The sequence below is a fragment of the Myotis daubentonii genome, chromosome 2 (genome assembly GCF_963259705.1).
Source record: "Myotis daubentonii chromosome 2, mMyoDau2.1, whole genome shotgun sequence".
In the NCBI taxonomy this organism is placed as follows: Eukaryota; Metazoa; Chordata; class Mammalia; order Chiroptera; family Vespertilionidae; genus Myotis; species Myotis daubentonii.
Window position 1 is genome coordinate 82,427,192 of NC_081841.1, and position 72,089 is coordinate 82,499,280.

At 39.4% G+C, this 72,089-nt stretch overlaps 1 pseudogene; it reads left to right on the forward strand.

Moving 5' to 3' along the window:
• The first annotated feature begins 25,678 nt into the window (after positions 1-25,678).
• LOC132226203 (jun dimerization protein 2-like) lies at positions 25,679-26,377 on the forward strand (annotated as a pseudogene).
• The last annotated feature ends 45,712 nt before the right edge of the window (positions 26,378-72,089 follow it).

The following is a 72,089-nucleotide window of genomic DNA, read 5'->3' on the forward strand; positions in this document are numbered from 1 at the left end:
TATTTGCATTAGTTTTATTTTACTTTTTGAAAGTTTATTGTCCCTGAATAAAATTCTTACAAAAATTAGACTTATTTTTATTTTCTTCATGAGCAAGTAATATATTATGCATACTATAAGACCTTTTATTAACTTACTAATATAGAGACTAGAAAGCATTCAAAATGAGTTCAAAGAGATTTTTTTTAAATAATATACTAAAGTCCCAATGAACAAAATTTGTGCAAGAGTAGGCCTTCTTCCCCTAGGCTGCTGGCACTGGCTTCCCTCTGGCACCTGGGACCCGGGCTTCCCTCACAGCCTTAGCTTCATCCAGAAGGATGGAATGACGTCTGGTATAATTTGCATATTATCCTTTCATTATTATAGATAGCTGCATAGTATTCTAATAAAGAATACTCCCTTTTTCTAGTTAATAACTATTTGCAGTATTAGATTATTTCCAATATGTTGCTATTAAAATTGATCTTGTGATTATATTTGTGTATGTGTTCTTATTATTGATATTATGTCATTGTTGTTTGTTCACATTAGTGAATCAATAATTCAGGGTAAATTTCTATAAGTGAGATTGCTGAGAAAAAGCCCAAAATAAATGTGTTTCATGAGATTTTTCCAAATCCCCTCCATAGAGATTATGCCATGTTCCCTTGCCAACTAATTACTTTACCCTGATAGTCTTGTTGGCCATGCTTTGTTTAATGAAGCTCTTGGAATTGTGCCCATCTAAAAGGTTAAAATGTCTATCTCAAAAAAGTTTTAATTTACATTTAGTATAAGTGAAGTTAAGCAACTTTACATATAATTTACATATATTTTAGGACCAATTATGGCTGTTTATTTGTTTTGTCTATTTTTCTAAAATGTTTTTTAACTCAATCCCTTAATTGTTTTGATAGTTTATTTTTTTATTGAGAAATAATTTGTATACAAAGAAATATATACCAAACTACCACTACAGTCAATACAAAGAACATTTGCATCATCCCAGAAACTATTATCATGCCACTTTCCAACCAATGCCAACATCTGCTTCATAAGGAAAACTCTACTTTGATTTTAAATAGCATATGTAACATTTGTATTTTCTTGAATTTCATATGAGTAATATTCTATTGCATAAATCTTTGGGTTGTACTCAACATCATCCTCGTGAAATTTGTCCATGTGGCTGCATAGATCAGTAGCTCATTCTTTTTTTTTTATTGCTGCGTGGCATTCTACAATCAATTTCTCCACTCCACTGTTGGTTGTTTCCAAATTTGAGGTATTGTACATTAAGTGACTATGAACATTCTTATATGAATCTTTTTTTGAACGTATGCTTTTATTTCTCCTTGATAAATATCTAGGATAGCGGGTATAAAAAAAAAAGTGTTGAAATGTTTTCCAATGTGGTTATATGTGTGCAGTGTATGAGAATTCTAATGGTCCACATCTTTTCCAAAAATTTGTGTTGTCAATTGTTTTTAATTAGCTATTCAAAAGAATATAAAGAATGATGATCATCTCATTGTGGTTTCCTCTTGCATTTTCATGATGACCAACAATGTTGAGAACATTTTCAAAGACTTAAATGGCTTTTGAATAATATTTTTTGTGTGTGAAATGTATCTTCAAATGTTTCACCCATTCTTATTACATTGTATTGTAATTACTGATATCTAGTGATTCTTTATATATTCTTTAAATTAATTATTTGTCTGCTATATGCACTGCTAGTGATTTTTCTAAGTCCATGGCTTGTACTTCATTCTCTAAATTACATTTTTTTCATGTGGAGAAATTTTAAGAGTGTTCAAGTTCAATGTGACACTTTTATTCCTTTTTAATTAGTGCTCTTGTCTCAAAAATATTTTCCTGCCACAATGATCCTATATAATAAAACCCTAATATGAAAATCGACCAAACGGTGGAATGATCAGTTGCTATGATGTGTACTGACTACCAGGGGGCAGACACTCAATGCAGGAGCTGCCCCTGGTGGTCAATGCACTCCCACAAGGAGAGCGCTGCTCAGCTGGAAGCCGGGCTCATGGCTGGCCAGTGCAGTGGCGGTGGCAGGAGCCTCTCCCTCCTCTGCTGCAGGCAGCCGCTAAGGAGGGAGGGGTCCCAGACTGTGAGAGCCCTGTACTGCGAGAGGGATGTCTGACTGCCAGCTTAGGCCCCATCCCCCTGAGGGATCCCGGACTGTGAGAGGGTACAGGCCAGGCTGAGGATCCCGCCCCCTCAGTGCAAGAATTTCATGCACTGGGCCTCTAGTAGCAATATAATATTCTTTGTAAAATTTCATAAGTTTTTTTTTAATTAAATTTAAAGTAATTTTTGATATGATGGAATTTATGTGAATATTCTTTTTCCCCTATGTTTCTATAGTTGCTCAAGAGCAATTATTTGTAAAGAATTATCCTTCCTAATTAAATTTATTTGGAGACTTTGAAAAAAATAAAGTGACTATATATGTTAGGGTCTATTTGCAGCCTCTATTTTGTTTCATTGCTCGATCTGTCTATTCTTATGCCAATACTATACTTTTTTTTGAACTAGTAAGACTTTATCCAGGCAAAAACCAACCAAACAAAAATAAACCCAAATTGCTAACATCATAAATGAAAGCAGGAACATTATAACAGATCCCATGGACTAAAAAGTTAATAAAGGAATGCTACTCTTTGTACACAGATTTGATAATCTAGATAAAATGTATCAATGCTTTGAAAAACATAAGCTACCAAAACTCATAAATTAATTACTAAATAATCTGATTAGGCCTATATCTATTAAAGAAATTTTCAATATTTGTTAACCTCCCCAAACAGAAAGCAACAGGCCCAGATGGGTTCATCGGAAAATTCTACAAACCAATTAAGGAAGAATTATACCAATTCAACGTAATCTCTTTGTGAGCATAGATGTAGGGAGAATACTTCCAAACTTACTCATGTTGCCAGTTAACCTAATACCAAAGCTAGGAAAAGACATTACAAGGATAAAAAACTACAAACCAATATCTCTCATGAACATAGATGCAAAAATCTTCAACAAAATAGTAGTAAATTAAATCAAACAATGTATATAAAGAATAGGGAGTTTGATTATTAACCTGAATTCTGCTAGTTTACTGATTACATTTATAGCGATTGCACTGGGGTAATTTTTATAATTACATTAACCTTTTAATCTTGAAATAAGATAAACATGAAATATTTTTATAGTAGATCCTTTTGCTCATATATAATTACTTATGCAATTATTCATTTTTGTATTTTGAGCATCTATATTCACAAGTAAGATTGGCAAATAGTTTTATTTATTTGTTGGTTGGTCAGTTGTTTATTGGCAATTTTTTTTTAATATATTTTATTGATTTTTTACAGAGAGGAAGGGAGAGAGATAGAGAGTTAGAAACATCGATGAGAGAGAAACATCGATCAGCTGCCTCCTGCACATCTCCTACTGGGGATATGCCCACAACCCAGGTATGTGCCCTGGACCGGAATCGAACCTGGGACCTTTCAGTCCACAGGCCGATGCTCTATCCACTGAGCCAAACCGGTTTTGGCTATTGGCAATTTTTTTGTTTTAGAAAAGTTTATATCAGGAATCTGTAATCCTTGTAAATTGAGTTGACTAGGTCTTCACTTTTTAATGTTTTTTCTCCAGAACATTTTATAAAAGATAAGAAAGATCTCTTCCCTGAATGCTGGAGAAAATCTTCTCTAAAACTGCTTTAGCGCTGTCTCTCTTTACAGGTAGAAAATTTACTACTTGTTTATATCTGTTTCAGGTATTGATCTCTTGAGGCACTATGCTTGTTTCTTAGCCAGTTTTAGAAATATTCATTTTTTCCAGAAAAATTGACCATTTTGTCTGTGTTGTCAAATTTATTGCCGTAAGTTGAGCACAGTATTCATTTATTATTTTATCACTCTTCCTTGAATCTTCAGTTTTATGCTCTTTTTTTTCCTCAATCATGCTCATGTATTTTTTTCTCCTTTTCTTTTCTAATCACAATTACCACAAATTTGCTAATTTAATTATATTTGTAAAAATAGAAAATTTTAATTAATAAATTATACAATTGAGGGATTTTTTAGTTTATTCTGGTGTATCTATAGCAATTATTCTCTTCTTATATCTTTTTGTCTTTCTTATCTACACTAATAAAAGATGAACATGCAAATTGACTGTACCTTCGTTATGCCTTAAGCCACGCCCACCAGCCAATCAGAGCGGCTATATGCAAATTAACCCAACCAAGATGGCAGTTGGCAGTCATGGAGCTGGAGCAAGCAGGAGGCTTGGTTGCCCCAATGATGGAGGAAGCCAAGCTTCCCTCCTGCCGCGGCCGGCTCTGAGCTCCACTCAAAGCAACAAAGTTTCAATTATAGAAAGGTAAATAAATCCCAGAATTAAAATAAAAGAAGAAATGGAGAGGCTGGGAGCTTCCGTCGTTGGGGAGCCTTGGCCAGCCTGAAAACGGCCCTCAGTCCCTCACCCAGACTGGACAGGCAACCCAGTGGGGACCCCCCCACCCTAAAGGGGGTGTGGCCAGCCTGAAAACAGCCATCAGCCCCTCACGCAGGCTGGCCAAACCTCCATGGGGTGAGGGCCCCCTGGGGGGGGCTTGAACAGCCTGCAAACAGCCATCAGCCACTCACCCAGGCTGGCCAGGCACCCCAGCGGGACCCCCACCCTAATTCGGGGCACCCTTCAGGGCAAACCAGCTGGCCCCCACCCATGCACCAGGCCTCTATCTTGTATAATAAACGGGTATTATGCAAATTGACCCTAACAGCAGAACCACTGGGAATGACTGGTCACTATGACACACAATGACCACTAGGGGGCAGAATTTCAATGTAGGAGCTGTCCCCTGGTGGTCAGTGCGCTCCCACAGGGGGAACTCTGCTCAGCCACAAGCCAGGCTGATGGCTGCCAGTACAGCGGTGGTTATGGGAGCCTCTTCCGCCTCCTCAGCAATGCTAAGGATGTCCGGCTGCAGCTTAGGCCTGCTCCCCGCTGGCAAGTGGACACCCCCCTAGGGCTCCCGGGCTGCCAGAGGGATGTCTGATTGCCAGCTTAGGCACAATCCTCCGGGGAGCGGGCCTAAGCCAGTAAGTGGTCATCCCCCGAGGGGTCCCAGTTTGTGAGAGAGCACAGGCCAGGCTGAGGGATGCTGCACCCCGCCCACCTCCCCCGAGTGCAGAAATTTTTGTGCACCGGGCCTCTAGTTTATATATATATATAAGGCTAATATGCAAAGTGTCCCCTCAGGAGTTCGACCTAGAGACAGAGTTCGATTGCTCACTATGACATGCACTGACCACTAGGGGGTGGTGCAGAATAAATGAAGGCCCCAGTTGGTAGCTGGATGCCAGCGAAGGAAGGCCCTGGATGGCAGCCAGAAGAGCCCAATCAGCCCTGATCATTGGCTAGACCTAGGGACCCTCCTGGTGCATGAATTTTGTGCACTGGGCCTCTAGTTCAAAAATAAAACACTAGCCTCAGCCAGTTGACTCAGTTGATTGAATCATCATCCCATACACCAAAAAGGTTTCGGGTTCAAATTCTGGTCAGGGCACATACCTAGGTTTCAGGTTCTATCCCATGTTGGATGCATGTGGGAAACAGCCAATTAGTGTTTCTCTCTCATATTGGTGTCTCTCTTTCCTTCTCTTCCTCTCTCTTTCTCTCCCTCCCTTCCTCTCTCTCTAAAATCAATAAACATATTCCTAGGCAAGAATTAAATAAATAAATAAAATATTTTATATAATACTAGAGGCCTGGTGCACAAAAATTTGTGCACTGGAGGGGCTGTCGCTCAGCCCAGCTTGCCCTCTATCACATACTGGGACCCCTCAGGGGATGTCCTACTCCCTGCTCCCTGCTCCCCTTGGGCAGCGGGCCTAAGCCACAGTCTGGCCTCCCTTTGTGGGAGGCAACCGGGCTGATCAGGGGAAGGCACCAGCCCCATCACCCTGCTGTTGCAGCCACTGCCAGTCACCACAGCCACCAAGGTGTTGTCATCAACACAGACTCCAGTCCCTTCACCATGAAAAAATGACAAATTTCTTTCGGCATTTTCAAGATGTGTCTTTCATAGGATATGACATTTCTTTCTTTCTTTCTTTTTTTATCCTCACCTGAGGATATGTTTCCATTGATTTTTAGAGAATGTGGAAGAGAAAGGGAAAGACAGAGAGAAACATCAGAGTTTGAGGGACACTTTGATTGGTTGCCTCCTGCATGAGCCCTGACCTGGGCCCAGGCCAGGGAGGAGCCTGCAACCTAGGAACATGCCATTAGTCAGAATTGAACCCAGCCAGACCCAGCAGTGGGCAGGCCGAGGCATTATCCACAGAGCAAAACCAGCTAGGACAGGATATGACATTTCTTAACCCTCCAGCAGCAGACCTTCCTTTTTTTCTCCAGAAGTGTAGTAAAAAACCCTAGATCACCTATTTGGATTCTTATTATCCAAGTTACTAAGAATATTACCAGTGGCATACAGGGAGCTAAGCCAATGACCAGTCAGAAAAGGTGTTTCCTCTGTAGTTCACACCAATTGCCGTCTTGGCCCCTGCCCAGGCCTAACGCTTCTGGCCGAGTCATTAGCCCTTGGGCAGGGGACCTCCAGCTCACTCAATCGTGGGCTCAGCCCCTGCTCCCCATGATCACTGGCTCTGCCCCTGCTCCCCGCCATTGCCAGCTCCCTCCCTGCTCCCCATAATTGCTGGCTCCGCCCCTTCACAGGTCTAATGCCTCTGGCCAAGGTGTTAGGCCTAGGCAAGGGACCCCCAGCTCCCACCATCTCCGGCTCTGCCCCTGCTACCCCCAATTGATGGCTCTGCCACTGCCCAGGCCTAATGCCTCTGACCAAGGTTTTAGGTCTGGGCAGGGGACCCCCAGCTCCCCACGATGGCAGGTTCCTCCCCTGCCCAGGCCTAAAGCCTCAGGCTAAGGCATTAGGCCTGGGCAGAGGACCCCCTGCTACCCGCGATCATCAACTCCACCCCTGTTCCCCGCAATTGCTGTGTCCGCCCATGCCCAGGCCTAATGCCTCTGATGAGGCATTAGGTCTGGGCAGGGGACCCCCAGCTCCCCACGATTGCCAACTCAGCCCCTGCTCCCTGCGATTGCTGGCTCCGCCCCTGACCAGGCCTAATGCCTCTCACCTAGGCATTAGGTCTGGGCAGGGAACCCAGAGCTCTCTGCAATCTCCTGCTATGCCCCTGCCCAGGCCTAACGCTTGTGGCCAAGGCATTAGGCCTGGGCAGGGGACCCCCAGCTCCCCACGATCTCCAACTCCACCCCTGCTCTCCCCAATGGCTGGTTCCACCCCTGCCCAGGCCTAACAGCTCTGACCAAGGCATTAGGCTTGGGCAGAGGACCCCCAGTTCCCACCATCTACTACCCATGATCTCTGGCACCACCCTGCCCAGACCTAACACCTCTGGCCAAGGCATTAGCCCTGGGCAGGGGACCCCCAGCTGCCCATGATTGCCGACTCTGCCCCTGCTACCCGCGATTGCTGGCACCACCTCTGCCCAGGCCTAAAGCCTCTCACCGAGGCATAAGGCCTGGGCAGGGGACCCCCCAGCTCCCCATGATCACCAACTCCACCCCTTCTCCCTGCAATGGCTGGTTCTGCCCCTGCCCAGGCCTAATGCTTCTGACCGAGGCATCAGGCCTGGGCAGGGGACCTCTCAGCTCTGATTGCAGGCTCCAATAGCCGATAGCCACTAGACACTTATGTATGCAAATTAACTGCCATTTTTTGGTTGCTAATTTGCATATCACACAGATTAGCCAATGGATGGTGTAGCGAAGGTATGGTCAATTACCCTGTTTGTCTATTATTATTATTTTTTTTAAATATATTTTATTGATTTTTTACAGAGAGGAAGGGAGAGAGATAGAGAGTTAGAAACATCGATGAGAGAGAAACATCGATCAGCTGCCTCCTGCACATCTCCTACTGGGGATATGCCCGCAACCCAGGTACATGCCCTTGACCGGAATCGAACCTGGGACCTTTCAGTCCTCAGGCCGACGCTCTATCCACTGAGCCAAACCGGTTTCGGCGTGTTTGTCTATTATTAGATAGGATATTTTCCTATGAGACTCCCGTGGGTTTATTTTAGTGTTCTAATATGTGTTCAGTTTTCCTTTTATAATATTGGTTACCTTTAGAAATTTGATTCTTTTTGGATCCATGCTTGCCTTTATATTGTTAATTTCTTATTATATTAACTGAAGTCTTTTTTACTAAAGAGATGTGATGCTAGCAGGTTTGACTTGAATGTTTTGGGAGAAGGTGAAAGGTCAACTAGTGCTATTTGAAATTAGCCAGTGACTCATCTTGAACAGGAATCTCATTGTTTCACCTCAGTGGCATTATCCATCTGGAACATTGTTCTTTTCTATTGTGTATAAGCCAACTTCTGTTTTGTCTCTTTCTTATCCTTCAAATGGAGGGTTCATTTCTTAATTTGCATTGTAATACTATTGCATAAATAGGTAAATTGATAGACTTATAAGCAACTGGAATGACCAGAACATGCACTGACCACCAGGGGTCAGACACTCAATGCAGGAGTAGCCCCTGGTGGTCAGTGTGCTCCCACAGCCAACCTTCCTTGGCCAATGAACCCCCTGCAGTCCCTCTCCCCAGTTGGCAGTCCCCAGGCTTTGACAGGGAACTGGGGGTGACTGGCGGTGATTGTGGCCCTTTTCCCAAGAGGGCCAAGGGCCTGCTGCCTCCTCAGGGCTGGCGGCCAATCTCCTGTGCCCCGTCCCTCATCCCCAGTCAACAGGCCCCAATCAGCCTGCTGCCCACCCGCCACAGTGGTTGAATGGCATCATGGCGGCAGGAGAGGGAGAAATAGAGGGGGTGGGGAACCATGTGGTGGTGGGGTGCTGCTGATGGCGGCATCAGCATCCAGTGTCCATTTCTTCAGCACCCGGCCCAGCCACCGTCGTCCCCTCTCCAGCCTGGCCCTGATTGGCCTGGCTCTGATCGGCCCTGATTGCTGGCCAGGCCTAGGGACCCCACCTGTGCATGAATTTTGTGCACTGGGCCTCTAGTTTCCTTATAATCAGCTATTAAAATACCCTTATTATACATTCAGTGATAAATTTTGAGGATTTAGGGGTGCAATATGCATAACACATTAAATTTACTTTCTGAATTATCAACCAATTGAGAGATAGATAAAAGTTATGAGGTCAAAATATCAAACTTTAGAACTTGTGAATTTTTTTGCTTTAGGTGCACAACTACTATGATAATATCATTGAATTAAACAGGCTTCTTTACCACCCTAAACACAGGCAGTACTAGATAACCACTGTCCATTCTTCACAGGAAAGGGAATATCTAGGGAAGCAAAAAAACTAATGTGCTCTCTATAGGCAAGCGGAAATGAAGAGAGATGAAAGCGAAAGACCTGAAATCCACATTCCTGGTTTCTGCTCACCATTTACTATTCAGATAATCCATTCCTCCTACTGTGGGAAAGGGAGGGCGAGCAGGGAAAAGACAAGATGTTTCTACACCTCAAAATAGGAAGAGTTGAGAACAAATATCTTTTCCTCTCCTTTCAATAGCTCATAGATCAAAGCAGCTAAGAACTAAAAGAGCTGAAAAAATGTGTAATCCATTAATTCACAGTAGGTGGTGGAATTACAAATACCTGCTGAGAACTTTTACCAACATACTACTCCAACTCCAATGGTCTTGATTTAGAACCACTGATCTAGTAAGATCCATCAATGATTTTATTAACAGTAGCTAAAGTTTGTCAAATATTTCTAATCATATATATATATATATATATATATATATATATACACACACACACACACACACACATTAGGGGCCCAGTGCACAAATTTGTGCACCTTAAAAGGAACTGTGGGCTGCAAGGCTGCAGTGGCACAGGGGCGAGTCTCAGCCCATCCTCTGTGCCCCCACCCAACCCCTCCCACTGCACACCCCGGTCCCCTGTCTGCCAGCAGCCCCATTCCTGCTGCCTCCACTCTCACGCACTGACGGCACCGGCTCTGCTCACACCTGCTGATGGCATGGAGCGATTTGGGCCGGCGCCATCAGTGAGTGCAAGTGGCAGCTGCTGGCCCCAGTTGCCCCTCAAGAGCAGGGGGTGGTGGAGAAGCCCTCAGGGGCAATCAGGGCCGGCAGCCGCCACTTGTACCCTCTGATGGCACCAAGTGATTGGGACCGGCACCATGCACTGGCAACAACTGAGAGTGGCGGCTCTGGCATCGGCAGTTGGTGCAAGCAGGGCTGTCACTAGCAGCATGTGTGAGAGGCGGTTGCCAGCCCTGATCTGCCCCTCAGGAGCAGGGGGAGGTGGAGAAGCCCTGAGGGGTGACTGGTCCTAGCAGCCTCCGCTCACACCCGCTGACAGCGCCGAGCGATTGGGGCCAGCGCCAGGCATCGACAGCGGGTGCGAGTGGGGCCGGTGCTGGCAGCGGGTGCGAGCGTTGGGCAGGACAGCAACGTGGGAGCAAAGAATTTTCAGTAACCACCAGAGGCTAGCCCCGATGACAGCAACAGGCACCCTGCCTTGGTATGGCGCCCCTGCTAACCTGCTCCACCATCCCGCCACGGCCGACACTTGCCATGTTCCACACACCCCCCCTGGTGGTCATTGCATGTCATAGCCATTGGTTGTTCGGTTGTTCTGCCATTTGGTCTATTTTCATATTAGCCTTTTATTATATAGGATATATTTCTTATACTTTCTCTTCTTTTTAATAACCAGTTAGGAAACTAATGCTCTTTAAATAGAAATTACTTAAACTGGCTGTATTGCAAATATGTGGTTAAATGAGCATTAAAATACTAAAGCTCCAGTCTTATCATTGCTGCTTATTGCTCAAGCAATATATTTTTTAAAATAAGCCAATTTGTTTCAGTAATAATCTAGGACTGATAGTGTCCTTTTTTGTATAATTAAAATAATTATAAAAAATGGGAAGTCTGAGGAAAATGTAGAACAAATGTAGTGCTGTTTGGCAAAATAATAGTAAATAACAAACAAAGAAACAAAAAGAGATGAGACAAAGGGAGAGAATGTCAAGAACTCAGCCCAAGATTGGAAGAAGATAATGGCACTCCAAAAATAATTTAATATCCACTATATAGCACTCAACTTGATACTAAACTAAATATGCATTCACTGAATCTTCTCACACTTGTTGAATTGTATAAAAATTTAGAATGAAAAACAAAAAAAAATAACCAAGAGATTATAGAATTTCAAGGAGTAGATCTTTGTATTATTATTATTATCATTATTATTATTATTGATTTCAGAGAGGAAATATAGATAGAAACATCAATCACAAGAAAGAATTATTGACTAGCTGCCTCATGCACACACCCCACTGGGTATTGAGCCTGCATCCCTGGCATGTGCCCTGACTGGAAATCAAGCCGAGACCTTCTGGTTCATAGGTGAACCCTTAACCACTGAGCCATATCGGGCAGGCTCAGGAAGTAGATCTTTAACAGTGGAAGAGCCAAGGAATGATCAAGGAATATTAGAATTAAAATTCCATGGCATTTTAAAAGGAGTTTATTTGTAATAATAACTAAAACAAGTGATCTATTAAACGACTACAAGAGATTAACAATAGCCTTTGTGTAAAAGAATTGGATAGCATTTTTCTACATCTCTTAGAAATACATAATGCACTCATTTATTCTTTCTACAATAGATAGTACAGTTGACATTTGAACAACATTAGGGGCATTAGTGCAAATCCATGTATAACTTTTGACTCCCATGGGGTATGGATTCCTAGACCACTGCAGATAACAAAATTTGCAGATGCTAAAGTCCACTATATAAAATTGAGTTGATTAATGCATAGGTGGCCCTCCACATCTTTTGACTTCCAAACTTAGATCCAAAACAATAAAGGTATTTATTGAAAAACACTCCTGTATAAATGGACTCGTGCATTTAAGTCTCATGCTGTTCAAGGGACAACTGTACTTATAGGACAATAATATTTTCAAAAGTAATCTGGTTAAGACTCTGGTTGTTTCTTCCAGAAAAGTTTTGTAACATTTGGTATGACTGTGAGCATTCATCAAGAAAATTTTAGGATAAATGAGCAAGATACATTATAGTAAATTTTATAAACACATAAAAAAATGATAACAGGATTAAACTGAAAAGCTGCTTTAGTACTCATGTGCTATAAAAAACAATGTCTATATTGCAAGTTTGGTACTCCACTCAGATCCTCTGGGATATCTTTCAACATTGTGTGTATGTTTAAGGAAAGGGACCCCCAGGCTACTAAGTCCATTTCCCTGATATCTTTTGAAAGCCAGGCAGTGCCAGATAATTTATTCTCTCTGGATCTTCTCTTAACCAGTGACTAGCAGGCATGTGACAGTTACAAGAAAGACCTAGCTCCTTTGCCTTGTGTCAGTTCAACTCAGAGGTAAGACTTACATCCAGAGTTTCCCTATGGGATTAGCCTCCAAAGTAAGAAGCAAGACTGTAGAAGCGTATTTTTAAAGAGTCAGTAAAAAGGGTTTTATTTTTTTAATGATATTTCCATATTCAATGACATTGTAAAATCTAAAAGTATCTGGAGTTGCAGGCTAGGTTAGGATTAACTGACAAAGCTAAGGTCTCTTTGAAATTTCACTTCCCCCAAAAGAGAGGGGAACAGTGAAGGTTTAAGTAAACCCACTGAGCTAGGTTAATGCCCTATGAAGCGTGAACTGACAATTGACCACTATAGAGATATCTAAAGAGAGAGCAGCTGCTAGATATGACTAGCAGCTCTGACATACAAGTAAAAGAAAACTAGCTTCTGATCCTCACGGGGCAGCTCCGTTAGAGCATTATTCTGATATGCCAACGTTGTGGGCTTGATCTCTTGTCAGGTCACATACAAGAAGCAACCAATGACTGCATAAATAAGCAGAACAACAAATATTTCTTTCTCTTGCTCTCTCTTTCTCTCTTTCCCTCCCTCCCCCTCTTCCACTCTCTCTAAAAATCGATGGAAAAAATATCCTTGGGTGAGGATTTAAAAAAAAAAAAGAAAAGAAAAGAAAAGAAAAGAAAAGAAAAGAAAAGAAAAGAAAAGAAAAGAAAAGAAAAGAAAAGAAAAACAGCCTCTTTGGGTGGCCCACCCTTCCACAGCTTGTTGGAATAAAGCATCTGTTTTTACCAAGGACCAGATGTGTGCCTTGCCACAAAAGAGTTAGCATGGTTTTGTCTTGGACACTATCCAAGAAAACTGACTGTAGGTGTAAAAAGACCTCAGCCAAGAGACATTACAAATCCCACTACAAGCTTTCTACTTTTAAAAAGACAATTAAAAGGTGAAAAGATATTTTTGCTCTGATGCAGGCATATATAGATAACTAACTGCCCCGTATGGATAGTGCTCCTGAGTGATGGGCACCATCCATACAATTTTCCAAAAGAAAAAGTCAATGAAAGCCCTTTTGTGTCCATGAAGCTGATGCTATATTAGCATAAGAATAAATTTAGTTATAACTTTCCTCTTACTCCTATATTTTCTTTTTCTTTATATCACAGCCATGACAAGGTCAGAAATTGATCATCATAACAGGAAAGGACAGACCACCTATTTTTTATGATGTGAGAAGGCATTATGCCCCATTTAAAAAAAAAAAGTGAATTCTGTGTCAGGATCTATCTAACACAGCAGTCCTAGATAAGATGAATATAGATATTGACTGGGGTAAAAGGAAAGCAAACCAATTATCTTTCTCAATATCTGGGAATAATTTATAATTTAAATTAAAACTAAAAATTGGACAAACTTCCTAATGACTGAACCAAGACTGTGTTATGATTTTAAGTGAACACTTTTAGTTACCTCCATGCCACTATAAAATTCATGGATATTAGCAGGCTCACAATGATCTAACCTACTGGTATTAATGCTCTTGTGCAATCCTCTGCCTTTGAGTGTGAACTAGGTCTAGTGTTTTGTTTTTATAAACAAAATATCACAAAAGTGACATACCATCACTACTGAGATTTGGTTCCCAAAAACTATGGTTCTCTTTACTGACCATCCTCCTCTGACCTCATGCACCCTCACACTGATGAAGCCAGCTACTGTGTTAAGAGCTATTGTATGAGGAGGTCCATGTAGCAAGAAAGTGAGGGAAGCTTATTGTTAACAGCTTGTAAGAAACTGAGGCCTTTCACTTAACAGCCTACAGGGAAATAAATCCTGCCAAAAATGTGTAGAATCGGCTTGAAAATGTATCCACCCCCAGCCAAGTCTACAGATGAAACCATAGTCCTGGCCAACACCATGATCATAGCTTTGTGAGACTCAGAGCCTGAAGTCTCAGCTAAGACATGGCTGGATACCTGACTCAGAAATAGTGAAATAATAAATGTCATTATCTGAAGCAAATAAATTTTGAGGCAATTTATTACAAATCAATAGATAACTAAGATTAGATAAGTGTCTTAGATTTCAACTACAGGGATGGGTAAAAAAAGGTAAAAAAAAATGTTTCCTGTATGTATTATACAGAACCTGCTCTAGTCAATGTAACCATTACAAAACCTGAATAAGACAGCTTATCTGATTTTCAGCAGCTTCCAAGTTCACAAGAGAGATTTTCAAAAAAGCAAGATTCCCCAAGGCATAAATAAACATGCATGTACTGTGGAATTTCGAGGCCCTATTTTTTGAATTAATAAAATTATAGTAGGCTGTAAGTTATCTTTATCCTCTCTAGCTCAGAATTCCTACTAACAATGAATTGCCTTTATTTATGATCATCTCAGTACATACAGTTATCTCTGATTCCATTATGCTTTTACATACATAAAATTCACACACACACCCACATACAAACACACCTTCCAGGAGGGATTTAAATATAGAAAAGTAGAAGTTAGCTCAGTGGGTTAGAGTATCATCCCTATATACAAAGGTTGCAGGTTCAATCTCTGGTCAGGGCACATACAAGAAGCAACCAATGAATGCATAAATAAGTAGAACAACAAATAAATGTCTCTCCTCTCTCTCTCTCTCTCTCTCTCTCTCTCTCTCTCTCTCTCTATATATATATATATATATATATATATATATATATCTTTTTCAAGAAAAAATATAATCAAAAAGTTGGCTCAGGTAAACACGGTACTCAAATCTTTCCACAACCACATAAAAATTACAACTAAACTACACAACAGCCGTCATTCAGAAATGTATGAAATCTAACTGAACAGAGTCCTACAACTAAGGATATAAAGAAAAAGCCACATCCAGACTTGTAGGAAGGGTGGAAACAGAGATGGAGACATGGAAGGGGCTTGTCAGACACAAGAGTCTGATAAAAATCAGGAGAGATATTTGATCCTATGGAGGTTCCCCCTAAGGAATAAGGGGTTCCCAGTCCCACATCAAGCCTTCATCCCAGGATTCCAGTGCCAGGAAGAGAAGTCTCCATTAGTTATGGCTGTAAAAACCAGAAGAATTGTGGCTGAGTGAGGAGGGCTGCAGAATTTTCAGGTGATTCTTTTAAAGGGCTTCCTCATGAACTTACTCAGACTCACTTTTTCTGAGCTCCAGTGCTGGGGTGGAAGTTGGAAAGTCACCAGGGACATATGGGGAGCAACTGAATTGTCTGGTATAGGGGTGAGAGCAAAAAGGTAGCTTTCTTTCCAACAGAAGTATTGCCATATGCCATTGTTTCTTTCCTGAGCCCTCCTGTGCTAAGTGGGCACAATATATGAGTCTCCATCAACCTATCTAACACTCTGTCCTGCCCTGGTGATTCCCTGAGACCCTGTCCATCCAACTTTTGGGCCCACTGAAGCAGTTTCTTTTGGCTTTTCCATATTAATGGCCTGTCTTGGCCCATGACTCAGATTTTACTAAAATCTCTCAAATAAGCCTCAGTGTGCCCTATATCTCTCACTGCTTGGCAGTAGTGGCAGTCCACCTGCTCCTGTCCTTGGTCTTTCCTGAGCACCTTCAAGCCCAGCACAGAAAGCAACCATCTGCTGATCACTTTGCAGTTCATGCCTGCTGGCCCTGGGAAGGACACGGATGACAGCTGACCTTGGCTTGCACTTCCCAGGAAGATCCAGAGCCACCTCCACAAGCAACACACTGAAGGACTCAAGGGATGGACTCTGGGCACCAAGACCCACTGAAGTAAATCCTGCTCCCTGAGGTGGGCCCCTGCACAGCTGATCCTCCACAGTCTTTGCATTAATTGACCTTAGGGTAAATCCCTCCTAATGACATGCCAACAGCAATCAAGGCTCAATTACAATAATAGGGTATACACAGCCCTCACAGGGGGACAAACCTGCAGTGCCATCTCAGGTAATTGGAGGCTGTGCCACTGGACCCTACAGTACAGCTACTAACTAAGGACACTCTACCAAGACCAGAAGATGTAGCAGATATACCTAATACATAGAAACCATCACAGGGAGGATGCCAAAATGAGGAGACAAAGAAGAATGTTCCAAATAGAAAACAGAACAAAAAATGGAAACAAACAAGCTGCCAAATGCAGAGTTCAAAATATTGCTTATAAGGGTGCTCAATGAGCTTAGGGATAGAGTAGATGAACTTAAAACATAAACATAGGATGATAGGAAACAGAAACAGAACTAGAAAACATAAAAAGAACCAGTTATAAATGAAGCATATATTATCTAAAGTGAAGAATACATTACAGTAACTCTAGAGTGAAGTAAAGGAAGCAGAGAATCAAATTAGAGATTTGGAAGATAAGGGAGGAGAAAACACCCAATTAGAACCACAATGAGAAAAAGTAATAAAAAGTAAAATAAAAATGAGGATAGTCTAAGGAGCCTCTGGGACAACTTCAAGTGTACCAATATTTGCATCATGTGGGTGCCAGAAGGAGAAGAGAGAGAGCAAAGAATTTAAAACCTATGTGAAAAAAATAACAGAAAACTTTCTTAACCTGATAAAGGAAATCAATATACAATTCCATGAAGCAAAGAGTCCCAAACAAGCTTAACCTAAAGAGGCCTGTACCAAGGCACATAATAATTAAAATACTAAAGGTTAAAGACCAAAAAAAAAAAAAAAATATTAAAAGGATCAAGAGAAAAGCAATTAGTTATCTGCAAGGAGGCTCCCGTAAGACTATCAGCTGATTTCTTGGCAGAAACTTTGCAGACCAGAAGGGATTGACAAAAAATATTCAAAGTGATGAAAAGTAAGGCGCATCAACCAAGATTATTCTATCCAGCATAGCTATAATTTACTAGTAGAATAGAGGGACCAATAAAGTGCTTCACAGACAAGCAAAAGCTAAAGGAGTTCATCACCACCAAGCCAGAATTATAAGAAATGTTAAAGAGTCTTCTTTAAGATGGAAGAGGGGTTTAGGGGATGGGTGTAAAAAGAAAAAGGATTAAGAAGTGGGAATTGATAGCTACAGAATAGTCACGGGAATGTAAAATGCAGGATAGGGAATATTGGCGATAATCAATATATATAAAGAGCCAGGGTCTGTCACATCCAAAACGACTGAAGGCTTGACCTAACACCCAGGCTGTGTGTGCAGCTGGCCCTGATGGGTGGGGACTTGTGGCAGTGGGGATGGGGCCAGGGGAGGTGGGGTCAGCATTCACACTCACAACTGTACACATGCACAGACACACACAGTTCACACCTGCTCACAGCCTTTTCTCCCTTTCTTTCCCTCCCTCCCAGCTTGCTCTCAGAGCCTCACTCAGAATGAGGCCCCAGGGCGGACAGAGGGTGAAGCTGCCCCAACTGGCCCCGCCCCCTCCCAGCTGGGAAAGAAGAAGAGGGAAAGAGGGAGGCAGGGAAGCCTGCAAAACTTCTAAGAAAAACAAGAGAGACATAGACTGGGAGAGACTGGGATGGAGAGATGGAAACAAAACAGACTGGGACTGAAGAGGCCTGAATGGAAGGGAAGCCTGTGTGGGCCAGGAACTGAAATGTTTCACCAACCCCTCCCCAACTCATGTGTGGTACTCAGAAGTGAGCAGGGGAGCCAAAGCCACAGGCAGGGATGGAGAAGGGTGCCTTCCCCTCTGGAGACTCCAGGTGTCTTCAAACTGCCTCCCAAGTCCCTCTTCCTCTCCACGCTGTGGCAGCAGTGAGTCCTGGGTTACCACAGAGCCCCCGGCTCAGGCCTCTCTTCAGGGGCACCAGGAGACAGTGCCCGGCACTCACACTCACTCACAACCGCACACGCACAGACACACACAGCACCCACCAGCTCACAGCCTTTTCTCCCTTTCTTTCCCTCCCTCCCAGCTCATTCTTGGAGCCTTTCTCAGAATGAGGCCCCAGGGTGGGCAGAGGGTGAAGCTGCCCCCAATGGCCCTGCCCCCTCCCAGCTGGGAAAGAGGAAGAGGAAGAGAGGGAAGCAAGAAGGCCTGGAGTATTGCTGAGAAAAACAAAGACAGACAGAGGCTGGGAGAGACTGGGATGGAGAGACGGAAACAAAATAGCAGTCCTATCTAATAATAGACAAACATGGTAATTGACCCTACCTTCGCAACATCTCCTATTGGCTAATCAGCATGATATGCAAATTAACCGCCAACAAAGATGGCGGCTAATTTGCATACTGCAGGCAGGAAGGGACAGCGGGAGACACCATCCAGGCCCTTGTGTGCAACCAGGGGGCGGGTGGGGAACACAGGGCCCTCTCTGAGAGAGAGAGAGAGAGAGAGGCGGAACTTGGCACCCCGCATTCCTCTCTGATCAACCACTGCAATTCCAAGCCAGTGAGGGCTGCCTTCAGGCTGCAGCTCCAGGTCCCTCACCCCCACCCCAGGCCCGAGAGCACAGTGCTGGGCAGGCGCACCCAGGGGTTAGGAATGCAGCACGAGGAGCCGGCACAACATGGGGGGGGGTGTGTTTACACTGCCAAGTTCCCCACTTCTGCCCTGGCCCACACATCCCTCCTCCTTCCCCTCAGAGGCCCAGCTCCTGCCTACATGCTTGCTGGGCAGGCCCAACTGCACCGGGGAGTGAGCCATGGCGATCAGGATTTTTGTGCACTGGTCCTCTAGTATTAAAATATTTCCTCTAATTAATTCCTTTTAATGTGCATGAATTTCATTCACCAGGCCACTAGTATTTTAATAATTATGTATGGTATCAGATGGCTACTAGATTTATTGTGGTGATAACTTAGCAAGTTATATAATGTCTAATTACTGTGTGGTACACCTGAATCTAATGTACTATTGTATACCAACTTTAATTTTTAAAAAAACATTTAAAGCTAATAAAGAAAAAAGTATACAGATAAACAAGGTTCCCAAATAGCAAGTAAATTATATAAGGTATATAAGGTATTGGAATACTAGTTGTATAAAGTGAGGCAAACTGAGGAAAAATAAAAGAAAGAGATAAAGACACTTCAGTGTATCTTTAGTATCTCCAACTTAGGCTCTCCATTTGGTTAGTTAAGAGAATATTATATTAACAAGTGATCGTTTTCTTTGTTCTTCAGCCTTTTTCTCTTTACGTGGCCTGGTCATCCCCAACTGCCCTCCCCTGCCAGCCCGATCACCCCCAACTGCCGACTCATGGTGGCCTGTTTGCCCCCAACTGCCCTCCCCTGCCAACCATCTTGTGGTGGCCATCTTGTGACAAAATTGTGGCAGCCATCTTGTGATGACGTGAGGGTGTCACATGATAGCGTGATGCCACCTAGGCTTTCATTATATAGGATTATTACAACAGAAAAGTTTTTTTGCTCAGAAATAATGACAAATTAAAATACATTCCCATTAAAGTTTCTTATTTTAATGAAGAGTTATAAAATAATTTTATACTTATACCACTTACATAAAAAATGTTTTGTCTCTATGAAGTAGCTTATTACTTTATTTCTTGAGTCAATACATTAAAATCTTGTTTTTATGTGTGCAATTGAAATGATAATCATCTAAACAGCAAATACTTTTGTAAAAAGTTACTATAATGAGGTAGATTTTATACATTAGAAAACTAGGGCATGTGCCGGGGTGGGGCTTGAGGGTTGGTCACAGGGAGGTCAATGGGGAAAGAGGAGACATATGTAATCCTATATGTAATACGTTAAACAATAAAATAAAACTTTTAAAAAAGCATTACTTAAATATCATACCTATGTTTACTTAATAATCAACAACTCCATCATTTTCTTTTTTTATTTTTATTTATTTATTTTTATTAATTAAATCTTTATTGTTCAAATTATTACATTTGTTCCTCTTTTTTTCCCCCATAACTCCCCTCCACCCAGTTCCCACCCCACTCTCCTCCCTCACTCCTCACCCACTGTCCTCATCCATAGGTGCACAATTTTTGTCCAGTCTCTTCCCACATCCCCCTCACCCCTTTCCCCACCAAGAATAGTCAGTCCACTCCGTTTCTATGCCCCTGATTCTAGTATAATCACCAGTTCATTCTGTTCATCAGATTATTCACTTGATTTTCAGATTCACTTGTTGATAGATGTGTATTTGTTGTTCCTAATTTTTATCTTTACCTTTTTCTTCTTCTTCCTCTTCTTAAAGGATACCTTTCAGCACTTCATATAATACTGGTTTGGTGGTGATGAACTCCTTTAGCTTTTTCTTATCTGTGAAGCTCTTTATCTGACCTTCAATCCTGAATGATAGCTTTTGCTGGATAAAGTAGTCTTGGTTGTAGGTTCTTGGTATTCATTTGAATATTTCTTGCTACTCCCTTCTGGCCTGCAAAGTTTCTGTTCAGAAGTCAGCTGACAGTCGTATGGGTACTCCCTGTAGGTAACTGACTTTCTTTCTCTTGCTGATTTTTAGATTCTCTCTTTGTCTTTTGCTCTTGGCATTTTAATGATGATGTGTCTTGGTGTGGTCCTCTTTGGATTCCTTTTGTTTGGGGTTCTCTGCGCTTCCTGGACTTGTAAGTCTATTTCTTTCACCAGGTAGGGGAAGTTTTTTGTCATTATTTCTTCAAATAGGTTTTCAATATCTTGCTCTCTCTCTTCTTCTGGCACCCCTATAATTCTGATGTTGGTACACTTGAAGCTGTCCCAGAGGCTCCTTACACTATCTTCATATTTTTGGATTCTTTTTTCATTTTGCTTTTCCGGTTGGGTGTTTTTTTCTTCTTATTTCAAATAGTTGATGTGATTCTTGTGATCCTCTAGTCTGCTGTTGGGAGTCTGTATAATATTCTTTATTTCAGTCAGTGTATGCTTAATTTCTAGTTGGTCATTTATCACAACCTCGAGGGTCTCATTAGATTTCTTGTAGGTCTCATTAAGTTTATTGGCAGTTTCTAGAAAATTCTTGAAAAACTTTATAACCGTGGTTTTGAACTCTATATCCAGTAGTTTGCTTTCCTCCATTTCTGTCATTTGTGTCCTTTTTCTTTGTCTCCGCATTTTTTATGCTTCCCTGTGTTGATAAAGTGGTTTTCTGTGCTAAGTGTCCTCTAGGGCCCAGTGGTTCAGCCTCCCCAATTACCTTAGGAGGACACTCTTGGTGCACCCCCTTGTGGTCTTTGTGCACAGTCTTATAGTTAAGCCTTGTTTGTTGTAGGTATCACTGGGAGGAATTGACCTCCAGGCCAATTGGCTGTGAGAATCCAGCTGTGTTTGCAGTGGGAGAACTTCTGTGCTGGAGACACCCCTCAGGGGCAAGACTTGCTTCAATGGGGCTTTGGTGCTCACTGAGTCTGCCCTCTGAGTGTGTCCTTTATGGTTCCACTGAGCTACAAACTGGATGGTCCCACTCTGACCTCTGGGTATACTGGCTCCTGGATCTCTAGGGGGTTGCTAATCTAGCCTCTGCCTGAGGTTATCCAGCAAAAGCCTCCCTGCAGGGCTTGGGCGGAGCGGGTCCCACGGGATCAACAGGGCAGGGCTAGCAGTTATGGCTGCTCTCAGAGGCCCAGCTTCTCAGTGTCTCGGCAATCACTGCAAGCCCCTCCGAGAGAAAGCTGCCCTCAAGTTCCGACCGATGCCAGACAGTCCCGGTTCACCTCTATGAGTCTGGGTCCCCAGAGACTCGCTCAGAACTGGAGCTCAGAGCCTGAGACTCCCTCCCGATTGAAAACGACAACCACGCCCTCAGCCACCAGCCAGCTCTGTGTGCGCCTCTGTACCTTGGTATTTTACTTCCACACTGTGCCTCCTCTGAGTCTTGGTATGCTTTTCTCTTTCCTTCTAGTTGTAGAATTTCCACTCAGCCAGCCTTCTTGTGGTTCTGGATGATGTCTGTTCCATCTTTTATTTGTATTTTTGAAGTGGTTGTTCGAGGCAGCAAACTCCGGTGTTTACCTATGCCGCCATCTTGGGTTTTTTCCCCTCATTATCTATTTTAAAATGTAAATATATAATCAGAAGTGTTGTGTTTCTAATCATAGTCTCCTGATACTTTTAAAGATTTTCAGAGAATATGCAAAAAATAATGACAATGGAGAATCTGTTTATAACAAACAACATATTGAAATCCAGGAATGCTTTTCCTCTTGAAGGTGATCTAATATATTTCTCACAGTTTCAAAAAAAACTATAAAACATATCATCAAATTTATGAGTGATTCTTGTATTTGTACCACAAAATTAATTCTGAAAAATATATAAATTTTAAGTGAAGAACTTCTCTTTTCTATTAGCTTTGCTTAACTAAGACAAATAATTACAAAAAACTTTAACTGCTCATTTGAAAAAAATACATAAATTGCAAAAAGTTAAAACAATTCAGATTTATACTAATAATTTAATTGTTGCATATATAAGTTCTGAGAAAATAGTACACTTGATATGTAAATCATGATATCCAAACTAATTGGTAGTGAAATATTACACAGATTGTAATATTATACAATTAGGTTAATATACTATATTTTAGTAGACGAATCCACATTCTAAACAAACAAAATTGTGTGCAATATGTTAGAAGGTGTTTTAAACATATTTAAGGACTTAATTTTCATTAGTTAAAATTACATGGGAACTTTACTTTTCAACCACAGAAAAATTAATTTTTATATTTAGTAAGAACTTGGTGTTTTGCATTTTGTTTTGCTTTTGCATAAGTGATGATGAAGAGAAGTATCTGATAAATCCTCCCTTTTTTATACCAAATTCTCTGTTCTTACTTTTTTTATTGTTGGCATCAATCTTTTCTCTTATGAATGTTTACTTCTTTCTCTAAATGGTTACCTTCTTACAGATTATAGAAAAGACTAAAACATATCTTTTTTTCTCTTATTCTTGTAACATGATATTGTCAAAGTTCATTAAATAAAACTATCCAACAAAACACTATTGGTTTAATAATGCTCTCTTTAAATCAGATAACAATAGACTGGTATCCAATATTTACTATAGAAATAATGCCAACTACTACTAAATATTTTTATTATAAAACTAATTTTCCCCTTAGACATCTTCTTATTGATAGTCACATTTGGATATTTGGTAACATTATTCTCCCAGTCATCCAGGATTGACTCAATTGATCTACAATTTCACTGTTTTTTTTTTTATTTTCTACATCTGCTAAGACATTTTCTACATTCATTGTTTACTTTCCATCTCTACAGTAGTTGCTTATCCTTACACAATTCATTCAAGAACATTCACTTAATGTGTCCATGCACAAATGTCCTGGCTCCTTTGGATCTAGAACCTTGCTAAGTCTTCCTGTTTCTTTTAGAAGTTTTGCTACCTATATTCTATTATTCTATCATACACCTTTTGACTTCTATTTACCTATTATCATCATCATCATTATTATTATTATTATCCAGAAGAAATGAAATGTAGTCAAATTACATGCCTGTCAAATGACAGAGTTCATGAGACTTGTTTGTTTTTGGTTTCATTCAGTGTGCCCTTAGGTAAGGTCGAAGTCCTCAGAAATAGTCATGGAAAGCAGTGTAACAGGCAGTGAAATTTTGACAGTGTCTGTTGTACCAAATATGATTATCTCCTTTCCCTGCTAGATAGAGTTTCAGACAGTGAAAAGTAGGCCAGGTGAAGTTGTATATTCCTGAGCACACTTTTCTCTCCAGACATTTCCTGCCTCTTAGTGTTCTGTAGCATTTTATTAAATTGTACATTTCCTACGATTCAATGTGGTTATCACCCAACATTTGATATTTCCTGCCATCTTAGTTTATAGGAATTGCATTTTCTGAAAATTTGTAGAAGTCGGATAGAGGAATCAAGAGTAAAAAAACCCACTTTGGACAGATGTTTACTTTAAAAAAGTAGCAGTAAGAAAGAGGAAAAAGATAGCTTCCAAATTTTCTACTTGGCACAATCTCTAGTTCACTGAGTTAGGGATAAATGGTAGGAAAAATATGACCCCATATTTTTTCAGTCATGTAGGACTGCATTTGTTTCTTGAGGTGATAAAAAGTTCTGCCACTGATGGTTTTTCATGAATGTAATTTATATTTAGTTGATATCTATCTCAGTTTCTGGCATTAGTTTCTTATTGGTCTTAGATCTAATACTTTTAATGAGTTTTCATGTATTCCCTCTTTGGGAAATAGTTTAAAGGAAAGTAAGAAGAATCTGACTCTACTTTAATCCAGATATTACCCCCAATTTTTTGTAGCATAAATATTGAATGTGTTTATTTTTCTTTTCTTTTGAAGATTCCATTAAGTAGTTGATTTATTCATAGTGCCATCTGTTATTTCCTCTGTTACATTTAGGAAACCAAAGGAAGAATATGTTTTCAAACTTTAGTTTAATAATGAGAGAAAAACAGAAAAAGAGAAAAAACAGATGAGCTTACACAGGAATATGTACAGCACCCAGGCTTGCTTGCTTTCTTTTGCATCTTTAAACATCAGTTTAATATTACTTTTCTTTTTTTACATGAATGCTGCCATAGATTTCCAATAAGACATTTTTGGACCACTTTTAAAGCATAGTAGGAAAATAAGCTCATATTGGCAAACATTTTTCCTTTCTTTTATCCTAGTTATTCTTTTTGTGATCATATGTATTTCAATAAAAAATGTATACTTCAAAAAATGATTTATGTTTTTATATAAGTCTGGTCACAATTGGTTTCTCTCCATAACATGAGAAAACAAATCTAAATGTTTTATAATAATAACTTAGAAAATCTAGAAATAATTATTTAATAATGTATATTATTTTAACTAATTATTATTCATATAATAGTTTATATTTATATTTTACCTTAAAGATAATCTATCCTATACAATAAAAGCCCAGCTACCAAAATGGCAGAACGACCAGAACACCAGAGACCAGAATCACCACAGTCCCTTGCCTGGTCTGGCCCCGCCCCCCAGCAAGTGGTTAGGGGTGATCAGGCAGGGGAGTGGTTAGGGGTAACCAGGCAATCAGTCAGGCAGACGGACAGAGTGGTTAGGCGTGAGCAGTTAGGCAGGCAGAGTGGTTAGGGGCAATGAGACAGGCAGGCAGAGCCCCAAGATCCATCGCCTCAAAGAGGAAGACCCAGGCCATTCACCACAGCCTGCAAGAGGGATGCTCCGTGGCTGCGACAAGAGGTGCTGGTAGAGGTGGACGCTGCAGGGTGGGGTTGGCACCATGGTGGCTCCTGAGCAGGCACAGCACCTGCAGCCTGGCCCAGGCCCCGGGGTCCCCGCCTCCACCCCTGGCTTCTGCAGGGCTGGAGTGCCACTCCTCCTGCTATGATACCTGGGCAGACCCTGGACCCTTCCATGACTGGGGCCTCTCTGCCAGGGCTGGGCCCCCTGACCGTACACCCCAGCTCAGCCCTGACTGCAGAGGAGCTGAAATACGCTGACATTCACAACATTGGGGCCATGATCGCCCCTTTGCACTTCCTGGAGGTGAAACTGGGCAAGAGGCCTCAACCTGTGAAAAGTGAGCTAGATGAGGAAGAGGAGCGGGGGAAAAGAACAAAGTGGTGGCAGCCCCATGCTGGAGCAAGAAGAAGGAGCAGACACAGTTTCTGCAGCGGGAATATGAGTGGCTGGAGCTCATGAATGCGGAGCTTGAAAACCCAGATAGAGGAGCTGAAGCCGGAGCGGCAACAGCTCATCCTGATGTTCAACCGGCATTGCCCCACCTGCATTGTCAGGACTGACAGCGTTAAGACCCCGACTCAGAAGGCAACCCACTGCTGGAGCAGCTGGAAAAGAAGTGACCATGGGCTGGAAGGAGGAAGAGGAGGAGGAGGACATGAGGAGAGGGAGGAGGAGGAGGGTCCCAGAAGGCTCTTCCTTGCTGCATGAAAAACTCTTCAATGAGGCTCAGCACAGCCAGCATTGGACAGGCTTTTTTGTGAAACTCAGATCAGCCTCACCAGGGGAAGAAACCCAGGCTGATGAAACCCAGGACCAAGCACTGAGACCAAAGCATTCCTGAGGGGACCTCGTTTTGCCCCGGATCAGGCTTGCAGGAGGCAGTACAGAGGCTCTGGGCCAGAGAGGAGCCCAAACAGGCAGCTGTGGGCACTTCTCTGGCCTCTCCGCCAGGGTACCCACCAAAGGACCTCCAAGCAGCCAGGAAAAGCCATGAGTTACAAACAAAATTAGGCTGATTATGGAACTCAGAGTGAAACCAAAATCTGCCTGCCCCCAGCCCTGACCCTGACCCTGATCCTGATGCAAGAGTGGAGAAGGACACAGTGCCAGGCCCTGCTGTACCACCCACCGTGGTCCAGCTCAGTCCTGTCCGGAGTGGCAGCCAGGGCGCACCCTCACCGGCACTGCTGGAGTTGCTATGGGCATGAGGCACGGGAACCTTTCCAAAGCACATACTCACTGAATGTTTACAGATTGGTTGTCCTGGCAGGGCGTTCAACTGCACATGGTTTTTATATCTTCTTTTTAAAATATTTTTTACAGAAAAAAGATTTTATACAAGCAATATATAAATGGATTTCTATAATCACTCGATGTGATATAGTATAAATATGCTATGGTTTTTTGTTATGAACAGATATTCAGCAGTTATGGCTGTTGTGTGTAACTTCTAAGTACTGTAGTCTCTGGATGTTGGGGGTGGCAGGGGTGGGGGTGTGGTGCATTTCCATCCTGGTTAACCTGTCCTAGTACTCAGTTCTGTATCACTCAGTAAACATTACTCTTACTTAAAAAAAAAAGGGGGGGGGTAGGCCCAGACTACCCAGCCAGTGTTGCTGCAGCAGGTGGGTGGGGCCTCCCTCTGCCAGGTGATTGATCTGAGGGCCCCGCCATTGATCGCCCCACAGAGGGAGGCCCAGGCCAGTCAAGCAATCACACCCCATGCCTGTCACCTATAGAGGGAGGTGGCCGGTGGCAGGGGATGGGGTAGCAGTGCTGCACAGATGGCAAGCAGTGGCAGGGGTAAGGGGTGGGGCCAGCTGCCAGCAGCTGGGGGAAGGAAAGCCCTGAAAGGCCCTGATCTCAGGCCAGGCCTAGGGAACCTATCCGAGGGGACCTGATTGTCAGAGGGTACAGGCCGGGCTGAGAGACCCTGCCCCCCCACCAAGTGCATGGATTTTCATGCACTGAGCCTCTAGTTATAAAAATAAAAACAAGTTACCTAGCTGGTTTGCTCAGTGGGTAGAGCATTGGCCTGTGGATTGAGGGGTCCTGGGATCGAGTCAGGTCGGGGGCACATGCCTGGGTTGTAGGTTCGATCCCCAGTGGAGGGCATTCAGGAGGCAGCTGATCAATGATTCTCTCTCATCATTGATGTTTCTATCTCTCTTTCCCTCTCCTTTCTCTTTGAGATCAATAAAAATATTTTTTAAAAAAATAAAAACAAGTGTGCCTATCTTTTGAAGGTCTAATACATAAATTAAAACAAAAACAAGGAAACATCTCATGATGGCTTGCCAGAATAGGTCTGTTGAGATGAGATGTGTGATAAGCAGTATGTTCTTAAAGGAAAGAGTAAAGAAGTAACATCTCTAATAGAATTGTGCTTTGTGACTCATCAAACAAACAAGAGAACCAAATAGGTTATGATTAGGTTAAATAAGAAGTTCTACTTTTTTTAATTTATTTTCAGATCCTTTTTTCTTTTGCTAATCCTCACTTATGGATGTTTTTCCATTGATTTTTAGAGAGAGTGAAGGGAGAGGGAGAGACAAAGAGAGAAACATCGATGTGAGAGAGACACATTGATTGGTTGCCTCCCACACGAGCCCTGACCAGGGCCAGCGATCCAGTTTGTAAGCCAGGTACATGCCCTTGACTGGAATGTAACCTGGGACCCTTTAATCCATAGGCTGACACTCTATCCACTGAGCCAAACTGGCTAGGGCCCTACATTTAAAAAAAAAATGCAGAATATTACCACTTTATCATTTCCAAAGCTATTTTATTTTTAAATATTAATATGTAACTTATTAGCTTATTCCTGGCCAAAATGTATTAAGGCAAAAACAACCTGAAAGTAATTTAAGAACCTATTCAAAACATGAATGCCTATGTAGTTAAATAAAAATTAATTTAAAAACATAATTATAATCCTGTAATGTTTTGTTACATTTATTATAAGTTCATTGCAAAAAATTTAGAACATACTAATAAAAAAACCTTATTTTCTTTACAAAACTCAAAGTACATAATAGTATAAGGTAATTATTTTTCTAATTTCATTATATGTTAATAAATGTATTATATATTAAGTTTTTCATAAGTGTTCCTGAATGATTAAATAACTAGAAATGTCCAAAATAGTTAATGAAAATTAGTAAAATTTATTTTATGTATATTTGAATTGCCTTCTTCATATATGAATTGCCTTCATTTTTTATACCAAGATATTTGGAAAAGGACTGCTGAATAATAATAATAATAACAAGAAGAAGGAGAAGAAGAAGAAGAAGAAGAAGAAGAAGAAGAAGAAGAAGAAGAAGAAGAAGAAGAAAGATGAAGTCAATTAATAAGTGCAAAGCAACATTTTAAGTGTTTACATAAGCCCAATGAAAAGCTATCATTTTCATCTCTATTTTTCCAAAGGGAAATTGAGACAAATAGATAAAATATTTTGCCCAAGTTTACATAGCTAGTAAATGTTATAAGCAGAGCTCAATATTAGGAGTCTGGTTCAAAGTCTATACCTTTAATCTATATTAATTCTGATAAAGATAATTAAGACAGATAGGCAAACAGAAGATGAAGAAAATGTGAGAATAAAATATATTTGCTTTTCATTCACTACTATTTATTGGGAGAAAAAAATAAATTCCAAGCTAGTATTTAAGCTATGCTCCACAACTTCCTCCAGGATATAATTTTCTATCTTTTTTGCTCCACTCTGCAAACCTCATATTCTCCAAATTCCCCAAGGTCAAGCTCAATGCTATAGCCTTAACATCAACATTTTAGTCAATCAGAAAGAAAAGACACTAGGTATACCTAAAAGAAACAATTCTAAATTTTATACACATTTGTTTCTCTACACCACAATAGACAGATTATACTCAATTAGCCATAACTAGTTGCAAAGGAAATTTGAGTTTTTTTTATGCTAAAATTAAATGTAATCTTATTCTAACTCAATAGGAAATAAATTTGGGAGTAGATTTAATAGTCTTTGTCATACAAACATACATAGATATTATCACAACTAATATCTACAAAAATACCAAAAAAAATTACATTTTACATAGCTATTAGCTGTTAACGCTAGGATTTGAATTTAGAAACTTGTGAAGAGCCAATGCAGCATCAAGAAGCGATAATAATGCCCAGTCAGTGTGGTTCAGTGTTTGAGCATAGACCTCTGAACCATGAGGTCACGGTTTGATTCTCAGTCAGGGCACGTGCCAGGGTTGTGGGTAGGGGCATGCAGGAGGCAGCAGATCAATGATTCTCTCTCATAATTGATGTTTCTATCTCTCTCTCCCTCTCCCTTCCTCTCTAAAATCAATAAAAATATATCTAAAAAAAAAAAAGAAGAGATAATAATGGAAAAATGTTGATTGAACTGATTGGAATACAGACAGACTTGTAAAAAGATTATGAATATTCATCTAAAATATGGAAAAAAGATTAAAAATTTTACAAGTATAAAAACAATATTGTCTTTTAGCTTTAGATAAAATATTTTCTAAGTTGAAGATATCTAATTTTTACTGGATAGAAAAGTATGCATATTCAGCCTAGTACAAAATTTGTTGCAAATTAATTAAAACTATTGTTTTACTGAATGTGAGAAAATTTCCACTGATAGTTAGAAATTATTCTACTATAAATAAATTGCACTTCAGTCATGTTTCCAAATTAGGAAAAAAGAAAAGTATTTCATATTGAAAGTTACATACTTAATTATTTTTAGTGTAAAAGTTTATGAAATTAATCTTACTTCTTCCTCCTTTTGAGCATTTCATAAAATAATCTTATGGTAATTAAAATTTAATGAAAAGTGCTGTATGAAATACAGTAATCTTTAAATATCAATACAATAATTTACATTATAACAAAGATTAGTTATTTGAGAAAAAATTTACTATTAAACTGAAGAAAGTTGTATGTATTTTATTTATACAATCATTTTTTAAGGTGTTAGTGTTTTGATGTAGAAGTATTCTATAATGCTTAAATATAGAAGAAACAGAAGGCATCTTATCTTATAATAATTTCCCATGCCCAATTAATCTATGCATATTTACTAGAATTAAATAAAGAACTCTGGAGCTAAGCAGACGTTCAGGAAGATGGAAATACAAGGATTAGCATAGGAGGAAGAAAGAAAAGAGTTGACCCCTAAGTTCAAATAATAATAAAGATAAATCTTAAGTATTCCGAGATTGTTTGAATTCTTTCCAGAAATCTGGGGAGTTCAGTACTTTATATGTAAAAAATGTCAACCTATGAAATAAAGAAGCAACACATACTCTTCAAATTCATTACCAAAGGCAGGCAGTTAAAATATCATTTCAGAGGAATCAGACTGATTCTACTCTTTGGGGTGGGAGAGGAAGTACTCCTCTGTAATATATTTTGGGAATTGATTAGCTTTGGGATTACATAGGTGACAAGCAGTTTCAGCTGCTCCTCCTCTAGATCCACCATCACATATGTGTCAAAGCCATCCTTCTCCAGGCCTGTTCCCAGCTAACTGCTGAGTGGGGCAGGAGAGCGGTGCTGGACCACTCCTAGGGGAAGCAGGACTCCTCTGACAGGTGACTTTGAATCATGAACTCACCATTTCCCAGGCCAACATTTTCTGAGAACATCCCTGTCATCTGAAACTCTTCCTATTGAATCCTCTTTCCTTCCCACTCTCCTTCATATGCCAGATGTGCATTATGGTCTGAGATTTCTCCTGCTTATTTTTCTTTATTCTTCATAATCACTTTCCTCAATATATCCTTTGCATATCTGACCTCACTTGGGCATCTGCTTCTTGGAGAAGAAGAACTAATGCACATTTTATAGAAAATTACATCAGGGAGTAAATACTGGTAGCCAAGATAGAGAAAATTTTAGAGTAGCATAAATCTCAGGATAATTTTTATTTTTAACATTTGCAAATCTCATCATCAGAAAAGAGATGCTACTTTCCAGGATCTTTAGAAATAAACTTCAAAGGTAGAAATAACATGAATATAACATGATTTTGAATTTTATTTACTGTTATTTTAATTGACTAAGTTTTTTGCCTAATATGATACAGAGCTATTTATATAGGGAAATATATTTTCAAATAATGTAAAACTTCAGAGGTATTTCTTTTCTATTTAAAAATATTCTGGCAACTGCAAATCTAAGTTCTTAAAAGAAGTCAGTGAAAATACAATGAACTATATTGTTGAACAAATTTATACGAATGAGATCTATGAAACCATTAACATACATAATGGACATTTATTCTCTATAAATAGATTCTGTGTTTACTCTCATCATATAATAAATTAAATCAATCTCTACGGAAATCTTATCTTATTTCATGCCATTGCATCTTTATTATTTGAACTTAAAATGCTAGTTTTATTAAACTAACATACAAACATGAAAATGTTTATAGGTCCCCTAGCACAGACTATAGAAAAAAAAAAGTTAAGTTGGATTAAAATACCACATGTAAACTTCTTAAAATACTTGACATCAAGTCATTTAAGAAGTTTGGAATTCATTATAAGAAAAAAATTCTCATAGTCAAAAGTAGCCTTTACATGATGTTCAATTTTTATAAACCAGTTAATATGAACTTGTTTTTTTTTTACTGACAAACACAAGTAGCTTTCAGCATTAGGAAAAAAAAACAAATTAAGAGCCAGTTAAAAGTTACCCCTTCACCACTGTATATAAATTATTGCCTATCTTGAATAGTCCTCGATTTAAATTAGTATAAGTCAAACCTTAGAAAACATAATGGTATCAGTTGAAAAGGCATATTACCTAGATCAGTGAGAAGCCAGTACTAAATAAGCAAGTTACATCACCAAGAGGGCACTGTACTGGGTTGAAAAATGCAGTGCCCCCCACCCCCCCAAAAAAATTATGTCCACCTGAAACCTCAGATGTAAAAGTATTTGAAAATACAATATTTGCATATATAATTAGTTAAGATGAGGTCATAGGGAATTAGAGTGAGACTTCAATCCAATGTCTGGTGTCTATAAGAAAAGGAAGAGAGATTCAGACACTGGGACACAGGGAGAAGGTCATTTGCCAACAGAGGCAGAGATTGAACTGATGTGGCTATAAGCCAAGGGTTAAGGGCAACAAATAGAAGCTAGGAAGAGTCAAAAAAAGATTCTTCCCCAGAGCCTTCAGAGGAATCATCACCCTGGAGATATCTTAATTTCAGACAGGGAGCTGCTAGAAATGTGAGGATATATAGCTGTTTTAGGCCACCCAATTCGTGGTAATTTGTTATGGCAGCATGAGGAAACTAAAAATATTTTAGTCATAAGTAAATGTTTTATCCATAGAATGTTCATAGATTATTTTATCTTATTTGCAAGGTGAGGGGGGATATTCTTTGTAATCTACCACCAACACACAAAAGAAATTTTTCTGATTATGGTACAACAGCATTATCTTTTGAATTAAATACACACATATGAAACTTTCTCTGTAACCTGTCATCAACACTCAAATTGAAAGTTTACTTATACAAAACAACAGAATTTGCTGTATATCAAACACACACATAATCACAGACATTAATATATCATTAAGTGTAACAAACAAACAAAAAAAGAAAAGAGAGGCTTAATTAGTTCAAAATACAAGACATAGTATAGGAGCAGAAACAGAATATTGGGGACCAGCTATAATTATAATAAATATTAATCATGCTCTGTTAACCATGATGGTTCTGTCCTGATTAGAAAACACATTCTAACTTTGCCCAGAGTTGTGCGCCCTGGGACATGGGAGCTTAACATGGAATGAAGGCCAGCCTCCTTCCGACAACTGCCTATCACCATGGGAAGATTTACAACCTCATGGGTGAAACAACCTAGTCCTGGAGTCACCTGCTGTTTCCAACCTCCAGCCCCTATTACTTGTAATCTGGACCTGGGGCACTCGAAGGTGTCTGCCCTCTGCGACACCCCACCTCCGGGCCCTATGACTTGTAACCTGTAATGATTATCCCATGCCTACTCTCCCATACCTGTAATTCCTACTTTCCCATGTAATGTTTGTCTTTCTACCCAATAAGCAGCTGGCTTATGGGAAAGGCAAAGCAGATTTTTGTGGATGACCTACTGCTCTCTCATACTACAGCATTATTGGAATAAACGTTCGTATAGTGATTCCAACCCTATCTCTGCTTAATTGGCTGAAGTAGTGAAAAGCAGCCCGGACCCTTTGATTGTCCCATTACAAAAGCAACCTTTGAAATTCAAGTAGTAGAAAAAATATAATTATCTTTTTAAAAATAAAATTAATAGCCTTGGCCAGTGTGGCTCAGTTGGTTGGAGTGTCATCCCATTCACCTAAAGCAGTGGTTCTCAACCTTCCTAATGCTGCGACCCTTTAATACAGTTCCTCATGTTGTGGTGACCCTCATCCATAAAATTATTTTTGTTGTTACTTCATAACTGTAATTTTGCTACTGTTATGAATCGTAATGTAAATATCTGATATGCAGGATGTATTTTCATTGTTACAAATTGAACATAATTAAAGCACAGTGATTAATCACAAAAACAATATGTAATTATATATGTGTTTTCCGATGGTCTTAGGCGACCCCTGCGAAAGGCTCGTTCGACCCCCAAAGGGATCACGACCCACAGGTTGAGAACTGCTGACCTAAAGGTTGCAGGATCTATTCTGGTCAGGGCATGTACCCAAGGTTGTAAATTCCATCCCCAGTATGGGCACATGTTTCTCTCTCACATTCATGCTTTTCTCTCTCTCTCTCTCTCTCTCTCTCTCTCTCTCTCTCTCTCTCTCTTCCTCTCTCTGAAATCAATAAAATCTATTAAAATATAAATGAATACAAAAATTAATAGAATTTTTTATAGAGGTTTTAGGTTTTGCAGAAAACTTGAGCAGAAATTAAAGGGAGTTGTCATAAAGCCCCTCTTCTCCTGCACACCAGGTCTTCTACAATTAGCACCTTTCATTAGTGTGGTATATTTTTTACAACTGATGAAACAACATTGATGCATTATTATTCAGTTGAGTCCATAGTTTATATCAGAATTCTCTCTTTCTGTTATATAGGTCTATGGATTTTGACAGCTGCATAATGTCATATATCCACCATTACAGTATCATATAGAATTATTTTCAATGCTCTAAAAATCTCCTATGCTCTATTTACTAGTATTCATCCCTTCCCCTCTTAATCAAGCATCTTATAATTACTGATATTTTCACTCTAATTTTGACATTCCACAATGCCATATAGTTACATCACATAATGTATTCCCTTTCAAATTGGTTTCTTTAACTAAGTCATATGCATTTAAAGTTCTTTTTGTGGCTTGAAAACTCATTTCCTATCAGCGAATCAGCATTCCATTGTATGAATGTACAGAAGTTTATCAATTCACCTTTTTTTTCAAGAGAGAGAAATAAAAACATCAATGATGAAGCAGGATTTTGGGACTGGAACACGTGGAGTTCCCCTGGGCAGGATGGTTCCCTGGATTCTTTGTCCCTCAGAGTCAAAGGATGAATCCATAGATGGAAGATGGTATAGCAAAGGTGGAGATTTATTGAAGAACCAGTACAGACTCCCACATGGGGAGGGGAAAGAATCTTACAGCACAGACTCCCATGCGGGGAGAGGGAAAGAGTCCCACCGACTTCCTGTTTCCACAGTTTATAAAGGCTGCAGAACTTTGTGCCTTGATGTCCCCTCTGATTGGTCACTATTCTCTTTGACTGGTTACTATAGTAACTTTTGAGCTCAAGGATCAAACCTCACATGGGACATGTGAGGTTTCTGCCCCCCCTTTTTGTTTTCCTATCCCCTTTGGGCTTTCTTCTTCTCCTCCCTTTGAATGAGGGGATTCCTTCCCTTTATTTTGTAAATATAGACCTCTTACTGCCCTTAGCTCCATCATTCTATGGAAATGTACCTGTTGCAACTTTTTGGCTCTCCTATTCTATGAAAATATACCGTCTGCTGCTCTGCAGCCCTGTGCTTCCTCCATGGTCCCCTCAATATCCAAAATCTCCTAAACCTATCTTTTTCACCCTTAAAATTCCTGTTTTAATGAGAGAGAATCATCAATCTACTGCCTCCTGCACACCCTCTACAGGGGATGGAGCCTGCAACCAAGGTACATGCCCTTGACCGGAATCGAACCTGAGACCCTTCAGTCCATAGGCCAATGCTCTATCCACTGAGCCAAACCAGTTAGAGCTATCAATTTACCTTTTTGTAGAGAGCGCCTGGGAAGGTGTATGAGCTGATTGTCAGCTGAGTCCAGTGGCCTCAGCAGCCATGTCCTGGAAACATATCTTGCCAGAGGCAGGTATGTTGTCAGCCTGACCTTTAGCTCAGGTGCCAGGGGGTGGGTTTCATTATCTAAGCTCAGCCAGGTGCCCTGAATGGACACAATGATCCAGGCTCAGCCAGGAGTGACAATTACAAAGAAGCCTCAAGAATGAAGAATTTCAGCTTGATCTTTAACCATGATTTCACATAATTTCCTTTGTCTTAAACTCTAATAAAACTTCTTGGTATTGTGCTATATATAATAAACACGCTGCACTAGCTCTGGGTCATTGTCTGTCGAGCCAAGGACAGTGTCCCACCTGGCCCCAGCTTTACTTAAAGTCTTTGTGTCTGTCTCCTTTTTTCCTTTTCTCAATCCCCAGCTGCCCCTACCAGGACTTGTCTACTCTCTAGCCATGCTGGTCATGGCCAAGAGAGAAAACTTATACCTTTTGAAGAATATTTGGTTGTTTTCAAGGTGAGGAAATTATGAATAAAGCTTCTATAAACATCTGTGTACATGCTTTTGTGTAGACATAAGTTTTCAACTCACTTGTGTAAATACTTAGGATCACAATTGCTGGTTTATATGGTAAACCCATTAAGTGCAGCTTTATAAGAAAGTTCCAAAATGTCTTCCGAAGTGGCTGTACTATTTGCTTTTATGCCAGCAACGAATGAAAGTTCCTGTTGAAAAAGGAATTGGGGACGAGGGGGGGCATAAAAAAGACAGGTTTAGGAAATTTTAGAAATTAAGAGGACCATGGAAGAAGCACAGGGCTGCAGAGCAGCAGAAGGTATATTTCCATAGAATGGGGGAAGCTGAAAAGCTGCAACAGGTACATCTCCATAGAATGAGGGAGCTGGGAACAGCAAAAGGTCTATATTTACAAAATAAAGAGAAGGAAGCCCTTCATCCAGAAGGAGAAGAAGAAAGCCCAAAGGGAACAGGAAAACAATAAGAAGGAAGGGAGGGGGAACCTCACATGTCCCATGAGCTCAGAAGTTACTATACTAATCAGTCCAAGGAAATAGTTACCAATTAGAGGGGATATTAAGGCACCAAGATCTTCAGCCTTTATAAACCATAGGGAAAAGGAACTCAGTGGGACTCTCCCCGCTTCCCACATGGGAGTCTGTGCTGTGAAATTCTTTCCCCTTCCCCATGTTGGAATCTATACTTGTTCTTCAATAAATTTCCACCTTTGCTATTCCAGCTTCTCTCCATGGATTCATTCTTTGACCCCACCGGACAAGAGCCCGGAAACCAGTCTGCCCAGGGGAATACAACGTGTTCCAGTCCAAAAATTCCGTTTTACTCTTCCTCCACATCCTGGTCAGCAGTTGGTGGTGCCAGTATTTGGGTTTTTACCCATTCTAATAGTTGTGTAGTGGTATCTCATTGTTGTTTTAATTGGAATTCTTTAATTACAATAATGCATGATGTTGAACATGTCTTCACAATCCGCATTCTTCTTTGGTGAGTTTTCTGTTCATATCTTTTTGTCCATTTTTAAAATCAGGTTATTTTCTTATTGTTGAGTTTTTAAAAAAGAGTATGATAGGCCTCATTCTGGGAGTGCTATAAAAACAAAGGCTGAAAACTTGAAGCAACTGCCATTGTCTGCTAAAGGGCTCTTATGTGGTTTTGCTGGCAGGAAAAATAAGCAATTGGGGAAGAGAATGTTTTCTTTTTTTCTCTCATCTTCTTTAGAGCCCTCTATTGGCAGAGCTTAATAGGACATTAGCTAATTAGAGATAATGGCTCTTGCTTTTAAGTACAAGGGATATAAACTCAGCAAATGTGTAAAAGGTATTCATGAATCAATAATCATCTATAAGCTTTGATCATATTTGTTTACAAAATATTCTATAATTATATACAATGTAAAAAAGGGATTGCGTAATTAAAAGGGAAAATTGTGTTTCTAAAAATGTTTTAACCTTAAAATGAAATTTCTCCTTATCCACAGAGTGTAATAATTCAGTAAGTTTTTTGAACAATTACTGTCTGTAAGTGTTTAAAAAAAAGATCCTTTAAGTAAACCAATTTCACAGAATGACCTAATATTATTTGTAGTAGATACATTTAATGTGCCTGAACTACACATGGAGTCACATGTATTATAAACGTTTCTGTTTTGAAGGTATATTTTCTTTTAGTGCTTATGAAAGTCAAATTCTTCTCTTTGTTTTGTCTTTCTTTTTTTAAACCATGCAACAAAACTGTTATTACATTTTGAACAGATTCAGTTATTACTGAACTGGTAATTTCTAAACTTAAATTGGGACAAATGGCTAGAATGCAGAGTAGCACCATCACTGGGCACAATGAATGCAAAACTAAAGAATTGACATCCGCCCTCAGATGGAGGGCCAGGTGTAGGGTGGACTCTTTCTGGATGTTGTAGTTAGAAAGAGTGCGGCCATCATCCAGCTGTTTGCCTTCAAAGATGAGCCTCTGCTGGCCAGGGGGGATGCCTTCCTTATCCTGGGTCTTGCCTTTACATTTTCAATGGTGTCACTGGGCTCCACCTCCAGGGTGATGGTCTTACTGGTCAGGGTCTTCAAGAAGATTTGGATTTTGACCTGTTAGTGAGTGTGAAAATGCCGCAAGTCCCACCCTGTGGTCTCAACAATGACACAACCCCGACAATGCCTGGAGATTCTCCAAATTATTTCCTTTGGATATTCCAAGTGATGTTCAGTTATTTGCCAGTGCTCTGTGCTCTACAACATTCAAGGAACCACTTGTTTCAAAGCATAACTATTAACAATATGAGTATGACATTTATATTCCCATAGTCTTCATACAATTATTATTAAAGTTTACAATTAGATTTTGGTCAAAGTAGCTGTACAACTATTAGACACAGCATTTATAAACTTTATACTAACATTCCCTATTTTCCTATATACCTCCAAGTAGAGGGTGGCTTAAAATAATTCAAGCATATTTTATTTTATCTTGAAAACCCGGGAGTATTTCAAAAACATCCTTTGTTTGCTCTTAAGATTTTTTTATACAATTGGAAAATGCTGCAGAATGGCACCATAATGTTTTTGCTGTGAGAAAGATCTAATATAAATCAACATATAAGTGGTGTGTGTGAGTGTGTTTTCTTTTATTCCTAGTCTGTTAAGTGTTTTATTCAAGAATGGATATGATATTTTTCAAATATTTTTAGTTAGCATATATTGAAGTGCTCTTTAAATTATGCTATAGTAATAAACATTATGTATTACTAAAAATTTGGTGAAATGATCAGATGGAAAGTTTAATAATAGAAAAGGTACCAACTGAACATGTGTCAAGATGTTTCTAGGCCAAATGTTGACAGTTTGAGCTTTTTGCTGCATAGAAGCCACCAAAAGAAATTGCTAAGTTCAGAAAAGAATTGAGCAGATTTCAAGCAAAATTCAGATGTACTGTAGAGCTTCCAGAACTCAATGGTAAATTAAAACTGTCTCTTATTTCCATCTCTCCAGTCAGTAGGAGATTCTCAAATTAAGTTACGGCCTGGGGACACAGACAGAATCAAGAGCAAGGGAGGCAAGTCAATAAAATCTCTTAAAGAATTAAGATGACATTCAATAGTTCTTTTCATTTAGGAAAAAGGACTTATAAAAGACATTGGAACATGTTTTTGCTGAAGAAAGCTATGCCTAAACTACTTGTACAAGATTAAATCTAGAGGGAAACTAATGTCTCTAAAAGAATTATGCATATACGTTGTGACAAAGAGAATTAACTGGAATCAAATACAAAGAAAATCAATGAAGTTGAGGGGACATAGGACGTTGGCTGGCTGGCCCTGCCCCTAATCAGGGGGGACCAATCAGGAGCAGGGCTGGCCAACGGAAGAATCAAAGGTTGGAGGGCTGCCCCCAACCCCTGGTCAAACTCCTGGTTAAACTCCCGGTTGAGGGGACAATTTGCATATTAGTCTTTTATTATATAGGATATCTTTTATATATTTTTATTGATTTTAGAGAGGAAGGGAGTAGGAGAGAGAGATAGAAACATCAATGATGAGAGGGAATCATTGATCCGCTGCCTCCTGCATGCCCCTTACTGGGGATCGAGCCCACAATCTGGGCATGTGCCCTTGAGCAGAATCAAACCCAGGACCCTACAGTCCATAGGCCGATGTTCTATCCACTGAGCCAAACTGACTAGGGCGATACCTATGTTTTTTAAAGTGCAGCTAAACTAGACAGATGGTTCAAAATGAAAAAAAGTTATTATTCCTCAACTTTCTACAGGAATGAGGAAGGATGGGAAATCTTCTCATCCCCCTCAAAAAATTATATTTTACAATTCTCTCTAGATTTGACCAGAGAAAATGATGTTAAAGAAGGATGCCTCTAGGACAGTGATGGCGAACCTATGACATGAGTGTCAGATTTGACACACAAACTCATATTTTTGGTTAATTTTTCTTTGTTAAATGGCATTTAAATATATAAAATAAATATCAAAAATATAAGTCTTTGTTTTACTATGGTTGCAAATATAAAAAAATTTCTATATATGACAAGGCACCAGAGTTAAGTTAGGGTTTTTCAAAATGCTGACACGCCGAGCTCAAAAGGTTCGCCATCACTGCTCTAGGACCTTGAATAATATTGATGAATAATGACAAATTAGTCCCAGGAAGCAGAATCACAGACTAATCACATGTATTTCCTACCCCACAGATAGAAAAATCTGATATTATTTAACCAGCTGCATTTCAAAATGCTTGGGAACAAATAAACAAGTGATTGCTATGTGTCTCCAGTTATCTTAATACAAGGTTTTATTTGGGATGTCCTTTCCCATTATGATGGGAGGGGGAAATGTTTTATTTTTAGTTCATAAATCTTTGAATTATGAGGAAGTAATCCAAAGTTGTTGTTTATACAGATCACAAGATCTAGGACTTCAGACCTGATGATATGCTTGATGATATGAATAGATTAGGGTTCTTGGGATGGTGTGGACATGTTTTACGTGTAAGTTTGTGAATAATTGTGACCAAGAGAGCACTTCATCAGTGGAATTATTGGCTAACATTCTTCATTTATGTTACTCCTCTCTGTTTCCATGCCCTTTAGATGTATAACTTTGTAATTTCTTCCAACAAATGGATAAATGCACTTCTCCCTTTGACTTTGGGGTTGGCTTCAGTCAATACCATATGGATGGAGTGATAACGTGCCAGCTCTGAGCCTAAGCCTTAAATAGCCTCAAGTGTTTACTACTTGTTTACCTGTGCTCTAACACTATTAAATAGCATGTTTCAGGATGGTTCAAAATAAATAATTGTTGATTTGAACCACTGAGTTTATGAGTGCCTATTACAGCATCATGATAGCAATAGCTAACTGATACAGGTATGAACTTAAAAGTGAGTAAGAGATAGCTCCATTACAATTTTATAAGGTCCTCTTAAATTATTTTTAAGGTGACTATAACAGTTTATACTCCTCTTAGCAATGTTGAAAAATTTATGTCTCTCACATCCATGTACTAGTATACATTTAAAGATACATACATGTATGCATATACACATATGTACATTTATATATACACCTATGTATATACTAAAGGCCCGGTGCATGGATTCATGCATTGGTGAAGCCCCTTGGCCTGGCCTGCGAGGATTGGGCCGAAACCGGCTCTCCGACATCCGCCAAGGGGTCCTGGATTGCGAGAAGGCACAGGCCAGGCTGAGAGACCCCACGGGTACACGATCAAGGTCGGGGAGGGACCGTGGGAGGGCTCCAGGGCATGTCCAGCCAGTCCCCATCAGCTGGACCCCAGCAACAAGCTAACGTACTGGTCAAAGTGTCTGCCCCCTGTGGTCAGTGTGCCTCTTAGCAATTGGTTGAACGGTCAAATGGATGGTCAGAAACTTAGCATTTTAGGCTTTTCGTATATAGGATATTAACATTTAAATTTTTATTTTTTACCAATCTACTGAGTATAATTAAGTCATATTAAATATCAATTTCTAGATTTCCAGTGATTTTTAGCATCTACTGTGAATTCACTGCTCATGTTTGTACATTTCCTCTTTAACAGTTTATCTTTTTTATTGACAGGTAGGAAGATTTTTTTTTTACATAATCAAATTTCTATTCCTTTTCTGGCAATGTCAGTTCTAAATATTTTCCTAGGTATGAAAGTCTATTATGTGGTTAATTAATTATTTCCACATGCAGAATTGTATAATTATTATGTAGTAAAATATATTATTTATAATTTTGATTATTAAAAATAATAAAATATTATATTTTCAAATGTATTTGTGTACTTTCTTCCAAGTTATTTTTATAATCTTCCTTTAAAAAATACACATATTTGTTATGGGTATAATTGTATCCTGCTAAAAGATATATTAGAGTCTTAACTCCTATCAGATCTAATTTATAAATAGATTGTTACAAATGAAATTATTTAACTTAAAATGAGGTCCTGTGTAATAGGATAGGTCACTAAATCAGTACTTGATGATTTAGAAAATTGTCAGCTATCCTGGAAACAGGGTGTGGCTGGAATCTTTTGCTAAAGAGGTTATATAACATATGTCCCTCATAAATCCAATGAACCATTTCAACAGAAGCCAGACATAGAGATAAGATTATCCAAAAGAAGAATGGTAGAGGACTCTCTTATTTGATGGCTTGACCCCTTGAGGATTCCATAGAAGGTCAAAAAGTTTTTTGAGAATTGTATACCAACAGAAATAATTCCAGCATGGACTGAAAGAGAGAGAAAGAGAGAGAGAGAGAGAGAGAGAGAGAGAGAGAGAGAGAGAGAGAGAGAAAAGAGGAAATGAAGGAAGAATGACTCTGAGAGCAGAGCCAGGCATGCAGAAACTGCAAGTCTACTCCCCAGCATGGTGGGCCAGGGGCACAGGCCAGGAGTCGGGAAAAGACATTGCCTCAGTTCCGCTGCCCAGGGCCAAGGGGTGGGGTTGCCGCAGTGGGCCCAAAGGGCAGAGTGTAGCGCCACAGAGGATGATTCTCGGACCTTGAAATCTAATGAAATTTATCCACTGGATTTTGAACTTATTCAGGACTTGTGACCTCTTTAGTCCTTCCAGTTTCTTTTGGGAAATGCAGATGTCTGTTTCAGGGTTTCCCTCCATTGTATTTTAGAAATTAATAACTTGTCTAGTCAGAGGTTCACAGGAAAGGAATTTTGCCCCAGGACAAACAATATCTGGAGTCTCACAGGTAATTGATTTAAATGGTTTAGACAATGGCATTTGGGATTTTAAATTGATGACATTTAGATGAGATTAAGTTGCGGCTTGAATGCTTAGACTTTAGGGGATGTTGAAATAGCGGAGATGTATTTTGCACAAGGGAAGGAAAGGAATTTGGGAAGGGGTCAGAAGGTGAATGGGCTATTATAGGTTAAATTGTTTGCCTCAATATATGTTGAAGTCCTAACAACCCCTCACTACCTCATAATGTGGCCTTATTTAGAAATAGGATCATTGTAATTCTAATTAGTTAAATTAAAAATGAAACTCTATTGGAATTTGGAAGGCTTTTAATTCAACATGTCCAACATCCTTATCAGAAGAAAGAAATTTGGATACAGAGAGACAGACAGAAATTATGCCATGTGGTGAAAGAGGCAGGTAAATGCCAAGGATTGAGGGTAATCAGAAGTTAGGGTCTCAGAGGGAGCACAGTCCTGCTGACATTTTGATTGTGGATTTCTAGAGGAAAGAACTTTGAGAGATTAAATTTCTGTTTTTAAGCCACCTAGTTTATGGCACATTGTTATAGCAGCCCTAGGAAGCTAATAATACAATATTTAATACCCAAGTATACATTTTAACTTACTGTGTGAGGTACACATCTAAGTTTATCACTCTTTTTATGTGAACAGCTATTTGTTTCCAGCAGTATTTCTTAAATAGTAACACATCATTCTTTCTCTCCTTCTTTCTCTTCTCAGTCTAGTAGAGTCCTATAAAAAATAACTCGTTGTTTTACTTTGTCTACTTTTAATAGTAATGGGTATTGTTAGTATAATTTTATAATGAGTCTCTCCTCCCCCAATTTCAAATTTTCTAGTTGGGTGCTGTAATTCTTTATATAATTTTTGACTTAATTTTTCATGCTATGTTTTATGGTATAATACTGGAATTCATTTAATATGCAAATTCTATTGGGAAAATAAACATATTTGATACATTTCATCTTTCCATCTATAAGCCAGGTACATCAATTTGTATGTGTGGGAAACCTCTTTTATTTTATATATATTTCTTCATTAGTCTCTTTTATCCAATAAAGTTAAATGTTTCATCATTAAATTGTATGAATATTTTGAAAGATATATTTGCAGGCACATTACAGTTTGTCTAACCATTATAATCTGTATCTTCTGTTTTTTAGCTCAGACTGCTGTAGTAAAGTACCATAGATTGAGTGGTTTAGACAAGATTTTTTCTTTTTTCTTTTTTTTTTTTGGTTTACTTGCATATTTTTAATTTAATTTTTTCTATCATTAATTATCCTCTCTATGTCCTCTTCCAACTCTCCATGCCTCCACCCCAGCAATCTCCACACTGTTGTCCATGTTATCTCCTATTTTTTTCTTTTTACTCAATCATTCTAGGCTCCCCAACACCCTCTCCCTACCAGAGCCATCTCCCTGTTCTCTATTTATGAGACTGTCTCTATTTTGCTTTGTAGTTCAATTTGTTCATTAAATTCCACATATGAAGGAAATTATATGAAAAGACTCCTAATGTCACTAATCATCAGAAAGATACAAATTAAAACCACAATGATATATCACCTCACATCTGTCAGAAGGGCTGTCATTAATTAATCAACAAACAATAAGCGTTGGTGAGGATGTGGAGAAAAGGGAACCCTTGTGCATTTTTGGTGGGAATGCAGATTGGTGCAGCCACTATGGAAAGCAGTATGGAGTTACCTCAAAAAATTAAAACTGGAACTGCTTTATGACCCAGCAACTCCATTTCTGGGAATTTATCTGAAGAAACCAGAAACACTAATTCTAAAGAATATACTAGTATGTACCCTATGTTCATTGCAGTCTTATTTACGGTAGCCAAGTGCCTATCAGTAGATGAGTAGATAAAACAGCTACAGTACCTTTACATAATGGAATACACTTGGCTGTAATAAGGAAGAAATTTCACTCTTTGCCAGATTGGACCTGGAGAACATTATTCTAAGTGCAATAAGCCAGTCAGAGAAAGACAACAAGTATTTTATTTCTCACGGTTCTGAAGGCTGGGAATCCAAGATCAGGGTGTCAGCATGGTCATGTTCTTGGTGTTTTAAAGAAAGGGCTGTCTTTTAGTAGTATCTTTGATATCATTGTATTTAGCCCAGTTATTAACTGGAACGGAACAAAGGGAATATTACAGGCATGCCCAGTAAAATTTGGGTGATATAGGGAAGGTACTTGTTTGTCAATCACACCTGGGAACAAGTCATTGGCAAGGATAGGTGTGTCCACTGCAAGGGTGTGAAATCTGAGATACATAAGCTCCTAAACAAAGGAGTCCTCTCTCTCTTGTTGCTTGTGCCTGACTCCTGGCTTGCAGGGTTCTCACAGTCTGAACTTGCCCCATGGCCCACAGCCATGTGGACCCGACACACAATGAAATGATGGACTGGAACTAGTCTGTTGTTGTGCCAGACCCAGCTCCACCATGGAATGGAAACTCTGGACTTTGATTCTGCTTTTAGTTCTGCTGGATCTTTAGCTGCACATCTTTCAGTACTGGTTTAAGGGAAATGGGACTTTTGAAACCAAAGGATGTAATGTCATACAAATAAAGCTTTCTACCACATCTCATTCTCCTATGGGAGCTTCCAGAAATGCTTATTCCAACAGTACCCTCAATAACCTCTCTCTCACTAGTGACGAAGAAGGGCAACCCACAGAATTTTCCAATAACATCCTCATATGACAGAAAGCAGACTAGCTAGCTCCCTGGCCCCTTATATCATCACTAATCCTATCCATGAGGACTCCACTCTTACGACCAAATTATTTCCCAAAGGCCCCACCTCCCAACACCATCATTTGGGACTAGGGTTTCACCATATGGATTTCAGGGAAACACAAACACTCAATAAACACTGTGCTTCAGAATCTCTCTCTTTTTTTTCCTTTTTGAAGGAATATTCATTATTTTTAGTCTTATTATTGCTTGTTCAATTAAAATATAGAATATTATAATTTTGCCGGCATCTGTTGGTTACTAAGTACGTGGTAAAACTATTTTCTATTTTTTAACCTTTTAATATAATTATGTTCCACTTATTCCTTACAGACTTAATGTAGCTGGGTATTTTTAAACAACCAATTTTAGAGTCCATGATCTTTGCAAATTGATGTTTATATTTATTATAATTATTGAGCTATTTAACTTCTATAATATTCTCTTGTCTCTGATTGAATTTAAAGTTTTCTCTCTATATAATTTTCTCCATTATTTAAAAGTTTTGAGCTATATTTTATTTCTTTTAGTGATTATGTAAAACCTTTAAATTAATATTTGACCTACCAAAATGGAAAATTGCTTCTTTTTCTAATTTTGACTTGGGTAGCTTTATCCCAGTATATTATTGGTTCTTTATCTTAAATTTATTTTTAAATTATAGTTGACATACAATATTATATTAGTTTCAAGTATACAACGTAGTGATTAGACGTACCTTACAAGATGGTCTAGTACCCATCTGACACCATACACAGTCATGACAACATTATTGACTATCTTCCCTATGCTGTACTTAAAAATCCCCATGTCTATTTTTATAGCCAGCAATTTGTACTTCTAAATCCCTTCATACAGCCCTCCAAATCCCTCCCATCTGGCAACGACTAATTTGTTCTCTGTTTCTATGAGCTTGTTTCTGTTTTGTTTTTTTATTTTGTGTGTGTGATTTTTAATTTCACATAAGTGAAATCATATAGTATTTGTCTTTCTCTGACTTATTTCACTTACTATAATATCTTCTATGTCCATTCATGCTGTCGCATGACAAGATTATTGGTTTTTATTATGTGCTTGAAGATAAACTGGAGATGTAGAACTAGTTTTCAGCTTGACCTTAAGGAAATTTTATGAAAAATAACTAAATTGAATTGCCTTGATTTATTTATCATAGCTCAGGTGCTACATGGTTGTGTTCTAGTTTGGGGGAGAAGAAAACAAACAGTGCCCACACATTTGAGGGCATTTGTGTGATTTCCCATACAGGCAAAGAATAATCTCGCTGCAGATCTTCCTGTGAAAAAGTCATTTCTTAGACATGTGATGTCACTCTGTCAGCAGACCTTCATAATTGGTTGTGGAAAATATCACCGACTTGCTAATTTAGGTTTGCACTTAGGTGTATTGAGATTTCTAAAGTGTCCCTAGAAGTATAGGTCTTAAAACTATTTTCTTTCTTAATCTTGAAAAAAATGCAACTGAAAATATGAACCTATGGCCCAAAATGATTGCTAAAGGAGCAGGCATTATGAAACTAAAATCCCAACCAAGACCAGCAGACTAGAACTTAATATTGATTTATATCCAAAGACTAACAGGACTTTCTGACTCTTCAGCTAGGTATACACCAACAAATCCCCCTCCCCCCCACACGTACATAAACACAAAATGTATATACAGTTAAAAACTTAGAAATGTATTATCCACCCAAAAGTAATAGATTTATAATTAGGTCACATAATTATATGGTCCTATGGCATTACTCAGTATGTTAAGTCATCACTATTTTATATAAAGTATCAAAATATGAAATAATGTAAAGAAACAAGTCTAGGCCACAAATTTTCAAAGATCTGAGTTCTAGTTTGACCCTCACATTAACCAGCTATGATGTCTCATACATGGTATTAAACCTGTTTAGATACATATGCTCATTTCTAAATTGATTTATTCACTGGTTCTCCACTGATCCCAATGGATCAAAATCACTTAGGAAAGTTTTTTTTTTAAATAATATACATTTCCAGGTCCTTCTTTTAGTGACTCTGTGTTGCAGAGGCCATTTGAATGACCCAGCTCCAGCCGCACTCCCAGTAAAATGCTGCCAATGAAAAAACCATAAGTGAGACCAGCAAGGGGAAGTTAACTCCTACCTGAAACTCCAACCAGCACAATTACTCAATGTAATAATTTGAAGTTACTTGAATTTGGGAAAGTTTTTTTTGTTGTTGTTTTGTTTTTTAATGCAGCAATACCAGGCAACAGAAAATGTAGCTCTGCATCATGTTCTCAGGATCTCCATAGAAAAATCTCCCTAAGTGATTCGAATACTCAGTCAAACTTAGAAATGGAAGAATTAGATGATAGTTGTTATATTTTCCAGTTTTTACATTTCGGCAGTGTAGGATCATAGTCTGGCCCAGAAAGGAATCTGAATCTTAATGTGAATCAAACTGAATAAAATTATCCATATCTCCTCCTTCCAATGATCTAACATTTAGGTAGTCTCAATAGGCATTGGCACAGAGTCAGACTTACTACCTGGTGTGACACTGTTAAATAATAGAAATACCACAAATGCTGAGCACTTTGCAACCTTCATCTGTTCCAACTGACAGGTTGATTCTCAAGTATGATGGGAAATATTGCTTATTCGACTGCAACTCAGAAAAAATTATAGAATTCCAATTTTAACAGTAATCTGTTTGAACATTGACCTCATCAAAACTAAACATTAGGACAAAATTATTTTGCCAGACTCAGCAATGTGGCTAGTGCTTGAATACGCATCTGGGCCAATGGCTCTAGGTTGTAAAAGACTTTCACAGCTAGTTCAAGGGCAGAGGACCAGGACAAAGCACATAAGCTTATAATCTCCAAGTAAAAACGTTTGGAAAAAGACTGCTGGCCTCAAAGAAATACAGGTTGAATTTTACTGTTTTTTTGAACGTCCATGGTAGATCTTTGGCACCAATCACTGCTATGAGCAATATTATTTAAGGAAGCAAGGACCAGCATTTTATTATCTTTATAAACTACCTCATAAAACTTCAGCAAAAAGATGTTCTTCCTTGCCTCCCTCTACCAAGAAATGTTCATGCACCAAGCCAGACCCTGATAAGAAAGAAGTTCTCTTTGTTGTAATGATTTCCACAATAAACTTTGCATCTGGCTCGTTTATACTATTTATTCCTCTGGCCAGACTTTCTGCTCTTTGGATGAGAATTTTATCCACCTTTAGCCTATGTTTTTACAGCAGTTCAAGATCCAGTTCTATACAAGAAACTTTATTCATATATATATATATATATATATATATATATATATATATATATATATTTAAATTTCAAAAAATAGTTTCATAAATTATTTTAAGTATTTGTTGTGTCTTCATGAAAACGCTGAGTAACCCACATGAACTTAACTTGTGTGCTCTGAAATTGTGAATTATGGGTCTATTTTCCACCATTTCACAAAATGTCCTGCTCTAACTTCTGTTTATAATTAGTAACTTTGGAAAAAACTAAGCAGATGTGTTATAGTTTTTGGAATTAACAGCATATATGTAAGATAAACTGCATCTTCTGAAGAAATTGTGTCCTCAGGGGAATTATTTTTCTTGTGCTAACAGACTTCTTTTTGTGATGTGGAGTTCGTTTTAGGTTTCAGGTGTGCTGGCTTGAAATTACTAGAGCTAACAGTTATAGCATAAATTTTTGAACATGCAAGATCATCACACTTGGTTCTGAGCCTTTGATTTTTAAGAAAGAATGAATTCTCAGGCATTAATAACTGAAATTATATTAAACAAGGCTTTATAACAATTAGGACTGATGCAACAAAGTAGAAAACAAAAGAAGCTGGAAGAAATTTCTAAAACAATTATAAAGCCTTCCCCATAGGGTATTATAGACTAATTCTATTACAAATGTTGTTTTATATAGACAAAAACATGTTCAGGGATAGAGACATATTTATTCCATCAAGACAAAGAAATAATTCTCAAAACATAGTTTTCAGAGTAATAGTACTGTTTATTTTTTAAAGGAAAAATAAGTAATATTGGGAAAAGTAAGTGGTTTAATCACATCCTGCCAAAGACACAATAACTTAATATAAAAAAATCAAGGAAAAGCAGCAGCCATTATTATTTATTTGAATATATATGCAGTCATTATCTATCAGAAAATAATGCTATTCTTTCTGTTATGTTGCCAATTTATCATTTTTCTATTTCATTTTTTATTTAACAGATTTAAATTCTTATCAGTTTCTTAATACTTTTACTTCTGTTGGCAAAAGCAGTCCCCAAGAAATAATTTTATTCCACTTTTATTTTACAAATTACTTTGTTTTTAACCATTAATCAAGCAAAGCATCTTTCATTTGACAAATGTGCTTTGCTTTGCATAAGGAATAAGGCTACATATTGGTTTGATGTAGAATAGCATTTTATGTTTTGTTTTCTCCAGATATCTTATTCTAAGATTACTTTGTATTTTAAAGTAATAATCTAAAGCAAATATTATCAGGTTTAAAGAATAATTTATAGTATTTATTATTTTTAAAAATAAAAATATTATGTGTCATTATATCATGGCCTAAATATCCTCAAGTCCTTTACTTTTATCATTATATTAACAAAATTTTCATATTTGAAAAATTTCTCTAGCTTTTGTCTATATTTAACCTTCTTTATGACAAAGATAATGACAGCCTTCAAAGATAAACTACATTTTGCAGAATCTCAGAAAGCACTGGCATAATTAGTGCTAGCTTTTATAATTTTAAAAATGAACATAATTTATATAGCTTGAAAAATTTTAATGTAAATACTAAATCACACAATAAAATATATAATTAAACTCAGTTTTATAGTTAAAGGCCAGGGGGATAAATGGTGATGGATGGAGACTTAACTTGGGATGGTGAACACACAATACAGTGTACAGATGATATGTTATAGAATTGTGTACCTGAAACCTTGTATAATTTTGTTAACCAGTGTCACCCCAATAAAATCAATACAGAACAAAAAATAAAATAAAGTTTTCACTTCAATAAGGCTACTAACTTCATTTACAGTATTCTCAGAAAATAAAAATAATAAAATATTTTATCTAAGAAATCCTAATATCTAAAAACCCTGGGTCATAAGGACCAGTAATCAGGGAGGCTGGACCAACTGGAAGTTAGTCCTACAGTCAGCTCTGGGTTGCTTCCGCTGCAGGCTGGTGCCCTGGCACTGACTACTGCGGGGGCTGTGACTCAGGGCCAGAGAAAGGCCTGAAGAGAGAAGCAGGGACTGATCTGTTGCCTCTATGGCAGTTTTTTTGTTTTTGTTTTAAATATATTTTATTGATTTTTTTACAGAGAGGAAAGGAGAGGGATAGAGAGTTAGAAACATCAATCAGCTGCCTCCTGCACACTCCCTACTGGGTATGTGCTGGCAACTGCAACCAAGGTACATGCCCTTGACTGAAATTGAACCCAGGACCCTTGAGTCCACAGGCCAATGCTCCATCCACTGAGCCAAACCAGTTTGGGCTCTGTGGCAGCTTTTGATCAGCACTTGCCTCTCTCTTTCTCTCCCAGTCTGGCCAGCTGGGGCACCTCCATTTCTCTCCAGGCCTCCACCTGGGCTGCTGATCAGCCCCACCTTTCTGATCAGGCCCTGTTGATAGGCCCAGAGACGCTGACTGGCATAGAAACCGACCCATCAGAACCAAATTTGGGTCAACTGTGAGGAGCCAGTGGCCGCCTAGGAGGTGAAGCTTTTGATGCTGACTGGCATAGAAACTGACCAATCAGAACCAAAGTGGCCAGCAGAGGAGAGTAGTTGGTGGTGAGATCTGGCTGGCAGGGGAGGGCAGTTGGAGGCAGATCAGGCCAGTTAGGTGCTATCAGGCAGGCAGAGGCAGCTAGGGAAGGTCAGGCAGGCAGGTAGGTGAGAGGTTAGGAGCCAGTGGTCCCAGGTTGTGAGAGGGATGTCCAACTGCCGGTTTGGGCCTGACCCCCCTCCATGCATGAATTTTGTGCACTGGGTCACTAGTAATAATGATAATCTTGTCCAGGCATTCTTCTAAGACAGTAAGACCAGTCTTTATATATTGTACACTGTTTTTTTTTCATGGTGTATTAAAAAATAAATGTGGGTTTGAATTATGGAAAGACAAGACCATCCCCCATCTCACATCTAACCTGTACACTGTAGAAAAAGTATCTTACATTTTATTATTTTGCTTTAAAAACAAGACCTTGATTTTAGTTTGGGAGACCAGCAAAACTATAAAAATGAATAATGGCTTTGAATTAACATCAATTTGCAACATGTACATTAACATAACTCCCAATGAAACTAATTTTTTTTCTTCAATTTATATTAGTATGAGTTGGGCATGTAGAGGCTTCAATTATATTGTCCATATTGAAATCAATGGGAGTTTACTGACATTAATGGGTACTGCATGCATGAAAAAGATATAAAAGGGAGTGTTAAAAAATCGTTCTGGTTAGATCCTTGAAGAAACATGTTTCCAAAATTAAAGTATTATTTACTTTTCTTCTAAATTAAGGTTTCAATTTATGTATGTTAAATTGTCAAGCTTTTAAAATTGATCTAAAAATACATATTTAAATAAGACGTATACAAATATCTGAACTCCCCAAATCTAATGTCCCCTAATGTATCTTGGGGATAAACTTGTTGTTTTCTTTTGATTTCATATTAAAACATTACTGCACTTTTTAATTGACTGGGATATAATTTAAAATGTTAGGAAATACTGTCTCATGTGCACAGTCTACTGATCCTCATTAGCTGGATAACAGTGGGCTTTGGGCCTGGAACACTTTCTTACCAAGAGGTAAAATGCTCACACAGCCTGTGCTGGGCTTGTCCCCTGTGTGGGAATATCTTTTCCTGTTCCATGCCCAATGGGTGTTCTTTATTCTACGTAAGCGTGGATGTCAACACACCTTAGGCAAGCTCCTAGCTTTCCGTATATCAGACTCCCCAGAAGATTGGTTGGAGTCCTTTTGCCGGGGCAAGGGAGGGGTGCACATAGGCCAATTGGTCTGCATTGGCTGCCAGGGACACCTGCTAACTACAAGGTACTTACATGAACCATTGGAATTGGTCTTACTCTGCCTCCTGGTATGTGAGTAAGCATTTTTCCATCCAGTGCTTGACAGTGTTGTGTTTTCCTTGGTGACTTGGATATCAAGATGCAATGGACAGGAGTATTTGGACTTCACTCCTGGTGGCTAGTATTGTGATAATCTTTGTTATTCTCCATGAAGTTGGAGTCCTCTGGCGTTGGTAACTGGTACATGGTGTTCTGTTCAATATAAAACTTTGTTGCAAAGGTATAAAAGGCAGGAGGAGGTGAACACTGAAGAACTACACAGTCAATTTATACATTAGAATTTCGCTGGTTATGCCATCCATCTTAGGATCACATAGAACTGTCAATGCATCCTATATAATAAAAGGCTAATATGCAAATAGACAGAATGGCAGAACAATGGGAACAACCGAACAACCCGTCATTATGACGTGCGCTGACCACCAGGGGCCATGGTCAGAACATGGCGGGCGTTGGCCACGGCGGGATGGTGGAGCAGGTGAGTGGGGATGCCCCACCAAGGCGGAGTGCCGGTCAGTGTCATTGGGGCAAGCCTCTGGTGATTACTCAAAATTCTTTGCTCCCATGCACTGCGGTCCCACCTGGCACTCACACCTGCTATCAGCACCGGCCCCACTCGCACCCGCAGCTAGCACTGGAGCCACCCCTTGCACCCACTGCCAGTGCCCAGCACCAGTCCCGATCACTCAGTGCCATCAGTGAGTGCAAGCAGCAGCTGCTGGCCCTGAGTGCCCCTGAGGGCTTCTCCACCTTCCCCTGCTCCTGAGGGGTGCTCAGGGCAGCAGCCGCTGCTCGCACCTACTGAAGGCACCAGCCCTGCTTGCACCCGCTGCTGGCACTGGCCCCAGTTGTTCCACGCCATCAGTGGGTGCAAGTGGGGCCAGCACCATCAGTGTGTGGGAGTGGCAGCAGCAGGAACAGGGTTGCCAGCACGTAGGGGACTGGGGGCTGTGGCAGGAGGGGCCGGGTGGGGGCTCAGAGGATGGGCCAAGACCCGCCCCCGTGCCTATTGCAGCCTTGCAGCCCACAGTTCCTTTCAAGGTGCAAGATTCCGTGCACTGGGCCTCTAGTATCAATATAACAAGCTATGGAAATTTTAGTACAAGACATGATAATAATGATGCCAGACTGATAGATATAGATAGATAGATGATAGATGATAGATAGATAAATAGATAGATGATAGATAGATGATGATAGATGATAGATGATAGATAGATAGATAGATAGATAGATGATAGATAGATAGATAGATAGATAGATAGATAGATAGATGATAGGTGATACATAGAAACAATGAAAAGATTGCTGGTGTATAATATCAAGTTTTAACTCACAAAATTCTCATAATTTATCATTTCATTCAAAGAGAAATTCATATATGCTTTCCCTGTACAAGACATCATGTATTATGTTAAAACTAATAGTTAATTAACACATTGTATGCGGGAAACGTTTTTATACGTTTTACGTTGACTGGTAGTAGAGCGCGGGACACGTATTAATACATTTTTTATAGACTAGCGGTAGAATGCGGGTAACGTATAAATACATTTATTTTTAGACTTTTTTATTGCTCTAAAGGGATGCTCACATGCAGATATATGAATTCCAAAGGACAAAATTTGGGTCTCTAACACATACAATGGTGAATTATGTATGTACTTCCAGGTATAATGGTAATCAATCTATTCAACTGCAAAAATGGCCCACACCACCTGTTAGCGTGCGATAAAAACTACCCGCAAACAATGTGTTAATACTAACAACATACAGAACAATTTTGTGGAGTACAAATTAATATATCTATTATATAGATGAGATAACTGAAATTTAGAGAATTAAAAAGCAGAGTAGCAGAGTCTTGGTTTCAATTCTTGTTTTGAAATTAAAATTGAAATTTAGTTTCAATTTTATTTACATCATGCCATACTGGCTCATGAATCATTTTCACAATTATTATCCTATCTAATAACAGACAAACATGGTAATTAACCATACCTCTGACACGCTTACCATGGGCTAATCAGGCCTATATGCAAATTAACTGCCAACCAAGATGGTGGCCAGCAACCAGGCAGCTGACGCGAACAGGATGCTTGCTTGCTCCAGTGATGGAGGAAGCCAAGCTTCCCCGCCTGCCACCAGTCAGCTCTGAGCTGCACTCTAAGCAACTATGTTGCAATTATAGAGGCTAAACAATCCCCAGAAACCTGCTTTCAGCCAGCCAGGCCTCAGAGCTGGAGTTGCAAAAGTGTTTCAATTATAGAAGCCAAACAAACCAGATACCTGCTTTCAGCAGCCGAGGTCTCAGAGCTGGAGCCGAGCCTCAGAGCTAAAGCTGGCCGTCAGCTCCAGTGACAGCCATAGAAGGTAAATAAGTCCCAGAATAAAAAAAAAAAATATAAAAAGGAGAGGTTGGGAGCTTCAGTCACCCGCCAGCCTGAAAACGGCCCTCAGCCCCTCTCCCAGACTGGCCAGGCACCCCAGTGGGGACCCCCACCCTGAAGGAGGTGTGACCAGCTGCAAACAGCCATCATCCCCTCATCCAGGCTGGCCAGGCACCCAAGCGGGACCCCAACCCTGATCCGGGACACCCTTCAGGGCAAACCAGCTGGCCCCCACCCATACACTAGGCCTCTATCCTATATAGTAAAAGGGTAATATGCAAACTAACCCTAACAGCAGAAGGACTGGGAATGACTGGTCACTATGACACACACTGACCACCAGGGGGCAGACACTCAATGCAGAAGCTACCCTTTGGTGGTCAGGGCGCTCTCACATGGGAGGAGCTCTGCTCAGCCACAAGCCAGGCTGATGGCTGCCAGTACAGCAGTGGTGGTGGGAGCCTCTCCTGCCTCCTCGGCAGCGCTAAGGATGTCCGACTGCAGTTTAGGCCTGTTCCCTGCTGGCAAGTGGACATCCCCCAAGGGCTGCCAGGCTGCCAAAGGGATGTCTGATTGCCATCTTAGGCCCAATCCCCCGGGAAGCAGGCCTAAGCCAGCAGGTGGTCATCCCATGAGGGGTCCCAGACTGTGAGAGGGCACAGGCAGGTCTGAGGGACCCACCCTACCCCCCGAGTGCACAAATTTTTGTGCACCGGGCCTCTAGTACATATATAAATCCTCTGATACATTATTTGATGAGCACATCATTCCTCATCTTATTGGACTTCAGTGGATTCTAAATAGCTTAAATGTTACCATTCTTTCAATCCCAAATCCCACTTTAAATGTTATAAAAACTTTAGTAAAGTGATATGACTCATAAATCTACAAAGAATTCATAAACTTTTTATGCCAATGTTTCACTACAATGTACATGAATAATTATGACCATCTGTTTTCAATTTTATTTAACAAGATAAAGCAATGAGAAATGTTACTTGACAAAATATTTTGCTTAGACCAAGACACTCAAAATAATTTGATGCTTGTCAAATTAAAATCTTCAAGTTCCTTTGACTACAGTGTTGTTGTTGTTTCATCTTTATCATTGCCACTTTCTTTTTCTCATCAAAAAATAGTAATAAGAATTGGATACATGACAACTTCCGACATCCAACACCGATGCTGTTCCCAGCACAATGATGATTAATTGAAGGAAACTCTATTGTCTAGAGAATAAATCTCTAGCACACTGAGAAAATCAATGTACTATTATAAATATACATAAAACTAAGTGTAAATAATATAATTGTAACAAATAAATATAACATTGAAATCGGTTTAAGTAAAAATAGGATGCTATTTAGTCTTTCAATGCTAAATTAAATGTTTTTCTAGAAAATTAATGTTATTGTGAAGATCTTCCTTTTTCTTTCTTCCTTCTCTTGCTTTTTATGGCAAGTAGTTTTATATTGACTGAAATGGAATAGTTATGTTGTTATTATAGTTGATAACCATAATCCTCTGTGCATCACATTGGCTGGAAATCCAAAGAAGCAGTAATAGGCGACAGATATACACACACTATGATCTTAGATATCCACATCTCTCTTTGTTCCTCTGCCTTCTCTTTTGCTCCATCAAGTTTTTTCCGTTTTACTAACATCTTCTTCAGGTAACCAGGTTAGATACCGCCCCCTCTTTTCTTTTTTCCCCCCAGCTTTTACATAATTCTTTAACAGGACACTGAATCTGTTCCCTCAAAATTGTATTTGAAATTATGGCTGACATCAAATCTCATTTATCTGTGAACTCTCTGTTTCCTACACAATGTCCTCCACTAGTAACTTCTTCAATTGAACTGCTGCATTTACTATCTTGCGTCTCTATATAATCTATACTATGAATTGGATTCTCTATAATTTCTTTGCTAATGTCTGATGAAATATATTCCTTTTAATAATGATAATTAAATAATAGTAATTTTTTTAGTATCTACCATGAGTTATCATTATGTTGCACATGTAAACTACTATGTGCCATACATTTTTCATAGGTTGTCATATTTAATTTTATAGTCATTTTATAAGGCAATGAAGTACCAGCACATTATTCAGAGATAGAAACTGAGGTTTAGAGAGGTAAAATACATTTATTAAAGACATATAAACATACACAGAAAATTAAAGGCACAAGCATTTAAATTCATACAAATTTTTCAACATTATACAAAGCTATACTTTAAAGACAGTGTGCTAACTCTAAATTTCTGGATTGTTATTTTAGAAAAAAATCGCTTTATTTTCTTTAGTAAAACTAGTAGAAGGCACTGGTGCTGCTTTTTCTATTTATACAATAGAGTTTCACACACCTGTCCCTTTGAAGTTAAATGTGGCTAAGAGATGTTTTTGGCCAAAAATATTAGCCATATGACATGAGTTACATGTGTGCACAATTGTCCATCTGGCTTGACATTAGACAATGACCCAGCGAGTGGAGTCTTGATTCCCAAACAGCAATTCGAAGAGAACTCCCACAACTCACAAGTGAGAATCTTTGCTTTGATTCTTTCTTATGGCAACAATATCTATCTACCTGACAAGTTCAAAGCATTGATACATAATAAAAACTCAATTCTACACATGTTGGCTTTTTAAAGTAAGACTCCAGTGGAATACTCAGAAATCAGTCAAGAAAATTCAGGAGATAAGTGTATAACTCTTTTTTGTGTAACAGCTTGTTAAGATATAATTGATATTCAAAGGAGTGCACATTTTAATGTGTACAATTTGAATAGTTTGGACACATGCAAACACCTGTGAAAACGTCACTGCAATCAAGGTAATAGACACACCGAACACCTCCCAAAGTTTCCTAGTGTCCCTTTGTTTTGTTTTTCTCTCTCTCTCTCTCTCTCTGTGTGTGTGTGTGTGTGTGTGTGTGTGTGTGTGTGTGTGTGTGTTAAGAACATTTAACTTGAGATCGGTAAAGTGCATGAGCCCCTATTGGTAACTGCAGGCACAGTTAAAGAGTAGGCCTCTAGAACTTATTTATTTAGTACTAGAGGCCCAGTGCATGAAAATTGTGCCTGGGTAGGGTCCCTGGTCTGGCCAACCATCAGGGCCAATCTGGACCTTCCAGCTGTCGGCTGGGGCCTTCCTTCCCTGGCTGCTAGCCGGGGTCTTCCTTTGTTCCCAAAGGTGGTCAGTGCATGTCATAGTGAGCAATTGAATTCCTGGTCTCCCAGTCAAACTCCCGAGGGGACACTGTGCATATTAGCCTTTTATATATAGACTAGTAGCCCGGTGCACAAAAATTAGTGCACTGGGGGGGGGTGGTCCCTCAGTTATTAAACATTTATTGGCACAACACTGACCACATTGGTGGTGGTGGTGGTCTTGTCAGAATGTGTTATATTATGCAGATGAAAATCTATTTAAACAGATTTGATGTAGATATTTTCAAAGATGGAAGAATTGTCCCTGTCAACTATTTTAGTTGATTCATATCTTCACTAATTGTCATCATTGCAAAGTTTTCAGTCCCCATATGGATTGCTGGATATAAGAGGTCATGCGCTGTCCCTGTCCTTTGTAGCCTTTGTTACCTTAAGGACTCTAGTTTTCCATTTATATGTTTAAGTACCAACCTTACCGGCTTAAAAATGTAAGCTTTTTTTAACACTGCTCTCTCTGTTCCGTATCCTTCCGATGAAAAGTGGAGTTGGGTTGCAGAACAGGAGAGAAATTCAGAAGGGGAATATTGAAGTAATGACTGCAGTGGGAGAAGAGGGAACCTATTTCCCTGGCCACAGGCACTGGTGCTCTGGACCACAGGGCTGGCACCTTCTCCGGGTGGCTGCAGCCTGGGAACTCGAGCGGGTGGCTTTTCCGTCTCCTGGGCTGCAGCCAGCCTCAGGCGCTGGCACCAGGACCAAAGGTGGGCAGCTTCTTCTTCTTCTGTGCTTCCAGGGAGGGCAGTCAGTTATGTGTATATGTGTGTGCATGCAAACATAGGCGTGTACACGTGTGTATGTGGAAATCTGCTGGGCAAGTCAAAACCATAGAAGAGTTTCCCCCTATCTCTTGAATCTTCCAGAGATATCCCCCACTTTTTATTCTATCACTACTGGAGAGTCAGTATTTGCAGCCAGCCAGCCAGTGACTCTCTCAGTGTCTATTTCTGACTTCTTCTTTCCCTGTCTGTCTTCCAACCCCTAATCATATTTCCACCTGGATGCATCATTTTTACTCCCAATATGCTGTATAGAGAAGGAGTCAGAATGCTGTCTTCCCATGAATAGTACTCAGTAACAAACTAATTGCATTTTAGTTGGGTAATGCCCCTACCCACCCTTCAAATCCCTTCCACCATGCATTTCTGTTTCCCTTTTTGTTTGTTGGATTGTTCTGCTGCTCCTTCTTCTCACCCCACCACCCTTGGATCATAATGTAAAATTCTTTTACCATGTCAAGAAATTATTAAAAATACAGGTACTTTGAAAAAAAAAATACAGGTACTTCTCCGATCACCAGCGGGGGTAGGGGTGGTGGGGGAAGGGAAGAGGTGGCTGCTGGCTGTCTGAGATCTATGTGGCAGCACATAAAGGCCAGGACCCGGTCTCATGGGTTTTACCCATGCAGTTTGAAAGGTGCTTGCGATCTACATGGCGGCCAGGACTCGGTCTCAGGGGGTTTGCAGTTTGAAAGGTGCTCATGATCTACATGGTGGTCAGGACCCGGTCTCATCAGGTTTGCAGTTTTAAAGGTGCTTGCAATCTACGTGGCAGCCAGGACCCGGTATCAGGGGGTTTTACCCTCACAGTTTGAAAGGTGCTCGCGATCTATGTGGCAGTCAGGACCTGGTCTTAGGGGGTTTTCAGTTTGAAAGGTGCTCAGGATCTACGTGGTGGCCAGGACCCGGTCTCATGGGGTTTGCAGTTTGAAAGGTGCTCATGATCTACATAGAGGTCAGGACTGCCTCTTCCCTGTCCCACTCGGCTTCTCCAATCACCCATCACCGTTGGGGGGGGGGGGGGGGCAGGGAAGAGGTGTCCACCGGCGCTGCCTCTTCCCTGCCCTGAACGGCTTCTCCGATCACCGGCTGGGGGGCAGGGCAAAGGCGGCCCCGGTTCTCCGATCAGGCTGGGGGGCAGGGCAAAGGCGGAGGCTTTGCCCTGCCACCCGGCTCTTACCTGCCGCCTGGGTTTCCAATCACCGTCAGCGGCAGGCGGCTTCTTCCATCCTTCCCCTTTCACCTCCCAGCATTGTGCCTACATATGCAAATTAACCGCCATCTTTGTTGGCAGTTAATTTGCATATCACCCTGATTAGCCAATGGGAAGCATAGCTAAGGTACAGTCAATTACCATGTTTGTCTATTATTAGATACGATAGATAACAAACTTAATACCCACTGAGGAAGAAAGGGAAATTTAATTATTAGTTCATTGCATAGCAATTATATTCCAATGAATTTATCACTGTTAGTTGAGATAAATAAAAAGTGGCCAGAAAATTAAAAATATATGAAAATATAATGAATAAAGTTTTATTAAAAACATCTATAAGATAAAAGGTCTGATGATCTTATGTAAAACAATACTACAGTTGATAATACTATACTGTACATTTAAATATTCTAAGAGAATTTAATTTTCAGAATTTAATGTTCTCTCAGAAAAATGGTGATAGGTGTGTTAATTAACTAGACAGAAGAAATAAATTTACAGAATCACTTTTTTAAAAAACTAGTTATTTTCAAAATGTGATGGGAAGCAAAAGTCTTGTATTATTCCACAGAGCAAGAAGCCTTGTTTATTTTCTTATCTAAATAAAATTTGCTTCGTGTGTGTGTGTGTGTGTGTGTGTGTGTGTGTGTGATTTACATTATAGAATAGCTTTTGGGGTCATTCCTGTAAGTGCCTTTTAAAATTATAACAGTATAATGATATAGGTGCAGCACAGAAAAAATCATTTGTTGGTGAGAGATTTGGGGCTCTATTTGACATATTCATATTTTAAAGGACAAAATATTACTTTGAATATTACTTGTTCAACAATCCTCTAATGATTCATATTAAATAGTTTTAGAAATTGCAAAAAAAGTTATAAGAAAATTAAGTATATAAGTTAATGACTGAAATCTGAGAAGGTCAATCTCATAGGAATTAAGCTTAAACCAATGTAAAATTATACAAACACACATTTAAATGTTCATGAAAATCAAATAATTGCATATTACAAGGACCAATTACTATTATAACTATTCTGACTTAAGAAGTAACTTCAAGCCTTTATCTATATTCATTAAAACAAAGCAAACCATTATATTTGTAAATAACACCAAAATACTTACCTGAAAATCTAGTAATTTCAGTATTAAAAATTACACAAATTAATGTTTGATTTTTACAGTTTTATGATTGCATTATTTCCTGTAAAGAAATTGTCTATAGTCATATTAAACATAATAATATCTTTACATTTGAATTGCCACTATGTTTTATTAAAAAAATTAGACATATACCTCGTTAGATTTACAGAATTTTTAATCAATATTTTGCTTAACTATATTTGTTTTGTCTTATTTTTTTTTCTATTCAGTGTTTTTTTTAATATATTTTATTGATTTTTTTACAGAGAGGAAGGGAGAGGGAGAGGGATAGCAAGTTAGAAATATCGATGAGAGAGAAACATTGATTCAGCTGCCTCTTGCACCCCCTCTACTGGGGATGTGCCGGCAACCCAGGTCCCTGTCCTTGACTGGAATTGAACCTGGGATCCTTGAGTCTGCAGGCCAACACTCTATCTGCTGAGCCAAACCAGCTAGGGCTTTTTTTGTTTTTGTTTTTTTACAAGAAGTTATATGGAGCCATCTCTAACCAATTGAAAATTGAAAGACAATATACTATTGACAAAAATCTTACAATGTCTTGTTACTCAGTTATGAAAAATAAAGATAGGATTCAGTATTGCATAAGACCAAGGTGTATAAACAAAATAATGACAAAATGTAATCCAATTCATTCGCTTGGATGGAAATGACTAGTTTTCTTTGCCTTTATTATGTATCTGTATTTACAAAGATATTAAGTATACAAAATAAGAAATATTAATAAAGGAAACTATTTAAGTTAAGCAAGAGATACATTACTTTTGCAAAAGGAATTGGGAATAAGCATATAACCATTTCTTACTATATAATAAACTTGGATATATGTGTTTGTATAATAAGCTGAGCTGTGTCAAAATTCATTCTTTTTACTATAACTCATAGAAGTACTATAACAAGGATATCCACAGAATTACTAGGCAACCTTATTGTAAACATTAATAGGTTTTTGCCATTGGTTTTTGTTTGGTTGTTTATTAGTTTCTAAAGAAATGAAAAAAATATCATCTTTAGCTAAGAAGTTCAGAATGTGGCCAAACTTTATAACCATGGTATATTGCAAAGATTATTAGACAAGGTATATCAGATTTTTTATAAACCACTAACGATACTGGTTTACCTATCCTTATTTGTAAAATGGGATTTGAGGTTAGACGAGCTCCCACAGATTTCTTTCAGTTCACAATTAGTTCATGAGCCCTAACTGATTTGGCTCAGTGGATAGAATGTCGGCCTGCAGACTGAAGAGTCCCAGGTTCAGTTCCGGTCAAGGACAAGTACCTGGGTTGCAGGCACATCCCCAGTAGGGGGTGTGCAGGAGGCGGCTGATCTATGTTTCTCTCTCATCGATGTTTCTAACTCTTTATACCTCTCCCTTCCTTTCTGTAAAAATTAGTGGAAATATATTTTTTAAAAAATTAGTTCACAAAATGTTAAAGTTACAGTGTATTTATTATGGTAATTCTTATGTATTCTGGAATGATATCTTTATCAAATACAAATGAACATTAGTCATTCCAATCATAAATTATATTAGAAAGACATTTTTCAAGCTCTAAGAGAAAGTACTCTTTTTAATCAATCTTTGCATACACTTGCCAGAGTAGAGAAATCAGAGACTGCCAGCAGACACTAAAATTCTTTAGCATTTGACACTTCCAATATCTGTCGGCAACATCCCCAAGATGATGTCATTTTCTTGTACAGTACAGAACATTTAATACTCCCCCAGAGCATCTCACTTACCGAGTTAGTGCACGTTCAAATATCAAGTGTACTAATGGTTTTTCTTCAAATGATGATTGATATCTTTAGAAGTTATGCTCTGATCTTAACAATAAATTATATTATAGTATGGAAAACAATACGAAGCAAACATAAAATATGTATTAAATGTATTTATCAAATAAACAGATGGTTTTAAAATTTTAGAAACAACTAAATAAATGGCATAATTAAAACTGAAATCAATTAAAATGATATTTTAAAATAAAATATTTCCTCTGAATAAGTTGTTACATATGTCAATTTTATTTATTAATAATTTTTTTAAATTACTAAGTTTTTTTTAAATAAAATAGCACATTTTTCTGCTCTCTTAAAAAGAGAAGGCCAAGCCTGAATGAAGGGTTTTTTTTTTTTTCTTAGCAATTACAGTACACTATTATAATATTTATTTGTTATAATAGATTGACACATTTTTAGGGATTCTCATTTATGTATGGAAAGTTAAATGTTCCAACACTAACTAGCTTCAATAACAATGATCTTTGTCTTATTTTGCTGTATAGAATATAACACATTTATAATAAAGACATTAGGAATCATGGTAATGAAAGAAGCTGAGAAAAGGTCACTCATAATTCTAATATCTATAATCATATTTTATTTCTGTATGCTTTTTATATAGTTAGTGTAATATTTCAAAATAATTAGGCAGCTTTATTTTTCCATATAACACATCATAAACACTTCTCCATTAGAAGTCTAAAATTCCATTTTAATGAACTAACATGCATGCTATTTGTTAAGGCACCTATTAAGGGGAATTAAGTGATCTCTAATTTTATTTTTTATTCTCACCATAATGTATTGCAAAGATGATAAATATAAAAATATGTAAGTATCTCATGTAAAAATTAGTCTAGAGAAAGGCAGTTAAATTACTAATAGACACTAAGCTTCCATATAATTTTCTCAGAAATTCTTTTGATCTTTTCCTGGTGGCTGATGACAGCTAGAAAATCTCCAGGCTTCCCTTTTTGTTTTTGATTAAATTTATTGGGAAGACATTGCCTAATAAAATCATATAAGATTCAAGTGTAAATTTCTATGATATAAGATCGGTATGTTGCACTTTGTGCCCACCAACCAAAGTCAAAGCATCTTCCATCACCATATATTAGGCCCTCTCAACCCTCCCTACCTCCTTCCCTCTGGTAACCACCATGAGTTTCAGTTTCACATCCCATATATGAGTGAAATCATATGGTTCCTGTTTTTTTCTGACTGACATATTTCACTCAGCATAATATTTTCAAGGTCCATCTATGTCACAAATGGCAGTATTTCATCTTTTCTTATGGCTGAGTAGTATTCCATTGTGCATATGTACCCCATCTTCTTTCCAATCCTTTATTGAAGGACACTTTGGTTGTTTCCATGTCCTGGCCACTGTGAATAATGCTTCAGTGAACATAGGGGTGTATATATCATTGTGAATACATGTTTTCACATTTTCAGGAAGATACCCAGAGACAGATTGCTGGGTCATATGGTAACTTTATTCTTAGTTTTTTGAGGAACCACCATACTGTTTTCCATAGTGGCTGTACCAGTCTACATTCCCACTAGCAGAGAATGTGGGCTCTTATCCTTACACAACTCTACTGAAAGAAAGTGTAAATGAGTAACTTCTTAATATAATTAGAGTGAAAATGTATATTTCTTAATATACCTTTGTCTTTGGTCATTGAGAATAAAAAGAGACCACGACAACATTATCATGATTCATTGGCCAGAATTAAATCACTTAATTGGAGGAAAGAGACAGAGTATTAGGGATAAAAGTTTAGAATTGGACTCATAGAATTGTGCTTCATTCCCTTGGTTTGTCACATTATTGAGTTCAAAGAAATGCAATCATAAAGATATTCACTGAACTCAGGATAAAAATGGATGAACACAATGAGAACTTCAACAAAGCTAAAATATAAATAATAATCCTAGCTAAAGAGTACAATAACGGACATGAAAAATATACTCGAAGGAATCAATAACAGATTAGATAATACTGAAGAACAGGTCAGAGATCTGGAAGACAGAGTTATGGAAATCACCTAAGCTGAACAGCAAAAACAAAAAAATAAAATTTATAAAATAAGGATAGTTTAAGGGACCTCTGGGATAACAACAAGCATATACAGCGTTTGCATTACAGGGGCTTCAGAAGGAGAAGAGAAAGAGAAATACTAGAAAACTGCTTTGAAAAAAACAGCTGAAAACTTCCCCAACCTGGGGAAGGAAACAAATACTCAGGTCTAAGAAGAACAGAGAGTCCAAATAAGATAAACCAAAAGAGCTCCATACCAAGAAACATCACAATTAAAATGCCAAAAATTAAAGATAAACAGTGAATTTTAAAACAGCAAGATAAATGCAACTAGTTTTATGCGAGGGAAACTCCATAAGACAATTAGCTGGATTTTCAGCAGAAACTTTGAAAGTAAGAAGGAAATGGGATGATATTTCAAACTGAAAAAGGAAAAAAAAGTTAACTATTAGGCCCTATCATAGTTAGTGTCTCCATACTATTTTTTTTTTTTAGTTAAGATGCCAAATATATGAAAATTTTGCCTTCCACTGGAAAAGACATAGCTAAATGCAGCTGATGGCACAAAATAAAACAATCAGTGAAAAACCATGTAGTTAGTCCCCAGATTACTTTGCAATACAGAGAGAAATTCATGCCCCACAATAGAGGTATATCTATTCTCTTTGAAACAAAAATGCAACATGCTACTTTAATTGCTCTCATTTTAGTAATATAAATAGGCATAAAAATAATATATCTTGAAAGATATCCTACTTTCCAAACTATTTTTCAGTTTTCACTAATTTTCTATGCTGAAAAACTTTATTTCACACGTGCAGGAGCTACCAATTTCATTTTTCAATTTATGGAGGTCAAAACAATAATAACAAACAAATTATATATCACAAACTGAATTATTCAATATGGAAATATAAATCAGCTTACATAGCTCTTCAAAATAATCCAGAAAGTATAAATTTGACCTAAGTCTTAATTCCTATTCTTTATACTTTATGCCATTTCCCCAATTTCTGAAAATTACTTCAGTATCTGCCCATGGTGTACATGTCTACTTTATCTCTCTGTATTTTCTGTCTTTTTTTTCCCTGTTCTAGATATTTACTTTTATGAAATCTAGTTCTTTCATTGGCTCCCATACCCTCAACTAAACATGTCTTATAATTCTTGAAATTTTACTGAAAAAGGGGGCTCTCAGAGACTCATAAAGCAGGCAAGTATACTCTGCTCTCTTTTCACTTTACTTCCATTACCATTCTTTCTCTCTGTCTTACACACACACACACACACACACACACACACACTGCTGATACTGCTGTCCCACAGAGATAAATTATTTGACTTGAGAAGCTCAGATTCCACTACATACAGTTTGTCAAGGAATTATCTATCCTATACTAATAAAAGAGAAAAATGGTAATTGGCGTACGACCGATACCTTTTTCATTGGCTAATCAGTGAGATATGCAAATTAGCTGTCAGCCAAGATGGCGGCCGGCAGCCAGGCAGCTGAGAATAGGAGGCTTGGTTGCCCCAGCGATGGAGAAAGTCAAGGATCCCCGCAGCTGCGGGGCTCTGAGCTCCTGAAGCAACAACTCCAAAAGATACAATGTTTCAATTATAGAAGCTAAAAGATGGCGGTTAATTTGCATACTCAGGCTCCAAGCAGAGCGAAGCCAAACAGCCCTGAAGCAGCAGGGCAGAGAGGCCTCAGGGCCTGGGATCAGCAGAGTCGAGAGGCCTCCCGGCCCCGAGATCAGCGGAGGCCAGAGTCGGCCCAGCCCCGCAATCAGGGAGGCGAGAGTCGGCCCAGCCCCGCGATCAGCAGAGCCTAGAGGCCCCCCAGCCCCGGTTATCATCCGAGCCGAGAGGCCTCCCGGCCCCTCGATCAGCGGAGTCGGAGGCCCCCCGATCAGTGGATCCGAGAGGCCTCCCGGCCCCAGTGATCAGTGGATCCGAGAGGCCTCCCAGCCCAGGTGATCAGCGGAGTCGAGAGGCCTCCCGGCCCCAGTGATCAGCGGATCCGAGAGGCCTCCCAGCCCCGGTGATCAGCGGAGCCGAGAGGCCTCCCAGCCCTGGTGATCAGCGGATCCGAGAGGCCTCCCAGCTCAGGTGATCAGCGGAGTCCAGGTGATCAGCGGAGCCGAGAGGCCTCCCAGCCCCGGTGATCAGTGGAGTCCAGAGGCCTCCTGGCCCCGGTGATCAGCCGAGAGGCCTCCCGGCCCGCTCCTGGCCCCGCGATCAGCGGAGTCGGAGGCCCCGCGATCAGTGGAGCCGAGAGGCCTCCCGGCCCGCTCCTGGCCCCGTGATCAGCGGAGTCGGAGGCCCTGCGATCAGCGGAGCCAAGAGGCCTCCCGGCCCCGCGATCAGCGGAGTCGGAGGCCCCGAGATCAGCGGAGCCAAGAGGCCTCCCAGCCCCGGTGATCAGTGGAGCCGAGAGGCCTCCCAGCCCAGGTAATCAGCAGAGTCGAGAGGCCTCCCAGCCCAGGTGATCAGCAGAGCCCAGAGGCCTCCCGGACCCATGATCAGCAGAGCCGAGAGGCCTCCCAGCCAGGTTATCAGCAGCTGAGAGTCCTCCTGGCTAGAGATCAGCGGAGCCGAGAGGCCTCCAGGCCCCAGTTATCAGCGGAGCCGAGAGGCCTACAGGCCATGGTTATCAGCAGCCGAGAGGCTTCCAGGCCAGGGATCAGGGGAGCCGAGAGGCGTCCTGGCCCTGGGATCAGCAGAGCAGCGAGGCCTCCCAGCACCGGGATCAGTGTGACAGGGTGCGGAGCCCCAACCCTCTGATCGGCCCTGCTCTGTGTGTGACAGGGTACAGAGCCCCAACCCCCCTGATGGGCCCTGCTCTGTGCATGACAGGAGTGGCGCTGCAACCTCCCTATGGACCCTGCCTTGAGTGTGACAGGGGGCAGTGCCCCAACCCCCCAATTGGCCCTACCCTGAGCGTGACTGAGGATGGCATCACAACCTCCCAATCTGCCCTGCTCTGTGCATGACAGGGGGCGGTGCCCCAACTCCCCAATTGGCCCTGCTCTGAGCCCGACCAGGGGCTGCACCTAGGGATTGGGCCTGCCCTCTGCCACCCAGGAGCAGACCTAAGCCAGCAGGTCATTATCTCCTGATGGGTCCCAGACTGTGAGAGGGCACAGGCCAGGCTGAGGGACCTCCTCTCCCAACCCCGAGTACACAAATTTTTGTGCACCGGGCCTCTAGTATAAATATAAAAGGCTAAGTGACCATCCAACCGTCCAACCTGCTGGTAGGTGTGATGCACACTGACCACCAGGTGGCAGACACTCAATGGAGGAGCTGCCAAACTGCAGTGACTTAGCAGTGGCGGTTCTCGGGTGATGCACCCCGAAACCAGAGAGGAGAGAGCCCGATTCCTCATAGGGCCCTGTGATTCCACCTTTGGCCGTGGGTTATGTTGTTGCTGGGGCACTGTTGGCCCCAAATCTGGTTTACTGCACACTTGCGTTTGCGTTCCACACCCTGTAGGACAGCAACTTTGCAGAGTGCCCTCTCGCACTCCGGGACCCCTCAGGGGATGTTGGATAGCCAGTTTCAGCCCAATCTCTGTATGCCAGGTCGAGGGACCCCACCTACTAAAGGGACCCCACTCACTCCCTCACTCCGCAGACTCCATTCAAGCCATGCCCCAGTGCTGCCGACAGGGGAGGGACCGCGGGAGGTTGGCTCCAGGGTGTGTCCAGCTGGTCTTGCCCAGTCTTGCCCCACTGGTCACCTTCTAATTAATTTCCTTTCAATGTGCATGAATCCAGGCACCAGGTCACTAGTTCCTTATAAATCCACTGATGTTCCTCAAGTACACACTGGCTTATGTATAATAGCGCTCATTTTATTATTATGTAGAAATTTGTGAGATGGTATTATTTTTCTCTGGGCCTATGTAGAGAATCGCCCTCTCATAAGATGACACTAGTGCTTTTATTCTGGATCATGTTTCATTGGCAGTTATATTCATTTCTTACATGATGCTTGTGTAAAGAAATTGAAGCTTCTAGTCATTAAAATTGAAGGCATTAAGCTTTCTGCTTGTCTGAAATAAAATTGGATTTCTCTGTCTGGGTAATGCCGATTCCTTTTTGTTCCACAAAGCAAATTGCTTTTTCAAGGCATAAGTATTAACAGAAAAAGCCTCTGCCAGGACAGAGTGTACTAAACTGTCTATTCTCAACTGACTATAATACACCTGAAAATAGATTTGTAAAATACAAAACTCATTTTCAAAGTTTTATGGAATGATGTGTGTTTTACTATTTTTTTCTTTCATTCTCATTCTGTTCTCATATTGTTTGTATCTAACACATCACATTTATTGACAGTGTAAGATTTCATTTAGGAAGCAATAGACAGTTTAGCAGATGAGTACATTTGTTATAAAAAATAGACAAAAATTCTAGCACCAAATCTAAGGTATAATTTTATGGTCTTTGTTAACAAGTTTGAGATGCTGTCTTAAGCACGCTATTTATTGATTGATTGATTGTAGATTTGCCTTAAAAGCAAATCATCAGTATTTTCCTATAGAATTATTATGTATTTGTACTATAATATTTAATCAAACAATGGAAATTAAAATGAAGCACAGATTATTTAAGTATATATCATTAAATTCAATTTGACTTAAAAATTTTTAGTACATATTATGCAATTTGATATGTTCATTATTTATGTTCACTAGCAGCACACCACCGTAATTTCAAAAGTTTTTTTTTTTTATCAGCAAGACATGTTGATAAGCTAAGACTAATGCTCACATGATAGTTACAGTGAATCTAAGCATTAATTAGCATGAACTAGTGTAGCAATGAGAAGGGAAGATTGTCTTTCAAAAGCCATATCCTTCCTCTATTCTCCTTTCTGTAAACAAATAAATTTTTCCCCAAAAAACACATGGCAAAACCCTCCTAAGGATCGATGATCAGAAGACAACCATTTGCCTTTCAAGAGACAAATCAATGACAACATGGACAGAGTTTCTATAGATCGGCTTATATCCATTGCTTCCAGCTATATTATATGCTTCCTTAACTAAGTCCACGATAAAAAGGTCATTTTTACATTAAAAATAATACGCACATGTTATGTTTACAAGAAAATGTAAATTCCATAAAATTGTATTTTCCATACACTGGGAAAAAGCATTCTGATATTTTTTTCTACAGTTTAAATTGGGTTTGGCCCACAAAATTAATTTTATAACTCAGAATTGGTCATATTTCATAGCTTGATAAATACTTCCTTACATCTATCATGATTAACTTCCTGGAGCTGGAAGATTGCTACGTAGTTTTCTGTGAGCCAGTAAGGTTGAGAAATGGTTGCAAGGCATGTATGCAATAATATCCCACTATTGGAGTCAAAGTGTGATAAGTGGCTTGTCTTTAGCTTCTCTCTGCTTTCCTTTTGGTAACTCTTTCCTAACACCTACTTCCATCCTATGCCCCCTGCTATTATAAGATCCCCAACATGGATGGCATTTGGGTTGTGTTCTACCGTGAAGTTCAAAGATGCTCTGAAATGACAACATTATAGAGTCTTGACAGGGGAAGAGACATGAATTAGCTCAGTGTAAGTGAGAAAGCAATTGTTTTATTTATCCATATTATGTGTGAAGGATTATCAGGCCATCACAACACAGCATTTTAAAAATAAGATGATATCCAGCCACGTCAATATACATTTGGTGTCTAATGATACAATCAACTAAAACAAAAATCAAGCATGTTAAGGGAAATGCTTTGTTACAGAAGTGTCTACTACTACACTTCAGAAAAAGTGAGGCTTTTTCTGAAATTCTCAGCTTGGGTCAGTCTTCTAGGTCATTCTTCATTTTCAAAAGTGTAATTCTTCCTTTCTCTGAACACACTAGAGGTCTTTTACTTGAAATTTGTGGAACATAAAAAAAAGAAAAAGAATACAGAATGGGAAATAATTACTTGGAGCTACTTGTTAATTTTATTTTTTTTTAAATTTTGTTTTATTGCTTAAGATATTACAAAGAGTATTACATATGTCTCTCTCCCCCCACCCCCACTGACATTCCCCCGGCCTCCCCTACCCACCAGTGTCTTATGTCCATTGGTTATGCTTACATGCATGCATACAAGTTCTTCGGTTGATCTCTTACCCCCCTCCCGCCCCTCAACCCTCCCCAGCCTTCCCACTGTAGTTTGACAGTCTGCTCGATGCTGCTCTGCCTCTGTATTGTTAATTTTAAAAGCAGTATAGCTTTATAGGTATAAGACATTATCCTTTTACCTTCAATGTCAAAGGATTGCCCCTATAGCAACTACCTATTCAACTTTATTTTTTCTTGATGCTAGATTTTTCAGGTATAGATGGGCAAGTGTGATCTCTGGTTGGGAGTAACAGGAGAGGCAAAAAAAAAAAGGAATCAATAGACTA